This window comes from Dromiciops gliroides, chromosome 4, assembly GCF_019393635.1.
Source record: "Dromiciops gliroides isolate mDroGli1 chromosome 4, mDroGli1.pri, whole genome shotgun sequence".
Classification (NCBI taxonomy): domain Eukaryota; kingdom Metazoa; phylum Chordata; class Mammalia; order Microbiotheria; family Microbiotheriidae; genus Dromiciops; species Dromiciops gliroides.
The window spans coordinates 440,935,691-441,007,779 of record NC_057864.1 but is presented as its reverse complement, the minus strand read 5'-3'; the positions used below and the strand labels follow the sequence as shown (position 1 = coordinate 441,007,779).

Sequence of the window (72,089 nt, the reverse complement as noted above, 5' to 3'; positions counted from 1 at the left end):
TAAAGAGGGCAGTTTGGAGTGGATAGAGCATCAGCCCTGGAGTCAGGAGGACCTGAGTTCAATCCGGCCTCAGATACTTGACACTTACTAGCTGGGTAACCCTGGGCAAGTCACTTAATCCCAATTGCCTCACAAAAAAAAAAAAAGAAAGAAAGAGGGCAGTTTGGGTTGAATGATGAGATCAGAAGCCAGACTGCAGAGAATTCAGAAGAGAATGAGAGGAAACACAATGGAAGGCCTTCTCAAGGGGTTTAGTCACAAAAGAGAGGAAGTGATATGAGGTGATAGCTAGTGGTGACAGATGGATCAAGTGAGAGGTTTTGAGGATGGGGAGACATGGGCATATCTGTAGGCATCAAGGAAGCAGCCTGAATAGACAAGGAGAGATTGAAGACAAGTGAATGAGTAGGGATGAGAGCAGGGACAGTCTGCTGGAGAAGCCAGGAATGAACTGAATCACTTATCCATGTAGAGGGGTTTACCTTGGCAAGAAGTGTCATTTCATTATGTAGGACAGTGGTAACAGTGGAAATAATGGCAGAGGGCATTTGGGAAATGTGAGTTTAGGAGGAGGGGAGAAGAGAAAGCTCTTGCTAAATGACCTTAGTTTTTTCAGTGAAGTATGAAATAAGGCTCTTGATGGAGAGGTGGAAAAGGGGGTGCCAGGATAGGTTTGAGGAAAGATGAAAAGATTTGGAAGAGTCACTGCAGTGAGTAGGATAGTGAGTCAATTAGGGAGGTATTAAAAGATTGCCTTGCTTCAGTGAGGGCCCAGTTGAGATTGCAGAACATAAATTGTAGTGAATCTATTAAGCAAGGTCTCATGATTTTTTCCAGCCTTGGCAGCATAGGAGTAGGAGAGAAGGCATTGAGCAGATGGTACTTGGCACATAGTAAGTGTTTAATACATGCCAGTTGACTGACAGTTGTGCGGTGGATTGAGTGGAGAGGTTTCAATAATTTCAATAATTTAAGAGAAAGGTGTTGAAGTCTTAACTAGAGTTAGTGTTTATATGGGTGGAAAAGGGAACAGATTGATAGACGTTGTGGAGATAGAATAATAAGACAAGAATTATTTGACATGGTGGTGGAATGAGAGGATGGGAAGAATCAAGGATGACTGAGTTAGTGAAGCTGAGAATCTGGAGGGATGGAGGTGAGCTCAACAGAAATAGGGAATTTTAGAGGAGGTGGGAGTGGGATATGGTTGGTCATAAAAGAAGCTGATGGGGGCAGCTAGGTGGCACAGTAAATAAAGCACTGGCTCTAGATTTAGGAGTACCTGAGTTCAAATCTGACCTCAGACACTTAACACTTACTAGTTGTGTGTCCCTGGGCAAGTCACTTAACCCCAATTGCCTCACCAAAAAAGAAGAAGAAGAAGAAGCAGCTGATGAATTCTGCCTGTAACATGTTGTATTTGAAATGTCAACGTGGCATACAGGTGGAGACTAAGAGGGAGTTGGCAACATGGGGCTGAAGTAAAAAGGAGAAATTAGAACTGGAAGCCAGATTTGGGAATCATCTAACAGGGAGCCTTGAAAACAGTCAGCATTTAATAAATATTAATTTCAAATAATAAAAATCCATTGAATTTCATCAAATTAATTTTTTTTTAGTGAAGCAATTAGGGTTAAGTGACTTGCCCAGGGTCACATAGCTAGTAAGTATTAAGTGTCTGAGGCCGGATTTGAACTCAAGTACTCCTGAATCCAGGGCCAGTGCTCTATCCACTGCACCACCTAGCTGCCCCCATCAAATTCATTTTTAAGGCTATCAAAACTACACATTCGATTCCAGTCATGTCAAGACAATTACTGAGAGCCCACTAGTCATTAAATTGCCTATTCCATTGTTTAAACATAAAGTAAAGAACTTTCTTCTGGACAACAGAGATGATTGAGCCAATTAGCTGCTCCTGCAATTTAGATGCTTTTTCTGAGTCCTATTTTCTGGTGTTAAAAAGAATAACTGGTTAATACCCCCTCATTATAACTCTTCAGAAATCCAAAGACCATTCAGAGCCGGCTCTTAGCCCCTCTGCTCTAGACCCTCTCTGGTTTCTCCACATCCTTTTTACAACCCAGGGGCCAAAGTGGCACCCAATGAAGTTGCCAATTAATTGGCCATTTGTTCTAGTCCGGTTCTTGATGTGCCATTCAAAACAATTCAATATGAGCTCATCACTTTCTGTTTTTAATCATTTAGCCTTAATTCTTATGAATTAGCCTAAGCAGAAATTCAGTTCAATTCAACTCATTTAAGCATTTGTTATTCAGTTACAGGGATTATACTTGATACTGGTGATACAAAGACAAAAATGAAATGGTTCCTGCCCACAAGGACTTTATATTTTCCTGGAGAACACAGATAAAGATCTGAAAAGGTCCTTAGAGCCCAGCTAGTCAAAACCTCGTTTTATAGGTGAGGAAACTGAGATTTAGATAAGTTAAGTGATTCATGTGTATGTATCTAGTGGTTCATATAGATAGATACATATAGATATGTATATATAAAGTGATAAGTATAGTTAGATAATATATAAGTTTTAAATGACAGACAGGATTTGAACCCAAGTCTTCTGGTTCTAAATTCAGGGCTCTTTCCATTGTACTCACCATATAAGGTTATACCCTCAAAACTAAAACTGGGATCTCAGAGTATGCATCACTCATCTCTGTCCTAGCAGTAAATAGCCTTCTTCACCTGAACAGCAATGGAAACAAAAATGTTAGCCTAGTTGAATCATAGGATCATAATAATAACTCATGTGTATTATTATAGTGATTAAAAGCTTTCAAAGCACTTTTTCCAGAGAAATTTGGCAAGGCAAATAGTACAAGGAGTTTTACTTCTAGTTTACAAAGAGGAAACTGAGGCTCAGAGAACCAACTGGTTAGTAATTGTCAGAACCCTTTAAATGATCCTTTCCAGTCCTTTAATGAGGCAGAGGATGAGAGGGTAATGGGGCTGTCATTAAATATGTTCTGAGGTAAGTCACAATCTCTCTGGGCTTCAGATTTCCTCATCTGTAAAATGAAGGCATCAGAATAAATAGTCTCTACAATCCCTTGTTATCCCTGCCTGAGAAGAGTGTGGAAGTATTGTTAGGAGGCAACATCACATAGTAAATAGGGACTAGATCTGGGATCAGGAAAATAAGTTCAAAGCATGCCTCAGACACTTACTAGCTATGTGACCCTGAGCAAGTCACTTAACCTCTCTTTGCCTAGGTTTTTTCATCTGTAAAATGAGGGGGTTGGATTTGCTGGCTTCTAGGGGGTCCTCTCAGCTAAAAAAAAAAATCTATAATCCATCTGACACTCATCCTGCCATGATTTAATACAAATCCAATTCTTGACAAAAACTAAACGGAGATGCCTTGGAAGCAACTTAGTCTTGAGTGATGTAGAAGGGGAAAGGGTCAATGAGGTGGGGGAGGGGCTCCAAACCATCGTAATCGCTTTAGCTTGGTATCCAAGAGCTCCAGTTTCTTCATTCTCCCCATGCTCCTCCGGGCGGATCAGATTTCCATGGTGATTTTCCTACTTAGTCAGAAGATCACTAGGGAAGAGTTTCTACTCTGCAGGGACCATGTCTGTGTAGTTTAGCGTATGCTATTGTCCTTCATACAGAAAGAGGCAGCCCCCAAGCCTCACAAGTCATCATAAGTCCAACTTACATTTATGTAGTGTGTTAATATTTGGGAAGGAATTTTCTCATGATGACCCCTATGGTGTGGTCTGAGTATCTGCCATTTTTACATGTGAGGACCCCCGAGTCTCAGAGAAGTAAAGAGATTTGCCTAAAGTCACAGAATTAGCAAGTGGTAAAGCTAGAATTCAAACCCAGCTCTCCAGAGGGCCAAGCCAGCAGTCTTTCCACTGTAGTACGTTGCTCCCCAGTAGGGGATGGATGAATTTTTAGCTCTTTTGCTCTGTATTCACAGGTCTAGTCTCCATACCACCAGACAGATAAGATAGCCAATCAACATGGTCAAGAGTTCCTTTATAAAAACAGACATGACATTCAAGAGCTTACACATGCATGCACACACCCATGCATGCATACACACATGCACACACATACACACACCAACTTGTCTAGAAAGACAGAGGGGAAAATAATCAATATAGAAAAACATAAAGAATATAGAGAACATGATGATATTCTTGAATACTCAATTTCACATAGAGTGGTGGAAATAGAAGGCATCTTTCTATGTAAACATGAGGTTCTACCCCTCCACCCTAATCAATCTCAAAAGGTCCAGTTTGAATCAATCGATCAAAAGCAAATAAGTGGGGGGCAGCTAGGTGGCACAGTGGACAAAGCCTGGATTCAGGAGGACCTAAGTTCAAATCCAGCCTCAGACACTTGACACTTACTAGCTGTGTGACCCTGGGCAAGTCACTTAACCCTCATTGCCCCACCAAAAAAACAAAAAAGCCACCTATAGCCATATGAAAAAAATTGTTCTAACTCACTATTGATTGAAGAGATTCAGGTCAGAACAATTCTGGGTACCACCTCACACCTATTGGATTGGATAATAGGACAGCAGAGGAAAATGACAAATGTTGTGGGGGATATGGGAAAATGAGACATTAATACACTCTTGGTAAAGTTGTAAACTGATTCAAACATTCTGTAGAGCAATTTGGAACTAGGGCCAAAGGACTATAAAACCATTCATACTCTTCGACCTAGAAATACTACTACTAGGTTGGTACCCTAAAAGAGATTTTTTTTTAAAAGTTTAATTCAAAATTGGTGTGATGCCCATCAATTGGTGACTGGATGAACAGAAGCAAATAGGCATGAATACGTGTCCTTAATTGATTTGAAAGGATTATAAGAGGTTTTGAGTCGCAAGGGAAATGTTGAAGATGATCAGTTTTGCCCTATGGGGCTATGCATAAGAACAGTAAGCAAGCCAGATGTAGTCAGTGAAATAGTGCTTGACTCCAATGACAAAAGATGCCTAAGAGGGAATTGACCTTGAGGCATGGTGAATTTCTCTCTTCTGCCCCCATTAACCAGGATGATCTTGTGAACTTCAAAAGAAAAGCTTGGAAGATTTGATGCTACCACCAGTGTCAATAGCCAATGTCCACTGGAACTAGTAACAATATCCCCAGAGTAGCAGCAGCTGATGGGAAAATCTACATCAGGAGCTAAAAGATACATCAAGAACAAACTAGATGCACTGAGGAAAGATAATTCCAGGACTCTACAAGGACACTGACCCTTGGAGTCCAGTTTCATAAAGAACTTCATGAGGACCCCACAAAGGGAGAAAAGGACTTTATCTTTTTTTTTTTTTTTGCTACATGGATTTCTACCCAAGTGCCTCACTACCATTTTTACTATAAATTTGAGTCCACTCTCCCATAGGGACCTTATGTATATTTGCTGTGAGGGAATTGTTTCTGTAACAACTATCTTTGCTATATCTGCTTAGTAAATATTCTTCCCAAGAGTTAATTATGTCTGGCTGATAATGAATGGGAAGCACACCAGTGGGGGCTTGTAAACAACAGTATTAGAAGCCCCATGCCCCTAGGCTTACCCCAAGAACCCTAGGGGAAGAAATAGTCAGCCACCCTTTGGAGACCCAGTAGTCAATACCAAGTGAGAGTTGTGGAATTAGCCCTGGAAACTGTACTGCATTAACAACCCTCAGACAAAGAATCAAAAGATTTAGAATTGGAAGGAATTTCATCTTATATATGATGAAACTAAGACTCAGAGAGAGAAAAGTAAGAGTACCTCTTGAACCCTGAAAAGGATAAATTTAAGACAAGAAAAAGGAAGTACTGTTTTTAACAGTGGGTAACAAACTTGGAGCTTGTCATCAATTATTTGATCTGAAAGTATTTATTAAGCATGTATTATATACCAAACACTGTGTGGGAGGCACTGGGGATATACAAAGACAAAAATGAAATAGAAAGTTTACATTATATTAAGTGAAACAACATGATCATAAGTAAGTATATACAAAATATTTTCAAATTACTCAAATGCATCATGATCTCATTGATCTAAGAGTCCCCTTCAAGGAGGCAGATTGCAGCTCATCTATACCTGCCCATCTTAGGAAATTCTTATCCATGTTCTCCCAAAAGTTCTCCACATGAAGTGTACCCATTGAAGAGGGATATAAGATATATACTAAGTTATATTGAAGGTAGGAGTAAGGAGAAGAACTAGGTGTTATAGGAATGTGCTTGAACTGAACTTTGAGGGAAAGTAGGATTTTAAGAGGCAGCAATAAAGAGAGAATGTATTCCAGGCATGGGGGACAACTGGTATAAAGAATGTTTATCCTAAGAGGCAGTGGAGACTGAAATAGAAATATGTTCAAGAAAACTTTTATTACTGAAGAGGGGATAGAACCAGAAGGGAAACTATGGCAAACTAGCAAGGATGTTAACAGCCATTTGTAAAAAATGTATTCACTGGGGCAGCTAGGTGGCACAGTGGATAAAGCACCGGCCCTGGAATCAGGAGGACCTGAGTTCAAATTTGGCCTCAGACACTTGACACTTACTAGCTGAGTGACCCTGGGCAACCCTCATTGCCCCAACAAAAACAAAACAAAAAAATGTATCCACCATACACTTTTGGGTTTGTTTTTGTTTTTGTTTTTTGCAGGGCAATGGAGGTTAAGTGACTTGCCCAGGGTCACACAGCTAGTAAGTGTCAAATGTCTAAGGCCACATTTGAACTCAGGTCCTCCTGAATCCAGGGCTGATGCTTTATCCACTGCGCCACCTAGCCGCCCCCCCCCCACCATACACTTTTATGCTTAATTTGTATTATTAATATTTTCTCCAGCATTTTCTTAAATCTAGCCAATCAACAAAACAACTAACCAAGTCCTGATCTGTAGAATTTGCTGATTTCCACAGTGTAAATACTCACAGTAGAAACTTAACATCAGCTCTGGCAAGGACGCTTGGGAGGGTGTATCCTAATGGTTGGAGCATGACAGGTCAAGTCTTTCTTGGCAACCACAGCTGATGGAATACTGGACCAGACAGAGCCGTGGGTCTGGAAATGCATGACAGTCATGAGATTTCGGTGCTCCTGTAGAAGGGATAGATTTACTATCTTGCCTAAAACACATCTGCCCAGCAAGCGGCCAGGTAGGGATGCAGCCTTTGATATTGTGACTGCGAAATGCCGACTGACTCATGTGGTGATAAAGTACCAAATGCTGGTCTCAACAAGTGTGAGCTTCTAACTGACCAAGCTATACCTGTTTTCTCATCTTCTTGGCTTTGCTAACACTTCCTTATATATATATATATATATCTGGAATGCCCTTGGCCTCTCCCTGTTCATCCTCTCTACTCCACCCTAGCCTTTTGACACACTCTAAGAAGGAAGGAAGGAAAGATGGAAGGAAGGAAGGAAGGAAGGAAGGAAGGAAGGAAGGAAGGAAGGAAGGAAGGAAGGAAGGAAGGAAGGAAGGAAGGAAGGAAGGAAGGAGGGAGGGAGGGAGGATGGAAAGGAAGAAGGAAGGAAAGATCGAAGGAAGGAAGGAAGGAAGGAAGGAAGGAAGGAAGGAAGGAAGGAAGGAAGGAAGGAAGGAAGGAAGGAAGGAAGGAAGGAAGGAAGGAAGGAAGGAAGTGTAGGAGGGAGGAAGGAGATCTTTCAGTGACCCCTTTCATTGATGCTTTTTTTCATGGGGTTCCCCTTTAAGCACCTTGGGGAGGGGCTGCTCCCCTTTTGCAGAGCTCCGTTTGTGGTCAGGAGGGACAGTGAAGCTGGGGCTTAAAAGGGCTCTACCTTCAGTTTTTTGGTGGCAGAAGCTTACGCTCCCCAGCCCTTGGCTTCATCCAGCTCTGGGCTCCGGTAATCAAATAAGCAAGCCGTTTCTCCCTAGCCCCTGGTGTAGACCCGGGGACCAGCATTGCCTCCTTCTGGAGACCTGGAGAGAGGCGTCTCTGCGGAAGCAAAGGCCTCCAGGTCCCCAGGCGGGCAGGGCTGAGGCTGCATCCTCAGTGCTAAGCCGCCACCTAGAGGCATTAGTTTCCAAAAGGATAGGACATTTCTTAACATGACGGGCAAAAGGGGGTTGACGGGAAGCGGAGGTGGACGGAAGGATTAAAGGACCCCAGGGGTTGGGGAGGCTTCTTAGACCAGGCAACTCAGCAGCCCCCCCAGATAAGCTGATGAGAGACCTTTCCCTGCTCAGTGCACACTCGTGCTGGCTCAGGACAGAGACGCATTTGTAAAAATCCGCTTCAAGGATCCCATTCTTTGTGGTGCAGCCAGGCAATTTGCTCCACTTGTCCGCCGGAAAAGGGATCACTCTCCAAAGACCCGAGGTTCCACTGCACCCAGATCTTGATACACTCTCCACTTACACAGATCGCAGCCCCTTTGTGCTGAGGCTAAAACCATCCCCAAGCTGGCCGCAAGCTGGTCTGCTTCTTAGTTGACAAATAAGATATGCAAAGCCTATCAAGATTGGTTGGACCTGCTTGAGTCCAATCTCATGAGTAAGGTGTTATTATTATCCTCATTTTACACACGAGGAAACTAAGGCACAGAGAGGTTAAAAATGAACTTGCTTAGAGTCAAATAGCTCACAAATGTTTGAGGCAGAATTTCAACTCACATCTTCCTCACTCGAAGTCCGATTTTCTGCATCTACTAAGCCACCCGGCTACCTTAAAACTCTTCCATTCATTCAACTCAATTAAACAAACACTTATTAAATGCCTACTATGTACCAGGCACTAGAGATATGAAGACAAAAACAAAATAGTCCTTGCCCTCAAAGAGTTTATATTCTAAAGGGAAAAGAGCATATCACACACACAAATCAACAAATAGAAAATACACACAAAGTGAATTCAAAGTTCTAGAGAATGAGAGTAATGGTACTAACAACTTCATCATTCATCAAGGGATGAATGAATGGTTCATTAAAAAGTCTACTATGGGAGCAGCTAGGTGGCGCAGTGCATAGAGCACTGCCCCTGGATTCAGGAGGACCTGAGTTCAAATCCAGCCTCAGACACTTGACACTTATTAGCTATGTGACCCTGGGCAAGTCACTTAACCCTCATTGTCCTACAAAGAAAACAAAAAACAAAAACAAAACAAATGAAAAGTCTACTATGTGCAAAGCACCAACTGTGCTATGTGAAATAGCCCTCATCCCCAAGGAGATCACATTCTAATGTGGGAGACAACACATATTGGAGATTTTAGCGACAAGTTAGATTGGAAAGTCCCCTGAACCTTTCCTGAGCTGTCTCAAGGGATAGTGATAGTACCTGCAAAAAAAAGAGGGGGGGATAGTGGTAGTTTCCTTTCTTTGGAGGTCTTCAGATAAAGGCTGTATAAACGTTTATTTGTCAGGGATGTTTATAGAAGTGATTCATAGCGGGCAGCCAGGTGGTGAAGGGGATAAAGCACTGTCCCTGGATGCGGGAAGACCTGAGTTCAAATCCAGCCTCAGACATGACACTTAGTAGCTGTGTGACCCTGGGCAAGTCATTGCACCACCAAAAAAAATGTAAGCTCCCTGAGGGCAAGGACTGTCTTTCTTCCTTTCTGCTTACATTTGTATCCCCAGTGCCTGACATATAGTAAACACTTAATAAATGCTTGTTGATTTCACTCCAAAGTTTTGGGGGGGGGGGGAATGACCACCTGTTCAAAATTTTTTGTTCTTAGGGTTTTTTTTTTTTTTGCTGGTCTAGCTATTCTCCTTGTTAGATCTAGATTTATTTAATTTTTAAGTAAAGTTGGAAAACAAGATGAATTAACTATGCATGATTATCTCTTTCACTGCAGTTACCTCTGCTGTCCCTGCTGGAATGCAGGTCTGCCGAGTAGCATCCAGTTGTGTACAAGAGTCCCCCTTGGAGTCGGATTTCTGATGTCTGACATTTAAGATCAGAGGGTTTAGAACTAGAAGCAATCTGTGATGTCATCTAGGTCAGATCCCCATCCCCCTTTTTTCCCTGAGAAACTGAGGCCCCCAAGAGGGGAAGCGACTTTCCCAAAGACATCAACCAGGGAGGAGGTGGAATTCCAACCCAGGTTCTATGCCCCTCCCTCCTTTGGTGGGGTCTCTGATACACTGGTCTTACCAAGAAGGTAAAGTTGAAGGAAGTGTGACCTTGTATAGTCCTCAGAAAAGCTCTAATGCTTTTGATTGTTTGTTTTATTTGCTTACTTATTTGTTTGTTTTTTATTCATTAGCCTTTATTAGAGGTATTAAAATAGGAGACAAACCCAAGTCCACTGGTAGGATGAAGGTGTATGAAAAATATAAACTGCCTTTCCTTTTGCCCCATATCCAATCAGTTGCCAAGTTTTGCCAGTTCTACCTCCAGATCTCACCTTTGTCCCCATCTCTCCACTCACAGCCACCGCCCTAGTTCAGGCACTGATCACTTCTCAGATTGTTACAACAGCCTATTGTCCTCCCTGCCTAAAGTTTCTCCCCTTTCCAATACATGCTTCAAACAGCTGCCGAAGTGATATTCCTAAGGAATATTTGATCATGTCACTGCCCTACTTATTCAACTCCAGTAACTCCCTATTATCTCCAGGATCAAATACCAACTGGCATTTAAAACCCTTCACTACCTGGCTCTAACCTACCTTTCCAGGTTTGTTACATGTTACTTTCCCCAACCTTCTACCAACTTAGGGACTCTGGATTCCTTCTCACAGGGAAAGGGGTAGGGAAAGGAGGGGGTTATCCTCCAGACAGAAGAACAAAAAGCCCTTACCATGGGTCCCACCACTATGCCCTCCAGCCTCCAGATTGTCAGCTGACTTGCCAATGGACCCAAAGAACTCCTGCACCTTGCTATCTCTCCTAAAGCCACACCCTTAGATCACGGGGCCCTTTTGTCTTGCTTTGCAGCCGAACCCATCTCAATGCATTGTCACCCCCACTTGGAATGTGAGAGAGTACATACTATATTGCTTTTTCTTTTGTTACACCAGGACTTAGCACAAAAGTGCTTAAGAAATGTTCTTTACGGGGGCAGCTAGGTGGCACAGTGGATAAGGCACTGGCCTTGGATTCAGGAGGACCTGAGTTCAAATCTGACCTCAGACACTTGACACTTACTAGCTGTGTGACCCTGGGCAAGTCACTTAACCTTCATTGACCTGCAAAAAGAAAAAAAAAAGAAATGTTCTTTTCAAAACACACATGGGGGAGGGGAGGGGACAGCTAGGTGGTACAGCCACCAGCCCTGGATTCAGGAGGACCTGAGTTCAAATCCAACCTCAGACACTTGACACTTACTAGCTGTGTGACCCTGGGCAACTCTCTTAACCCTCATTGCCCCACAAAAACAAAACAAAACAAACAACACACACATACACACACACACAGGAACTCAAAACTTTCAGTAAAAATGTTTATTAAAATAAAAACACACATGAAGTTAAAATAAGGGGCTGGAGTGGAATTTATTATGCTTCAGCTGAAGTAAAGAGGGCAGGAGTAGCAAGCATGATCTCAGATCAAGCAAAAGCAAAAACAGACCTAATTAAAAAGAGAAAATCATAGAAACTACATTTTGTTAAAGGTACCATAGACAATAGAATCATATCCAAAGTTTTTACAGTAAGTTTTCTCTGATAAAGGCTTTATTTCTCAGATAAGGAATCGAGTCAAACTTATAAAAATTAGAGCCATACTCCAATAAATGATCAAAGCCTATGAAGTTTTAAGAAAAAGAAATCAAAGATACCTATAGTCTTTGAAAAAATGCTCTAAATCATTATTGATTAGAGAAAGGCAACTCTGAGGTAGCAACTCACACCTATCAGAAATAACAAATGCTGAAGGAGAATGAGGGAAAATAGGTATACTAATAAACTGTTGGTGGAATAGTGAATTGGTTCAACCATTCTGGAGAGCAGTTTGGAAGTATGCCCAAAGAACCACAAAACTGTGCGTACTCTTTGATCTGTACCTCGAATAGATCAAAGAAAAATGAAAAAGACCCATATGTACAAAAATCTTTATAGCAGCTTTTTTGGTCATGGCAAAGAATTGCAAATTGAGGGGATGCTCATCAATTGGGGAATGATTGAACAAGTGGCATATGATTGTGATGCAGTACTAATGTGCTATAAGCAATGACTTGGGCAGTGGTTTCAGAAAAACATGGCAAGACCTATATGAACTGATGCAAAGTGAAATGAGGAGAAGTAGGAGAGCATCCTGCAGACTAACAACAATGTTGCTGTGATAATTAATTGTGAAAGACATGGCTACTCTAATCAATACAATAATCCAAGACAATTTCAAAGAATTCATGATGACAAAATGCTATCCATCTCCAGAGAGAGAACCAATGAACTCTGAGTACAGATTGAAGTATAATTTTGGGTTTTTTTTATTTTTTATAATATGGACATATGTTTTGCATAATTTTACATGTGTAATTGATATCTTTTTGCTTGCCTTTTCAGTAGGAAGGGGAGGGAGAGAATTTGAAACTAAAAATTTAAAAAGAAAAGAATGCTCAAAACAAATAGGTAGGTAGATGAGTAAACAAGTAAATAGTAAATAATTGAGAGGGTGAGCACATAAATAAATAAGTGGATGAATGAATAAATGAGAGAATGTTTAAAAAAGGAAAAGGAAATACTTTTTGATTCATTACTGGAGTCAGGAAGACAAATTCAAATCAGTCCTCACTAGCTATGTGACTTAAATGCTATCTGCCTCAGTTTCTCCAAATGGGGGTAATAATAATAGCACTTGCCTCCCAGAGTTGTGAGAATCAAATGAGATATTTGTAAGGCACTTGGCTCAGTGCATGCTTAGTAAATGCTTCTTTTCTTCTTTCCTTCCTACATATATTCAATTGTCCAGTCAACTTGACTTTCTTCCTTTCACATGGTATTCCATCTTCTGTCTGCTCCTTGGTATAAGAGATTGAACCTCATGCCTGAAATGCACTCTTTCACCTCTGTCTCTTAGATTCCCTCTTGGAACAAGGCTCAGTTCAAACACCACATGTTCTTTTTGCTGATCCTCCCAGCTGCCAAGGCCTTCCCCTCTGTTAAATTGCCTTGTATTTATTGTATGTATGTATGAATGTATGTGTGTGTGTGTGTATAAACATATATATACACACATATCTACATGTTTCCTCTCCAATAGCACGTCAGCTCTTTGAGGGTTGAAATTTGCTCTTTTGTTTTTGTGATCGGAGTGCCTAGCACATAGTAGGCACTCAATAAATGCTTAGTGATTAAAGTACAGAATAAAAATAACAACATGAATAAGTCACATTCTCATAGCCCTTTAAGCTTTACAAAGAATTTTCTTCATGAGGTGCCTGTGAGATAGTCATTGGGACCCCCATTTTATGGATGAGGCAGCCATGTGTATTAGAACAAATGGTTTACTTGACATCAGAAAACCTAGGATTGGGGGCAGCTAGGTGGCTCAGTGGATAAAGTACTGGCCTTGGATTCAGGAGTACCTGAGTTCAAATCCAGCCTCAGACACTTGACACTAGCTGTGTGACCCTGGGCAAGTCACTTAACCCTCATTGCCCTGTAAAAAAAAAATTTAAAAATCCCTAGGATTGAATCCCACTTCCTCTACTTAGTGACTGTGTGCCCTTGAATAATTTACTGGAATTCAGTTTTCTCCTCTGGAAAAATGAGGGTTTGGGACTAGGTTACTTTCCAAGACGGGATCCTATGAGAAACAAAATGTCAAATTTCCTGAGAGGTGATAGGTTCATTCATTCATCTTCTGTCAGATTAGATCCAAAAAGGTACCATGCAAAAGGTAAAACCTACATAAAGACATCCTCTTTATCAGATATTTTCACCTCAGGGCACCAGAATGTTGCAGGTGTCTGTGAAAGTGGGTTTCAATTGTTGAATAGAATTAAAGACTGGGAAAGACAGTAGGAGGGAGAGAAAGGAGGGGAAACATATGGGAAGGAGGGGAAAAGTGTAGGATGGAGGAAAGAATTAAGGTGAGCATCATGGGGAGAGAATAAGGAGGAAGACTTTCTAGGTGACCTGAAGCAAATTATTTCACGTCTCTGAGCCCTTTTTTTCAGTCTTGTCTATACGATGTATTGTTGCAAGGGCAGTTGTAGGGGACAAGGGGCTCATAAGGAGGTAACTTCCCCTCCACTATGTGTGTCAGAGCCCCCAAGACACTTATCCTGCTCCCTGGGCAGTCCTGCCCATCCCTCATGCCACGGCCCAAGCGGCAAACCCTGATCTGCCCCCACACACACCTCATTCCATAAAAACTGACAACTATAGATAGAGTTAGTGCAGCCGAGCGGCGGCGGCTCCAACTCCCTCTCTACTCCTGTTCCCGGCTCCAGCCTACACGTTCACTCACACTCACCATCTCCTATGTCTATTTCTTCTCTATCCTCTGGACATCTCCATTACAATCATAGGGCCTTCGCTGACCCTGTATACCCAATGAGCGTCCTAAACATTCATACTGTCACTCACGCAGCCTCCCCCATTAGGGGGGTAAGGAATAATCAGAATCAGCATTAGCAACTCCATCCCCAGCAGGTTCCTAAGATGCCCTTTTTACAGTGCATCCTGGGATAGGAAAAAAAAAATCTGAGCTGGGATGCAGCAACCTCTCTTCCTTCATCTGAAGGTTCCCGGATCAAGGAATAGCACTTTCCCTCCAAGCCTTCCTCCAAAATGAGAAAAACCAGAAATGAAAAGTCACAGGTCTGGGTCCCTAAGAGACATTAGGATCTCTCTCGTGGGGTCGGGTGTGTGGGGTGTCACAAGTTAGAGGTCAAGGTTAGGGTAGAAATCCAAAAGTCAAAGTCATCTCCCTGCAGAATCAATCTGTCTCTGTCTCTCTCTGTCTCTTTCCCCACGCCCCTCTCTCTCACCCCAGCCTATCATCCCCCTGGCTTAGAGCTGAGGATCTGGGGGCTGGTGAGGTCCAGGTCCTTTGAAAGGGAAAGGAGGGATGCTCAATAAGAGCCCTCCTTGGTATGTCCTGGAGACCCTGAAGGAACAGTCCCAGACTCGCTGCTCTGAGAGATGGTTGGAGAATAGCTGCTATCAGTGGAAGCTCTACTTGTCAGGGAGGCAGCTCAGGATTGGGTCATACAGGAAGATGCCACGTACCCCATGCCTTGAATGAAATACTTGAAGGCTTCAGTTGGCTTGCCTGGCTGGGTCAGCCGGGGCTGACCTTCAGAATCTGCCATCTTGAGAAAAGAATTGGATCCAGCTTCAAGTTACGTTCCACCAGAGCATCATCATAGGGTGCCAGGTCTCCCACCATGAGCATCACAGGGCACTTGAGGGTTGTTCTCCTTTTTTTACTTGAATACAGTGGTAGTTTTTAAAATGCCCTCCTCCCTCAATCAAATGAAATCACCTTAAAATGCCATCCTCTCATACAGCAGGCAAAATGACAAGGGCATCACAACAGTACTTTTGTTTTATTGAAGACATATTACAGTAGACAAATGTTACACATGCTATACAAAATATACATTCTTATAGGTGAGAAAATATAAATAGTGGGAAAGGGCAACATCAAACCAGGACGCGACTCACGCCTCTCTTTGGATACAACTAGTTCCATAGCTGCTATTATTATTACTTTGGCATCCTCTGATAGGGGCTGGGGGGAGCAGGGACTAAGAGGGTCTTGGGGGAAGGGAGGTCAGTGATGGTTAGAAATGTATCCATTATAAATGAAGAAGCCACTTGATCATCAGTTGAAGTACCCTTGAGCTATGCCTTGGATAGATACCCATTTTCTTGAAGATACAGTTAATGAAACAGAGTTCACTTTGCCTATTGTATCTTTAAAGCATACATCTACATGGAGGTTCCCAGTAGCCCTCTCCCCATATCGTCTTGAGTGATCAGGACTTTTCCAGGAGTTCACCACCTATTCCATCCTAGAGGAAGCCTGGGTTTTCAAGCTCTGATTGGGGCTATCAACTTCCAGAATACTTGTTAACTTGAAACTTTTCATTTTTTTAAGTCAAGAAGGTTGTTTAACAACAAAAAAAGACAAATGAGCCTCAATGTTGGCTGTGATTTCAAGAAGTCAAAAAAAGAGGATGGAGTCAGGGGATGTGGATGGACAAAATTCATTTGCCAAGTAAAACGGGGAACAGAGAGGAAAACAAAATATTTCCACATGAAAAGATATCAGATATCGGCTCAACCTTACAAGGGCCAACTATGTCATTGCGACCTTTAAGTAACGTAAAGCAAAAAAAGCAAAATAAAGAAGGCATGTGAAATGAGAGTAAATTAATTTTTAGCATTCATTGAGTTTACATTCTGGTATTTTTAGACTTTAGCATGTAAACAGAAAAGGGTTAGAGACAATTATCAGAATATCTGGGTACAACATTGAAGAATACAACACCCTTGGGGGCGGCTAGGTGGTGCAGTGGATTAAGCACCGGCCCTGGATTCAGGAGTACCTGAGTTCAAATCCAGCCTCAGACACTTGACACCTACTAGCTGTGTGACCCTGGGCAAGTCACTTAACCCCCACTGTCCCACCAAAAAAACAAACAAAAAAACAAAAATAGAAATGTCATTGGGGCGGCTAGGTGGCGCAGTGGATTAAGCACCGGCCCTGGATTCAGGAGTACCTGAGTTCAAATCCGGCCTCAGACACTTGACACTAGCTGTGTGACCCTGGGCAAGTCACTTAACCCCCATTGCCCCGCCAAAAACGAAACAAAACAAAAGAATACAACGCCCTCTCGACTAATGAGGAAAGAGAATGGAAGTGATCCCCCATTACCATAAAAGCTACGCCAAACTGGAAAAGCTTTAGCAGACATTGAGTATTACCATTTACTGGGGATATTGTAGAGGGTTTTCATTTCCCCAGCAGGTGGTTGGATTAGGTGACCTCTAAGGTTCCTTTTAGCTCAAGGAGCAGCATGGGACCCATATAACACATGATCCGTATGTGCTTTAAAGTTGTGCTAGGCTCTTAATTCTACTTTCCCCACCAATGTCACATTTTCTGGAGACTCATAGGATTTAGACCTTAGAGCTTACCTAGTCAGGCTTGCTATTCTATAGATGAAAAAACAAGAGAAATTAAATGACTCGTCCTAGGTTACAACGACAGGAAACAGCAGGGCTCAAAATCTGAACCTTGTGCCCTTAATGCCAAATCTTTCCGCTTACTCACATTTTGTGGATAAAGACTAAGATACTTAACAGGAAAAAAATAAAGGATCCAAGCCATGGTTTTATATCGGGCAAAATCCATGTGGGAAAACAAGAAAATGGTGGGATTTTCAAAATCCCCTGGAAATGTGGGAATTTCACAGAAATCATAACTGGAAAGGACCTCGAAGGTCACCTATGTCAAAGCTCCTTCCTAATGTAGGAATGTCTTCTATAATTTCACTAATAGCGTGTCACTGAGCCTTTACTTGAACAATTTCTCACTACTTTGTGAGGAAGGCCACTCCATCTTTAAAACAAATGACAAAAAAAACCCTTTTTCCTTACAGTGAATTGGTTTCTGCTGAATTTGCATCCATAGGATCTGGGTTCAAATTTCTGCTTAGTTACCTATGTGACCTTGGGCAATTCACAATCTCTTTGGGACTCATTTTCTTCATCTGTAAGTGGGTAGACTGACATGAAGTCTCTTCCTGCACTAAACCTGTCACTTACTGCTTCTGATACTGTAACTAATTCCCCTCCCCCAACACTTTTTGGTAGATTGGAATAGAGTCTGAACTGCCAACATCCTGAGGTTCCTTTTCATCTTCCAAGTGACATATGGAAGTAATTGATCTTGTACAGGTTAATTACCTATTCTGAAATGATATAAATGAAATAAATACACTGAGGATAGCACTCCAGAAAGGTGATTTGTAACAGGAAGGTAAAAAAGCTCAGCTCGGCCTAAAAGTCTATGGTACAGTAAGCCTTGGGTAACTAAGAAAAATAATGCTTATTTTTTCAGGTGAAATTAGGTAATCAATCGGTCAAGAGACACAAATGGATGAATTAGGAATACTTGCCTATCCCTGCTGAAATGCAGAGATCAGAAAAATACAACCCTGAGCATTTCAGTTTGCCTGGGAGCTAAGCAAGGATGTCTGTTATATTAGCATTAGGTAGACATTACACTATTTAGAACAAACACTGTAGGGCCACTAAATTTGTTTGAACTGTGTGGTTAAATTGCTACCGGAACATTAGTACTGTCGCTGGGTCAAAAATGTATGTACAAAGAAGCCTCAGTAATGCCCGTTCCTGGGGCAAGCATTGAGTCATTCGGTTGTTCAAATTCACTTCTTTTTAGAATTTAGCTAGCTTTGCCCCTTCTCCAGATCCACCAAAAGGTACTGAAGAAGAAAAACCTGGGAAGACTTACACGAACTGATGCAAAGTGAAAAGAGCAGAACCAGAAAAGCACTGTACATAGCAACAGCAATGCTGTACCATGATCAACTGTGAATGACTTGGCTATTCTCAGCGTTACAGTACTCCAAGAGAATGAGAAATGCTATCCACTTCCGGAGAAAGAACTGACGAAGTCTGAACACAGACCTAAGTGTATTTTTTTTTAAACTCTCTTTTTCTCTTTCTTGTGTTTTCTTTCCCAACGCGGCTAATCTGGAAATAGGCTTTGGATGATTCTGTATCAAACTGCTTGCCTTTTCAAGGAGAGGAGAGAGAATGTTGAGCTCAAATTTTAAAAAACTAATGTTAAAAATGGTTTTTACATGTAATTGGAAAAAATAAAAAAATAATCTTCGCTTTAAAAAAAGTTGCTGAAGAGATCTAAGGATCCCAGAAACAGAGTGCAAACGTTTTAGGCTGACCAGTTAGGAGGTGCTAAGGATAGCAACGAATCACTGAATGGGGAAATATAGGTAAGGAATGGATAAGCCGTGTGCCATCACTTTGGCTAACAAGGGACAGAGTTCTTTCCCCACTCTTTCTGGCTCGTTACCATGCCATCATTCCTGCCACGGAGGAAGGGAGTCAGATATGTTGGTCTAAGGAGCGCCATAAAGCAAGCCTCTTCCTTCATTCTAACCTAAGGTGTTCTATGAAAGAAGCTTTCTTTCATGAAGAGTTGGTCTTTCTTGGACCAGGAAGGGAGCCTTTCGAAGTGGCTCATATTGTAACGAGAGGGGCAAGAAAGGGAGGGATAAAGAGTAGGTCTGTCTTTCAAAATTTTTTTAAATGAAGAGATGTTTTTGAAAGGTGATCCTAAGTAAAAGGGTCCACTTGTTGGTCTGTGTTAGCGAAGAAAGGAAGTAACAAGGGAAAGGCAGTGTTATCTCATCAAGAAAGTGCTGGTGGGATAAGGGAAACAGGAATTAAAAATGAATCAATGAAACTTAACTGAAATCACTGGTGGACAGCTTGGAAGTCTCTGGGGCAATCTAGATCTTCTTGAGAAGTACATTAAATAAGAAAGTTTTAGTAAGATAATTAGTGACTGACCTCCTTTTAAATGGCTCAAATCATAATTGGGTTTGGGTACTGAATTTGACCATAAGAATAGACTTAGAAGCTGTAAGGAAAACTTTAAGAGAAAAAAGAAATATGTAACATTATTTTTCTTTGTCCACTTAAAGTCACTACCTTACAAACAAAATGTTTAGTAACCAGAATCATCATTTGGTGGGGAAAGTTCATCTGCCTTAAATATCATTTACACAAACAATGAGCCAAAGACCTCACAGAGCAATAGTTTCTCCATTGACAGCTTCCTTGGACTTATCACTCTACACATAAGATAAAGCTTTATCTACATGTAGCACATTTTTGTTTTTTTAAAAAATCATTCTCTATTTTGAAAGGAATGTCTTTGGTGAAATAGGTTGTTCCCTCAGCTCCACATGTAAATATGGCTAGTAGAACAAAACAAGTCCCTTTGGATCAAAAGCACAGTACCACCTGAGGTTTACAAAATAAAGGGAATAAGAGGACAAGTAATCAGTTCACAGAAGAAAACAAAAAAGTGTGAATCTCTGCCAATGAAAAGAATACAGAAAGTGTTGGTCACACCAGGATGGCAATCTATGTGTGAAGTATCACAAGGTACCCTATTTACACACACAGACTTCTCAATCAGTAAGAAGTTTTCAATGCAAATTCTTTAAACTTTCCAAGTTTTACAAAAGCCATTTCTGGTCTACTAAGCAGCTGTCAAAATAACACAGAATATTACATAATTTTGGCATATTAAAAAAATATTTACATTAAGCTGACATTTTACATGTAGTGAATACAAAAAATATTTATAAGTGAAAATGTATTTACAACTGCTGTCCCAGTCCGACAGGGACAAAAAACTTAAAATGCAAAGCCCTAAACTTGGTACCAATATGGCAAAACAAGGATGTGATTTGTTTGTCGCCAGGAAAAAGAAAGCACCAACTCAAAGGGAGGCTTATGGTTACAGAAAAACTTAGTGTACACTTTTAGAAGGGCTTCTCAGAAGACCAAGTAAATTAGCCAAGCTCTCTCCAGAGAGTAAGCAGCAATCACATTCTTCCGACCTCTTCCAACTGCAAACCTGGACAGGTCCAGCTGGGCCCAGGAGAAATGGTTGTTGTATCAGTCATGTACTTAGGCCCTCTCCTGATCAGCTGTGACCTCAGAGAGGAGCAAGTTGGACTCTTCCTCCCTCCTCTGCAGTGACCAGCTCACACGGCCCACTCAGTTGTCCTTGTAAACATGACAGGAAAGCAAAGGTGAACCTCGGGGTTTCCTCTGAGCTCTGAGGTAGTACATACACAGTTGGGGACTGGAGTGTGTGCCCACATGCCAGTCTGCGTGGAGCATGTTTCATGTAGTTTCACTGCCATCTTGTATGTTCTGAGTCCTGCTGAAGTCAAAGGTGTGGTCTTGTAGCCTGTGACAGGGTCTGGGAGAAGCAGAATGGTCCTCATCACTTTCTGTCAGGCTCTCATTTTGGAGAAGTCCTGGTGACTCAAGGACTGGCTGCTGGGAAAAGTGAGATTGTGGGAGTCCTAGTTCTTTGTTTATGCCCCATAATGGTCGCTGTGATGTTTCTGAGAATAAAATACCAAACAAGACAAGATCAAAATTCATTTTTAATGACTTTTTTCTTTCCTTTCTTAAACCAATGTCTAAAAAAATAAGGCTTTTCAGTATTCCTCAATAAAGACATTCCTAGGGAAATAAATGCACAGCAAGTATATTACCGACCATAATACATTTAAGAAACATGATTTATGGGGCTAACTTTAGTGCCCCATTCCACCCCCCCTTCTCCACCTAAACCAGGACTGAAAGATCTTTCACTTTGACACTCCTCTCATAAAAATAAAACACGTAGAAGCATTCAACTCCAGGTGACATTGACTATAACTCCCAAGCACTTGTAGAACTCATAGTGTTGATTTATTAATTTAAAAAGTCATGGGGCAGCTAGGTGGTGCAGTGGATAGAGCACTGGCCCTGGATTCAGGAGTACCTGAGTTCAAATCCGGCCTCAGACACTTAACACTTACTAGCTGTGTGACCCTGGGCAAGTCACTTAACCCCAACTGCCTTACTAAAAAAAAAAAAGTCATGCCACAGATTATATGTTTGGGACCAGAAAGCCAAATACTTTTGAAAAAACTACTCACAAACAAAAACGGAGTAAGTTAAGAATGAGAAGGCCTTTAGAACAATAATGAATGGACAAATAAAGTCAAAGGCCTCTCACTTGCTCCTTTCCTTACTTGGAAAGATAAAAGAACAGAGACCACTAAAGGAAAGAAGACTCGGATATTGTGGTATCCCTTTGTAGTATTCATATCCACTACCTAGCTTCCCGGGGAGAAATGCAATAGATAGGGCCCTGTTTAATGTCTTTTTCTGAGCAGTGGCAGTAATGACAATGATGGGTGTAACTTCAATAAAGACACTTTTCTGACTTAGGTAGCCCATTTATACTCCCCACAAACCTTTACTCTCTTGCTCACAAAAGCCTGGGGAAATGCTTCTTGTCTGATAACAGAACACAGTTTGAGTTATAGTTTAGGTTACTTTCTCAAGAGATATATCCTCAGGGCAGCCCCGAAAACTTTGCAAATATTCAATGTGTATATTCCTTCTATCTTCTCCTCTTCCACAGCTGCTCCTAACCCTGAGTCATCCTGCCCTTCACCAGAGGATCCAGGGTGGCAAAAGAAGCCAATGTGCTGACCAGCTGAAGAAGCATCCTTTAAAGGTGCTTTTCAGCAGCTAAGTACAGAGCTCGGTTTCATTCACTCAGTCATCCAACAAAGATTTCCCGGGGCAGCTAGGTGGTGCAGTGGATAGAGCACCGGCCCTGGAGTCAGGAGGACCTGAGTTCAAATCCAGTCTCAGACACTTAACACTTACTAGCTGTGTGACCCTGGGCAAGTCACTTAACCCCAATTGCCACACTTAAAAAACAAAAAAAACAAACAAAACAAAGATTTACCAAGAGCCCAAGTACAAGGCATTAGGTGTTCCTCTTTGGCTGTGTTTGGGGAAATTACTGCCTTACTTTCTCCCTCCCCCAAACTGCTACTCTGTGGTGTACCCCTAAATAAGAGCAGCCTTGAGCATATCCCACAAAAGAAATCAGGAAATTGGCAAGTGATAAAAATATTTCATATTTATCTCATAGTATCTAGTAGCTGCTATGGCCAACTGAGTGGAAATTTTTTACTCTTCTTAATAAGACTACCAAAAAAGGAAGGATTTTTCAGTCTTCCTACTACTATTTTTACACTTTATTCACTGTTATTCCACTAAAAATAAAAGATGAGAGAGGGGAAGACACACATTTTTCTAACTAAGCCCAAATTCCTATATGCCCTGTGAATTTTAAATAGTGTCACCTTGTTAGCACCCAAAAGTTTCATTCTCACAAAAACAGAATTCTTAGATATTTCAATACTTTGAAATCCTTGGTTCCAGTTTATAGTACAAAATTCATCATTATGAAACTAGCCAAATACTCTATCAGAGCAATTAATTTTGCACAATGCCAACTACCAAGGTTATACAAGGTTCAAAGTTAAAACTCAAGGAAAATAAAGTCACTCTTGAGAGAAGAAAACAAAACATCACATGACCCTTACCACTGCTCATCTGTGTGGATGCAAGTGCCTTCTCATTTATCCTGTCGTGGTTGGTGAGGAAGATGGACACATCTCTGTCTCCTGAGGCTTCTGGGGAAGGATGTGCCAAACAAGCCTCTTGGGGCATCTGAACAATGAGGCTGGACAGCGCTTGGTCCAGACCATCCTCTTCAGTGATATAGGTATATGGACAATATTCTCTAGTCCTGGAGTAGATGTTGGCATTGTCATAACAATCCGAGCAGATCACCCGGCTGCCACCGCCACCTAAAGATGACATGGGAAAACCCAAAGCATTCCTCACTGAAGAAGGGAGGGGACCAAGCCCTCGTCTCCCTGCTCAATCACGAATTTGTGAAATTCTAATGAAATCAATGGAGCTGAGAAAAAGTTGGCATCACAGCCCAAGACATACCTCTGAGTTGTTCAAAACAAAGCAAGTAATGAGAAGTTGTGAGCTCCTTTCACAAAACCCTTACGTGAAACCCTCACATCAAACTGGGCAACACGAGCTTCTGGATGCAAACTTGCAAGGATTTGGGATGGGGACGCGATCTTTGTGTTGTTACCAGCATATTTTAACACAGTTTTCCTTTCCCTGGGACAATACTTTGGTTCAGTAAACCTAGCCAATGCTTCATTCTGACCCTTGCAAGAAGATATTTTGCATATTTCTGGCAATTAAAGTTTTTCTTTACTGGAGTCAGCATGGTACAATAGAAAGAACACTGGCTCTGCAGTCAAGAAAGACCTGGGTTCAAAGGCTGCTTCCCACAATTAATCTTGGGTAAGTCAGGTAACCTCCTGGGGGCCCAGGGGCTGTACTAGATGTTCTTTGAGATCCTTAACAGCTCTAAATCTATGACCCTGTGATTTCTGCCTGTCCAGGGTTTTTGTCTGAAAGCAATCCTATGGACAGAAAGGTTGGAGGATCTGGGTTCCAATCTCAGCTCTGCTGCTCACTCCCTGTGAAACCTTGGCCAAGCCTTGTGCTCTCTCAGTCTGCACAATGAGGAGGCTGAACTGGTGACCTCAACAGTCCCTTTGAGCTCAAAATCTGTACTTCTTATTTTCTTTATAATTATAATTATTATTTTTTTTTAAGTGAGGCAATTGGGGTTAAGTGACTTGCCCAGGGTCACACAGCTAGTACGTGTTAAGTGTCTGAGGCCGAATTTGAACTCAGGTCCTCCTGAATCCAGGACTGGTGCTTTATCCACTGCGCCACCTAGCTGTCCCTATTTTCTTTATAAGCAAGATGTTTGCCCCAGGACTCTACCTTTGAAATAATGCAGGAAAATCTGATGCACTTCACAAAAATGTTCTAAAACCAACTCTGTCCCAACACGTCTCTGTGTAGGAAGAAAATCTGTAGCCGTTAGGTTTGAGCCAGGCTGGAAAGATAACCAAGCAGGTGCAGTTACCTTCCGGGCCTTTGTGCATGTATCCACTCGCAGGCGGCATGAGCTGCTGGTGACTGCCGGCCTCAGAGTTGCTATATCCTTCTTGGGGTTCAGACAGCGTCCCCTGAGAAGACAGGTAGCTGGGGATGTCAGCAGGCAGATTCAGTTCTTCTATGGAAACAGACACACAAGCAACTTTAAGTTAACACTCCGGAGAACATTAAGCATGCACAGTCCAAGCAAAAACATACCAGCCGAGTGAACTGGCAGGGAGGGGTACCAACAATCCTATCGCATCTCTTGGCTCCCAGGCACTCTCTCTGGCTCTCCCTCATCTGCTCTGATTACTGACCTCCCTGGAGTCCTTTTATGTCCCAACCAAAAATCTCCCCTATTACAGGAAGCCTTCCCCGACCCCTCTTAATTCCAGTGCCTTCCTTCTTTTATTTATTTCCCATGGATTCATGTTTGGTATGTGTCTGTTTGTACATTGTCTCCCCCATTTGATTGTGAGCTCCTGGAGGGCAGTGACTGTCTTTTGCTTCTTTTTGTATCTCCAACCCTTAGCACACTGCCTGGGATTGAGTAAGCACTTAAAAACCATAACTGCCATGGCCAGGTACCTATTCTACTTCTCTCTTTTACAAGTCCCACCTCCCCCACCCCAATTATGTCAACCTATGATTCTTCTCACTTGTTTGCCAGACAGACTCCTCTCTCCTGGACTTTCAGTATGGCTGGTACATAAAATCAGAAGAGTCACACCTCTATTTCTTCCCTCTGATCATCTCTCCAATGGGATGCAACAGATCAAGACAAAGGGGCCCCTGCAACTCCCCACAAAGAGTATCAGGAACACACTCTTTGCACAAGGTCGGGCTTTGGAGGGTTAGTATTCATTCGGGTGCGCTCCTTTGACACAAACTTCCTAATACTGCAAAGAAATCCAGAAAGCTCTAACAGGAACCCCCGCCGCCCCTCCACCCCACCCAATCACAAACCAGGGATACAGGATCAAAGCCCCTTAGTTCTCTCAGATTTCCTAATATTCCCCTGCACAGCAATGACTAAAACCAAATCCTTCCTCTGCGGACACTTCTCACCTGTATTGGTGATGCTGTAGTCTTCATTTTTCCTTCTCATATGATAGATAACAATGACCCAAATCAGAGAGGTACCTACAACGCAGCACACCACCACAATGATAACAATGCCAACTGTAGTCCAGCCGTCATCCTCATGCCCAATGCTACTCTGGGAGGAGTCACAATTGGAGGAAGAGATTACATTTAAGTAAATGTGGCCCCGTTCTGTCCCCAAGGTGTTGGACATGATACAGGTATATTTTCCGGCATCTTCTAGTCCAGCATCTACAATGATGAGAAGCTGATTGGCTGCTGCAAAGAAGTGTCTCTCGGTCACCATCAGAGGACCATCATCTTTTGTCCAGTTGAGGCGAGGGGCTGGACTTCCTCCAGCGATGCACTGCAAGACAGCTGTCTCACCTCGAGTGACAGTTCTGTCCTCCAGAGGTCTAATAAAAGAAGGTGTTTCTAGAAGGGAAAAAATAACATTTTATTTATTTAAATCAGGCAACCTGATTACACCTATCTTTAAAACAACAAATTAGGAAAAGGAATATTTTTCTAATACTATTTTAAGCTCTTTGGTGCAATACTGCCTCAAATCCCAATATAACCAGCGAAAACCATCAGAAAGTCAATGAGTTCACCTAAAGCTGGACAAAGCCACAAATAATACATCTGTTCCTTTTGCCAAGAGCAAAAGGATTAGTTATATCTTTTTTTTTTTGCAGGGCAATGGGGGTTAAGTGACTTGCCCAGGGTCACACAGCTAGTAAGTGTCAAGTGTCTGAGGCCGGATTTGAACTCAGGTACTCCTGACTCCAGGGCCGGTGCTCTATCCACAGCGCCACCCAGCTGCCCCCAGATTAGTTATATCTTGAGAGGACAGGACCTCCACATATTAATTTCTCTACCAGACTCATGACCCACCCAATTTTATTCCTCCACTTAAGGGAGAAGAACATAGGACCAGGAGACCCAGGCTCCCAGGCCTGTTTGGAATGAAAATGAGGAACTTAAGATGAAGGGCAGCTCCCGAGTCAAGCAGCTTCAGTACAATACTGTGAGCCATGGGAAAAGCAGCTCACCTAACACAGTTAACGTGGCATTCGCTGAGAGACCACCTGCAACATTTTGTGCCATGCAGCTATATATTCCCATGTCTTCTATCTTCACATTGGCAATGAAGAAGACATCATCCTCAGGCATGACGTGCATGCGCCTTTCTCGTGCTGCAGGGAAGTCTGTGCCACCATCTTTCTGCCAGGAAATCTGAGGTGCAGGGTGGCCTTCCGCAGCACACTCCAGCCTGGCCATGGCTCCAGTACGGATCGTGAGGTCCATTGGGGTCTTCAGAAATGATGGAAGCTCTGCATCAAAAAAGGTCATAGCAAGAAGGAGATGAAGACTATGAATGCATGAGAAAAACTGGCATCCTTGCTACAAACACTAACTCCTCACAAAGGCTTGTGGGCCCTGAAGGAGAAATGGGAGGCAGCATGAACGAGATCACTGAGATCATGCCCCTCATGCTCTGGGGGAGGCAACCCCTCCATTGCCCTGAACCCAATAGGTAGCAGCAGCCTGCCCAACCCTGGCCTCTGGCCCCCAAGACAACCCAATTTTACCACAACCTTCTAGGAAGTTACCCAGCAGAGATGTGGCTCCAGCAGCTGCCTCCCTGCCAGTCATCCAGTCTCAGCAGCCACAGCCACTAAAAACCCAGAGTTCTTGCTACCAAAACCCCTGGCATGGTTCAATTGTTCGAATTCCGAAACGAGCATGGATGGTTCTACGGATCAGAACACGGTAGAGATGTCCTCTCCCTGTCAAACTCTAGCTACCCTGGCTTACCTGTCACCTAGACTGGCTGGGCCTTCCCCTGAGCTCTGTCACCACCCCCTCCATGTCACTACCCGCTGCCTTTCCACTCCTTCTCTGGCTGCAGCCTTCCTGCATGTGCTGTTTCCCATCAGAATGTGAGCTCCTTGGGAACAGACACTGCCACAATTCCCCGTGTGTATTTCCAGCACCTTATCCCCCTCCGACTAACCTGATGTGTTGCTTGCACATAGCTCACTATCTCCCACACCTCTTGGTCCCTCAGCTTCCTTCCGGACTCATTTCAAATCTCTCCTTCTCTAGGGGTCCTTTCCCAGCTCCCACACCCACCCCAGCTAAAGTTACCTTTCACCTCCTCTGTCTTTCCCAGTAGATGGTAAGCAAGATGCCTAACAGCAGGAACTGGTCTTGCCTTTCTTTGTTTCTCTAGGCCTTAGGTCAGTGCCTGGCCCACAGGCTGACTAATGAGTAAGTTCATAATAAAGTCCTGTTCATTCTTCTATTTAAGGAAGAGGGAAGTGAAGGGAATAAGCAATTATATGGTGCCTACTATGAACCAGAATCTGTGCCAAGTGCATTACAAATATTATTCGATTTGATCCTCCCTGCTGTTATTATTCCCATTTTACAAGTGAGGAAACTGAGGCTGACAGAAGTTAAGTGACTTGCCCGGGGTCACAGAACTAGTCAGTGTCGGAGGGCTGAATTTGAACTCAAGTCTTCCTGACTCCAGGCCCAAGCTCCTATCACCTGCACCACCAGGACTTGAGTTTTTGCAATGCAGTGGTACAATAACTTCTTGAGAGAGCTGCCTATCCTCCCTAAGAGAAGGGAGAGCAGAATGTCCAAAACTGTGTGTATGCGCACACGCACTCATGTATGTAGGTCTCCATGTGTTTATATGTGTGTAACAAGCACTGCCCATGAGTGTACACATCCATGTGTGCTTAAGTATTTGTACGTGTACACACAACCATTTAAAGTCATTTGAAATAAGTTATTTTCACCTACAAAATAAGTGTTTTCCTCACTAACACTCATAAGGCTGCAAAACAGATTGGAGGTGAAAGTTACTATCCACTTTCTAGTGTTCTGGGACACAAAGGAAGAGACTCAGCAAGTGCTGCTCTTGCTACCCCCCCCCCCCCCCCCGAGCCTCCACAGCACAGAAATCCTATCATAAGGTGATGCGGGAAGGCCCTCAGGGGTGGTGGGAGCTATCCATATGACTCATATACAGCAAAAGGCAAATACGTTTCCTTGACTATCCTGTGACCACCTCGATAATCACAAGCGATCTTATCAGATGAGTACTAACGCCCCCCAGTACAAGAAGGCCCCAGGAGCAGGGCTGGAAATAAATGTGGCGGTGTTCAGAACTGTTCCTGTATCCAGAAATATTTCTCAGGGTGTATAGGCATGGAGGCAGGTAGGCTCCTAAAGGAGGCAACAGGGCCTAAAGGAAAGATCACCATTCTTGGATTTAAAAGATCTGAGGGTTCAGGCCCAGCTCTGCCATTTACTAGCCAGAAAATCACTTCCCTGGAGAGCCTCCATTTCTTCATCTGTGAACTAAGGATAATAATCCGTGCCCTACCTACATGCCTCATGGCACTGTGAGGAAAGTACTTGGTAAATCCTAAGGTGCTGCAGAAATGTAAATTGTTACAACTGTCCTTTTTAAAAACTCCTTCCAAGTCACAGAGCCCTGAGGGCCAGTAAATGGGCAAGCTAGCTCAATCATGGAACCTGCCTGCTCACAGAGCTCTACCATTGTCATAATACCCTCCTACAGTTCAGCCAGAGTCTAATTTTCTTGGTCACATGAATAGTCAAAAGAATAAAGTGATTAACCTTTCTCAGATTTAAGAGCTACCAAGGGAAATGGTTTCTTACCATTCACAGTTAATCGGGCTTTATGAGAATAATTAGAACCAAAGTGATTTGTAACAATGCACTGATATTTTCCTTCATCTGTGAAATTCACATTGAAAAGATGTAGCACAGTTGTGTACTCCAAAGCTTCTGCACCTTGCTGCCGATAGCGAGCAAAATTCTCAATGTCTGCATCATACAGGATTTCACTGTCCTTTCTCCAGGCAGTTGACATTGGAGAGTCACTGCTGCTCACTGCAGTGCATGTAAGGGTCACATTGACTCCTTTTAAAGCAATCGTGGTCTCTGGGTGTGTCCTTATCTGGGGCTTAGGAAAATCATCTGTGGAAAAGAACAATAGGAGCTAAATTCATCGATTTGTTTTTTGGAACAATCCATAAATTCAACTAGAAACTAAATGGGCAAAGTACAAACAGATAAAAGGTCCACTCCAACTGTTGTCATTTGTTTGGAGCATTCAAACCTTGATCCTGCTTTCTAGATGGCATTTCCATTACCCTCCTAATTACCACCAGTTAGTGGCCAGTGAAGTAAACAATTCTGGCCCATCACAAACTCGTCTCACCATTTGCTTTACAAATCTAAGCACTCTTTAACCACTCTGTGCTAATTTCCTCATGTAAAATGGGGGTTAAACTCTTATCCTATTCTATAAAGAATAACTATCACTGACAAAGTTATTTGAAAATGTTACATGGGGCAGAGCTGTCATACAAAGAACACAGATACCTTTAAGTTAACAGTGGCTACAGATAGCCCTTAACTCTCCCCCACCCAGTTGCCCCCAGCAGTCTTGGGGATAAGATGGAAAGGAAAAGGAACTAAAAATTATCAGAGGAACTAGTCATTTGCAAAATAGGTCAATCTGTCTGGAAATTTCAGTTGGGATCACCTGAGTATAAAGCAAAGTTATTCCACTTCTAAAACCATTTCACTTTAAAGGAAAATTCTCTAAATATGAAAATAAACATAGAAGTTTAGTCAAAGCCCCAAGTAAGTGGCAGATCCCAGACCACACACACGTCAGAGGGGTAAGAACACATTGCTAGAGAATCACTGCTACTGCCTCTTTGGACTGTAGACATTGCATGAAATATACAAACCGCAGACAAAGTCTTTGGGATCCACATTGAGGATGCTCTGCCCAGCTAGCCATTCAGGATGAGCACAACTCACATTCACAGCCTGTTCTAAGTGACTGTCCACTAGCCACTGAAGCAGCCACTTCAGCTGGCAATCACAGAGCAAACTGCTGGTGTTCAACATCCTACACACAAGAGGAGACAAACAGAGAATGAAACTCCAATCCTTACACTCTTCACACTCCGAGTTTTTGCAGTGCCAGATGCCTGCCTCACACATTCCTGATCAACATCTCCTTAAGCAGGAGTATGCTGTCATCCTAATGAGGGGAGATTACTTTCAAATTCCTTCCACAGGACCAAAGTGCCGGGGGTCTTATTTCCAACAAGAACAAAGAGAATGCCACTGGAGGTGTGCTTCTAGCCTCCAAGAAACCTGTTAAGCATGTCTGAAAAATAAGGGTTTGCTTACACAACTGTTAGTGATCATGTTCTTTTCTATGCCTTCACCCTTTTCAGAAGACCATGGTGAATATTTATTTGGGTGTAATTTTACCTAAACAAGACACTAACTATATTACTATGTTTTCTTGTCCACATGGTTTTTCCAACTAGATAAGCTCAAGGAAAACGAGTTTCTCCTATTATTTTTACTATCTCACTCTAAGGGCTGGACCATGGTACTCTCCATTTACTCAACAAATAAACATTTATAAGCACCTACCAAGTCTGAGGCAGAATTAGGCACCTGGGGAGATATATTTAGGTGGCCCTTTTTTATAACTGTCCATTGAAAAAAATCCATGATAGGGTTCGAATGCCTGTTCTGACCAGTCCTAGCTGTGTAACCCTATCTAGTAACTTCATACTACGCCCCTCTTCCTGCAGTATGACTTTGTAAGACTCCACTGACAGAGTTTGTCCCCCAAAGAGTGCCCTGTACCAATGAAGTTATAGCTCCAATGCCCATCCCCCATTAGTGTGAGCACCTTGAGAATAGAATTGTCCCGTTTTTTCATCTGTATCCCCAACACTCAGCAAAGTGCCTAGCACACAGGAAGCACTTAATTAATATTTTTTCCCATTCATTAATTCATACCAAGAGTATGGAGTCAAAAGGCATTAATATACCTTTAGAGGAGTTTCTTCTTTTTTGTCTAAGGAACTCAAACATAATTTGGGGGATCAAGTTAAACTACTGACTTTCTCCTTGTTTTCAAGCAATGCTTTGAGCTAGGTTCATGCAAGCAATCAAATCAAATCTCTTTTCTCTAGTGACCCACCTTTTTTCTCTGGCTGCTGTTGAATGACCATAGAAAGCCTAGAAGAAATATCAATCTGGACTTCCCAATGTACAGAAGGAAAACCACTTTTAAAACATGGACAAAGGGAGCAGCTAGGTGGCACAGTGGATAAAGCACTGGCCCTGGATTCTGGAGGACCTGAGTTCATATCCGACCTCAAACACTTGACACTTAACTAGCTATGTGACCCTGGGCGAGTCATTTAACCCTCACTGCCCTGCAAACAAAGAAACCAACCAACCAAAAAAAAAAAAAAAAACCAAAGCCAAAACAACTAGTTAATGATGGCTTTGGTGGCATCATTAAGTGAAAAGCACGATTACCATAAAACCCTTCAACTTATTTTCACAAGATCATGAAGACTGAGTAGAGAAATCCCCCGTTTTTAAATAATATACCAACCTGAACTCCCTAGAACCACTACTAGAAGCAGCCATTATCAAGGGAAAGCTCTACATCATCAAATTCGATCAAATCTGCAAAGCGCTTAGCACTCTGCCAGGCACACCACCAACGTCTAATAGATGTGTGTTCCCTTCCCCTTCCCTTCACACCCAAACCACAGGCTACATAGCACCTGGCAAAGCCAAAGGCCAGGGAGGGGATTAGTGGTGGGATGAAAGAGGATGGAGGAGGACAAAGACTAAGGAAAAAGATCAGTTAAGAGGCAGCAGCACTGGCAAAGCCCATGCCTGGAGAGTTTCATTGATGGACAGAGTAAAAAAAATTAACTCAATGTGATATTTGGTTTTTACTCCAATTCCTAAACATGTTTTGGGTTAGGCTTATAGTCAAGACAATAAACATCAGACCGATGACAGGACAGAAAGAAGGTACTTACAGTTCTTTTAGATGTGTCTGAGCAAAAGCATTTTCTTGGATAGACATTATAGCATTATTGTTTAAGTCTCTGCAAACAAAAGAAACAAAACACTTTTTACTACCTCTCACCATTTGTACAAACTTCGATCAAAATACTAAGTAGTCACAAAAACCTCTGCTAACAGCAAAGGTTATTTATTCAGTGGATCCTAATGTATGCAAACTACTTACAGATGCTCAAGGGCTTCAAGACCGATGAATGCCTTCTTTGTAACCGACTTAATATGGTTTCCTTGTAAGATTCTGAAATACAAACAAATCTTCCTAATAAAATTCTCCATTCAAAAAAAAATCCACTAAATTAACCTATAAACAAGGCCAAAATGAACTTAAAAAAACACCTCTCAATTTTCCAGAGTTAGAAGTCTTAAATACAAAACCAAAAATAACATGAAGGCTCTAAACATCACTGAACACGGTCACGAAGAATGGAGCTATCCGCCTTGTTCCCTGTGTTTCCACCTTCAGCATCAGATCCGAGTCTCTGAGGGGATCCTAGATTCAGAGCTGGAGGGATCTTAGGGGTTGTCTAGTCCAGCTCCTTCACCATGAAGGTGAAGAAATTGAAGCCTAGTAAATTGAGTGAGTTTCTAAAGCCACACGGGAAGGAGTGAGGGGCAAAGCTGAGATGGGGACTTGGGGGCCCTGGCTTCTGTGTACTTCCCACCCTGGCAGGCAGCCTCCTCAGGGACAAGCTGCACGAAGGCCCAGCCAGGTTCAGTCATGTTCGTCTTACCTATGGGATTTGCTTAACATAGGCTCGTTGAATCAAATTCACATGCATTCTCTCACAGAACCTTACATTCAACAGCCCCAATTATTACTAGAAAGAACTGATGGAAACTCCATAGTGTTAAATGGTTTTGTTCTATTGCTACAACCCCTGTTACTCGGCACCTTTTTTAACCTGAGCACAAACAGCTTCTCTATACAGGTGCCACAGCTTTAGAAGATAATGGTTTTTCCAGAGTAGGGACCCAAAAAAAGAAAGCAAATTTACAAGTAGGTTAACTTCCTATGCGATGTATAAGGGAAAAAGGCATCAGCTTCAAGTCTTAGCTGGATACACAGTTGTACCCCGAATACATACAATTTAGTGAGTTTGCTGAGTCCTACAAATGCTTCACTTGAGTCTTCTATGGCCCAGGAGATCTCATTGTTCCGTAAATCTCTGCAAGAATGAAACCACCTTTTTCATTTGGGGAAAGGCCAAAGACCACTAAAGTTAGTCAACATGGCAGCTCTTGACATGGCCATGCCTAAGAGCCACTCTAGTTTGATCCTTTAGCTAAAAACCATAGAGCATTTCTAATGAAGACTACACTTTGAATTAGTTACTTAGGAAGGAAGTGCTGTGATCATCTGAAAGATGGACATGTGAGAGAGATTGCTATTTGTCACAAGCTAAGAGTCCAGCAGCAAGCCTGGATAAGTCAATTAAGCAACATGCTAAGAATGTTAATCTTCATGGCTAACAATTCCTAATTGTGTTAGCATATTAAAAGATTATAGGAAGGGGACTGTAGAGGGCTGCCAGGCAGGCAGCAGTAGCTTTTTCCAAGTGCAGGGAATATAGCTCACAAATCTGGTTACTGGCTAATGGGATTTCTTTGTGACCTATGTCTATCCCCACGGTCTTCAGCTTAGAAAGGCTGACTAAGAGTAATACCAATACAGCATTTCACAGCTCCAGAGCAATTAGACTCTTCCCCTGGGAAGCAAGGACGATATACTCATGTGAATAACCATGCCTACAGTGTTTTCTTTAAAATGAAAATTATGGGTCTTTTAGAATCCACTAGTCCATCCTCAAAGGAAATGTAGTTACATGAGTGTTCTAGAAGAAAAATGCCTACAAGAGCATTTGGAACCTCTTAAATCTACTTCTGCCAAAACACCAAAAGTTTTAAAAACTTAAGCATTAGGTTATTAAAACCATCAAAGACCCGCCTACCTCGAAATCTTGCAGTTAAACAGGAAAGGCTTTTTCCTCCCACTTTCTATGACTCAGTTTATTTAAAACTGTTCATCTCCTGCCCTTTTTCCCAAAGAAAAAGAAACGCCACAAGAGAAATCCAATCTCAGAGCTCAGGATCTCCAAACTCTGTTTCTAATTCTATCTTCAGGTTCTCTAATAGCCTTGAACAGCTTTTTTAGCTATGCTGCCCCCTCTGAAAATATAATACTAGAAGCAGCTGATAATGGTGTGCATGAGGTATCTATCACCCCAGATTCCACAGTGCCTTCCGGGTAGTTTCACCCTTGTCCCTTGGTCAAGTAAGGCATTCTGGGAGTCAAGATTAGCTGGGGATTCCCTTTGTCTTATCAGCTTTCCCAAAATGGTTGTATTAGGAAAGTCCAATATACACTAGTCTATTGACTCTGACAAAAAGCTAGAGAGCTCTTAAAAAATCAGCCAAATCCATATTTGGAGAAAAAGTGCCTTATCTATTTTAAAATTCAGTCAAAAGCCTCTGTATAAGAAGATCTAAATTGCCAATCTCACACATGGTTAAACACCAGTGTTTGCAACCTGGTCAATAAGCATGCCCCTTGTCTTAAAGCATTTGCTGATTCAGAATTTGATGACCAGACAATCCCCTATTTAGGGCCCTTTTAAGACCATACAAATTCTGCTAATTAATCACTTTGTTCACTCTCATTTTGCCATACATTTTTGAAATTACTTTTATTTCATTAAAATGCATTACGGTTAAAAGAACACGACAATTTACAAAAATCTACTATAATTTTGCTAGTTAAGGCACCTTCTTGACAAACCAACAATCAGAATGATTTATTTCAAATGACTTTCTAAACAACAGATAAAAGCTCAGATGTATTCCTATCATTAAAAAATGTAAATTCCTTTTCGATAAGAATGGTACACTTTACTATACCACCCTAATAGTGCTTAGTATAATGGTAAGAACACAGTGGATAGTCAGCAAATACTTGCTGATTGATTTAGCCTAGGGCAAAGGAGCAACAAAGCTATAAAATTATTCATTATAGTGTGAACACGTTAGTTACTTTTATTTTCTCTTCCTTTTTTAATTGAAGCAAACGCCAATTTTGTTGAACCAGTATACTTACAGTGTCTGAAGATTTGAAAGGTCTTTAAAAACCCCATCAGCAAGGTGAGTGACCCTGTTGTCCCCTAAATTCAACTTCTCCAGTAAGCTGAGACCCACAAAAGCAGATTCATCCAGGCGAGTTAATTGATTATAGGACAAGTCACTGTAAATAAGATTTTGGCAACAGTAAGGAATTCATTATACCTGAGTTCAACTTGACAATTCACATTCTTCTAACAAGATACAAGTATTCTAGAATTCTGAGCTCCTAGCACGTAGGTTAGGAACTCCTGGCCTTCATTATGGACTATGGCAATAATTCATTTCAGCCTGACCTAAACAGCAAAGTCATCACTGAAAAGGAGTTTAACACTTACAGTTCAGACAGCTGCTGGCAGAACTCCCAGGCATCAGGGCTGATTCTGTCAATAGCATTCTGGCTGACATAGAGCTGTTGTAATGTCCTCAAGCCATAGAGCCAGCCCTTGTTCACTTCTATTAGGTTATTGTGCTCCAGTTCTCTGCAGAATTAGAGAAACAGAGCAGAAAATGGGTTATAAAACAAGATATTCAATGAGAATATTCTTAAATCTTCATGAAGTCTTAGTCCTTCCAGGACTCAAGATCTCTTTTTCACTCAATCCTACAATACCTGAATTTAGGAGGACCTGTCAATAAATTCAACAGTCTATTTAAGGCTGAATAATGTTGCAAGACTGCTCAGGAACACCAGATCCTCAAAACTTAAGAGCCTGAATAAATGTGACCAAACTGTGTCAAATATGTCTCATCTTGATGAGTTCTGATAGTCTCCCTCACCTAATAGAATAAAGTAATTCAGTTAGCTTTAGATATGATACTCATGGGTAGAGCCGCCAAATTCACTGACTTAATATTTTACAAAGCATGCCAACTTCGTGCATCAATTGCCTTAGGGATTAAAGCAGAGAAATCCTTAGTGGAAACTTTGTGTAATTAAAGACCCTACTCCAGCTTTCTGAGCCTTAGAAGTCCTAATCAGAAACCCTAGTGAACATTCCCCTGCTGTGGTTCCTAATACTTACAATTCTTCCATGTTAACCAAGCCAAAGAAAGCTCCATCCATAAGTCTGCTAATTCCATTCCGTTGCATTTTCAAAGATTTTAAGGAATCAAGTCCTTGGAATGTAAGACTTTCCACAGTTTTAATCCTGTTTCTTTTAAGTTCTCTTTAAAAGAAATATGAACAAAAGTTAACACACAGTTGAGAAAAAAAGATAGGTGCATAACAGAAAAAGACCTCTCCAATTAGTCACTTACAAAAACTGAAGATGAGGCAGCTTAAAGATCTTAGGTGGGATCATGCTAATTCTGTTTCTATTTAACTTGACCACTACTAAAGAACTGGACAAATTATCAAAGCAGCCAGCTTCCAAGGTGGCTATCCTGTTATTACTCAGATTCCTGAAATAAACCAGACAAAAATATACAGTGAACAAGAATTCTACCATAAGAAACTCTCTACAGACAATACAGTTATTTCAGTTCTTAAGAGATTTATGCTGAAAAGCCAGCAATTTGGCAAGTTTCACTTGCTTGTTTTCTATACAATGACATTAGTAAAATAAACCAAAGTTAAGCCTTAGAAATTGCCTTATTTCTCTCTCTTTTTCTTTCTGATCAGGGAATACTATAACCTTATATCTTAGCAAAAATGAACACCATGTGTCAGGTTATCATGTAAACACACTTTAAAAAGCATCTAAATGGAACTTTTATTTTTACTTACAGATATTTCAGTTGCATTCTAGGAAATGAGGATGCCTTGATTTCTGAGATAATGTTTGAGCTGAGATCCAGCGTCTCCAGGGAAAGGTAAAACTGGAGCTGTTCTGAACTCACTTCTGGAATTACATTGTGTACTCTGAAGACCAAAAAAGAAAACTCTACAAGTTATCTGTGAGCTATCCTTTAAATAGTAGAGGTAAAAGAATTATGAACAATATGGTGTGTCTTTTAAAAGATTTAAGAGGAAAACTGAAATATCTTTAAATGTTTACTTACAATGAAAGGAGAGTGATGTTAGAAGTTGGTTCTCCAAAATATGGAATTTCTGTTAACTCATTATAATTCATTTTCCTGGGGAGAACAAAAGGAAAGATTTGATTCTTTGCAATATGCTTTTACACTTTTTTTAGTCCATTTATTCTTATTTTATTTAAAATTCAAATAAAGTTTGGTTATGGGGATAGATGCAGAAAATAAGATCGAGAAGCTGAGAGAAGTAGTTAACTGAGAATATAAAAAAGTGTTAAGTGACAATATAATAATAGTGAGAAAAGACAGAGAACCCAAATATCAATTATATACAAGATTCCCCAAAGCACAGAAGTTTGGGGCTATTTTGGACAAACAGGTCCCAACCAAAAGTACATGCACAAAAACACCTGAGGAATCACAGTCAAAACAAGATTATTTTCAGTATAAGGAAGAATAAAACTTATAAAAAGTTATCTAAGTATATTGTGAGCTCCTTGAAGATAGACATGATGTCCCCTGCACATAGTAGGGAACAAAGAAATGCTTTTTGAAATGAATTAAGCTTAAAGCTGGTGGAGGGAGGGGAGGATTTCAACTTATCTTGAAAATACCAAAACAGGAAGGCCTCATTCCCCAACACCCCCAGATAAATAAACCTATTTTTTATATTATTATTTTCTCAGATGCCAAATATTTGGCAGAATATACAAAATGTTTACATAATATGGGGGAGTCTTCTATTTCTCTGGCAAGTCTGGATAAAGAAAACATTGTATATAACTCTACAAAGCAGAACTTTGCACTTGTGACGCTAAGAAAGTACAGTGTAAACTGCAACTTTAAAGCAACAATATAATGGCATGATGCCCAGAGATTTTATGATATAACAAATCCAAACAAACTGTTCCAATGTTTAATCACAGCTTTAAAATTTTAATTCCTTTCTACCCTCATCCCCTTTCCCCTACCATGTCCTGATTGGCAATTCCCAAACTGACAATGTTTATTAGGTCACAAAAATACAATTAAGAATAACTTACACTTCCTGTAACACCTTTGAGTCCAAGCTGATGTTCCAGTTAGATAGCCGATTATGACTCAAATCCCTATAAAACAAAAAGTTATTCAGTTTTCATCTGAGTCCTTGAAGAAGAATAGGAGCAAATGGCAGCTGAATATACAACAAAAACTAAAGGGAAAACTCGATATTCATATTATATCAGGTGTTTATAAGAGAGAAAAAAATACTCATATGAAAAGCCCTCTCCTCTAGAGTGCCACATTGAAGATGGCAGTCCATATAAAAAAGCTACTGGGGGCAGCTAGGTGGTGCAGTGGATAAAGAACCGGCTTTGGATTCAGGAGGTCCTGAGTTCAAATCCGGCCTCAGAAACTTAACACTTACTTGCTGTGTGACCCTGGGCAGGTCACTTTGCCCCACACACAAAAAAAAAAAAAGCGACCAAAGTTCAACCTAAATCCATCTTCCATAGGGATGGCTTTTCTAAATAACACTCTAGCTCTAGGAATGGGAAGTCCATTTCAGAAGATCATAGAGTTTAGAGCTGGCAAAAGACTTTTGAAATGGAGTCTAATCTTCTCATTTTACAAAGGTAGTGACAGAACCTAGACTGAAAATCAAGTCTTTTGCCTCTAAGTCCAATGCTTGCCTTTTTCCACTATTATAGCACACCATCTTCTCAGCCTAGATTACATTAGCAGTGGAAAACAAATGGATGAAATAAAAAGTAAATTCCATGGTTCACTTTTAGCTTAAGTACAATCTAGTTTGGATTGAATTTGAAATGAGAGCTAAACATTTATATAAGCTTTAAGGAACTCCCCTCTTGGCTTGCTATTTTCTGGCACCATTATAAGGCTGAGGTGGAATCCAGCCCACACAAGCCGTCTGCACAAGTGCTTTACTATATGCCACAATATGGTTGGCAACAGCAACATGCTGGTGAAGCATTACAGATCACTGCAAGAGAAGAAGGAAGAGCTTATCTCACTGTGCTACCAAACAGTGTTGACAGATACATACAGGTTTGAACAATGTCTTTATTACAGCCAAATGATCAATTTCAGCCAAAGTCCTGTCTGTCAGTGAAACCAAGCACTTTCCCTCACAAACTGTGAATTACAGCATAATATCACAAAGGACATGCCAAAGATCCTCACCCTTTTTAAAAAAAAATAAATGTTCTAACACCTTTGCTCTAAGCTGAAATCTGGCAACAGTTACCAACTCAGGGGCATTAATGGGTGGAGAAGAGGGTGGGGAAGATAGAGGTGTGCCCAACAAAAAAATCTCACTCAGATACTTTTGCCCCTAAGCTGAGAGAATAACAAGAAATGTCACACAATTGTGAAAAGACTTTCATTTTTCCTTTAATTTTATTAGGAGGTTTCAACAAGGAGAAAAATTGAAAACCACTGCTCTACTTCAGGTTAGTTCTTTCATGCTCTGCTCCTGGTGGAGAAGACACACAAGCAGATAGCTCATATGGGCAGTGTTCCAGCTCTCGAGGTCCTTGATTACTAAGACCTCTTATGCTTCCCCCACTAAAGCTAAGAGACTAGAGGATTTTCTTTTTTATTGAATTATATTCATGTGATCCTCCTTCCTAGTTTTAAGTCTCTGTTTCTCTACACATCTTTGCATTTTCTGCATAAGATGACAGTAAGTCTGGCTCTGTGCTTCTTTCATGGATCTCAGAGGATCAGGTTTAGAGCCAAATAGACCTTTCAGGTCATCTCCACCAGCCCCATCATTCTGAAGAGGTAGGCCAGCTAGGTGAAATTATCTGCACAAAGTCACATGACTGAGAAATGGTAGCGTCAAGATTTAAGCTCAAGTCCCCTGACTCCCAATCCAGTACTCTGCCATGTTACCAGTGATTGTCCTTTATTTATCTCACTCCATTCAAAAGGGTTTCTTAAAATTCTTGTCAATTACTCATTCGGTTTTATCAAGTACAAGAAATATCAACACCTTCCATCCTAACCAAAGCAATACACAAGCAAATTTTTTTAAAAATAGAAACCTAGTGTTTAAACTTAGTCCAGTGAAAAGTGGTGTGTGTCACTGCTGGGGAGGGGAGGAGAAGGCAGGAAGGGCATAACCACTTTTCTATACCTTTCTACATCTAAAAAGCTGGGGTTCTTAACCTTTTTGGGTGTCATGAACCCCTTAGGTAAGTCTGCTGAAGACTATGGATCTCTTCCCAGAACATTTTTAAATGCACAAAATACAAAGGAAACCAAATATAGCAAAATACAATTATGAAAACATACATGTATCTATTTTAAAGTTAAACAACACCAACTTAAGAACCCCTCATATAAAGGAGAAGAGGGTTGGGGAGGAATAGAGGTGAAAGCTTACACTCTGAACATAAAATGAAGTTTCATCAATCTTGAAGGCAAGATGACTGCCTTATAATGAAGGTTTCAGGTCATCTTCCCATACCACCTTACACTAAAATCAATTCCATAGTTAACACTGAAGCTAGGTAACAGGAAACTTAGGGCCCGTTTCTTTCTTTCTTTTTTTTTTTGTGAGACAATTGGGGTTAAATGACTTGCCCAGGGTCACACAACTAGTAACTGTTAAGTGTCTGAGGCTGGACCTGAACTCAGGACCTCCTGAATCCACGGCCAGAGCTCTATCCACTTCGCCACCTAGCTACCCCCCCCACCCCATTTCTTTATAAAACAACACATGCCACAAAGCAGGGAACATAATGTGTCTGTAATTAACATGCTCTGGAACAACCATCCTTCTTGTAGCAGGATACAGGCAATCAGTAATCTGTTAACATCTAAATCCTTCTAGCTAAACTAGCATTATGTGGATTACTATACACTAACTAGTAAAATTTATCATATATGTAGCTATAGACATAAAGAAAACTATAGATTAGTTCCAGTGATACTTTGAAAACTTAAAAGCTTCAGATTTTTTTACCTTGTCTATACCTTTTGATTGAAAATTTTAAAATCCAAAGAATTTGTTCACTGTTCTTGGGATTTCTCTTTTCCATAACAATTATACACACTGGCACAAGTGATGCTAAAGTTAAAAAAACAAAACAAAAACAAAAAAGGAAAAACAAAAAAATCCCCAACAAAACACACATTTTTAAAAGATGCTTTTAAAGCCTGAATAGGCTTAAATTTATATGTTGGAAGAAAATTTTCTGGAAAAACAACTCAGGGTAGTTTGCTGTGGTTTAGCACTCAAAAGTAGATACAGTCTTCACTGATATTTCAACCCATGTTTACCACTCTTTAAAAAATTGAAATTCTAAATTCACCTGAAAACAGAATTCTTTTGTTTACAGGGTTCTTTCTCTTAATAGGATGCTATAATACATTCAAATACATAATGAAATGACCTAGTGTTGTTGAACTAAATCTAAAAAAGCTCAATGTTGCAAGAGTCACTATTATAACTTAATATCTCATCTTTTCAGCTTCTAACACAACTGGTATCTGAATATTTATGGGTAAGATAATTGAAAAGTAGAGGTCTTAAGAGCCTGCCTTATCAATGTTGTGAACAAAGCTTCCCCTCATGCTAATCTACAGGGATAGAGCTGTAATAAATGATAAATTATTAAAGTTCTTGATATCCTGTGGAGCCAGAGGTGCCATTAATGTAGTCATTTAGTGCCATCAGAGTGTAAATAATTTATAGGATCTGCAGAGCAATCACAACAGGTTAGAAAAGGAGGGCTCTGTTCCACAAGGTAATTACAAAGTCTGTGGGTAGGAGAGGAGCAGGGGGGTTTCTTCCATGTGGTCACAGAGAAGTACATTTCTAAGTCATCTTAGGCATTTTCTGCTTCTAGTACTACGCAGCATTAGTGGGCTGACCTATAAACTTTAGGGATGATAATCTTTAAGAAAAGAGGTAACCCCCTTTGTAAAAAAAATAACAGGGCTAATAGTACTCAGAAAGAAATCTTATCACAACTCCTCCTTTTATCAAAGATTTGTGTACATTCACTAATGCTTAATTTATCCAGCATCATCAGAGATTGAGGTTTTCTGCCTAAATGAGCTGAAAAAATAACTGTTATCTACTTGACACAAGACAAGGACTCACTTTTCACAGTAAAGCCTCAATTAACTGGAACAGATCTCTCCCCCAAACCATCCAATCCACTTCTAAGAATCAAAGCTTTAAAAAAAGGTTTTAACCTTACTAGGCCTCATGTTTAAATGATTTAAGGTCTTTGTCAGGTCCAAATCATAAGATCACAGGATCATGAAAAAATGATCATCTTAAATGTACTCAGAATTTCCCTGATTTCTTAGAGTAAACTGGCCATAATTCAACTTTTTCTTGACCCTGAGGTATTCATTATGCAAATCATCAAACTGTACTATATTATAATAATGTTGGCAGGGAACATTAGGGTATGTGTAGCCCCAGACTGCTGTAACTTTTAAAATTTCATCCATTTGGGTTTTTTGTTTTTCAGTCGGCTCTCAATGTCAGACTATCAAAGCTGTTTGTTTCCTGCTACTCTCTGTGTGACTAACTCTAGCAACCCTACAATTTGTTAATTCAAATCCACAGCTTGGGAAACTAAATAATTAAGATGTTACCGTTGTGTGCAGGATATGCTTAAATAAGAGAGTGGGGAAAATATTTGCATCAAATATTACCAATAAAAGTCTGACAACGAAGATACATAGGGAACTGACACAACTACATAACAGATTTATTTAGATGAGTGGTCAAAGGATATGACACTTTCAAAAGAACTGTAATCTATACATGATCATATTTTTAAAATGACACAAATCACCATCACAAAGAGACATGCAAATTAAAATAAGTCTTTGAGGTTTCACCATACACCATGATAATTGATGGAGATGACAAAAAAAGGGGAAAAATCAATGGAAACACTATGGGAATTTAGGGATATCATTGCTGGTGGAGCTGTGAAATGATCCAACCACTCTGGATGTCAATTTGAAATTATGCAAAAACTAAAGGAACTAAATTCTCCATATCCTCTGACCTAGCAAACCCATTATTGTGCTAAAGAAGAAATAAGGACCCAATATTTACCAAAATATCCACAGCAATAAGTATTCTTTATGGTTGAAAAAAAAATAGAACTAAAGTGACTGTCTAATGACTGAGGAAGAGGTAAAAGAAAACCGTGGCATATGAACTTAATGGAATTTCTGTGCACTGAGAAATGGCAAATATGAAGAATTCAGGGAAACAAAAATTAACTTATTTGAACTGATGCAGAGCAAAATAAGAAGAACCAAAAGAACAAGATTCACAATGATTATGAGAAATGAAAAGATCACTACAAGTAGGGAAGCTGAAAGTTGAGTAATGGGAAAACAAATGAAGGTCGTTCCAAGAAAGAATATGAAATATGCCCTCTCCTTTTCATAGCAAGAAAAGCTATGTGACTACAAGGAGAGCACAGCATACAGTGATAACTATGGCCACTGCATGGATATTTTTGCTTAGTTTGGGAGGGTTCAATCTGGGAGTGGAGGGAAGGTTTTTCCCCCTTTCCAGGAATGACCAGGATGTAATAAGATAAAAGGCATCAATAAAGCATGTTTATGTTTTATTTCTTTTTAGTATTTCCATTATTACCTTTTGTTTTATCTTAATTTCTGCACAAATTCTTCCTCCACTTCCCTAAACAGCAAGCCACCCTTCGCAAATAATTAAGATAGAAAGCAGTTCAGCAAACCAACCAAAACATCAATAGAGTCTAACAGGAAATGCAATATTCCACACCCTTAGCCACTCTCTCGGCAATGGAGGAAGGTGCATTTCCTCATCTCCACTCCAATACAATGTGCATTCAAGATGATAACAAAGTACTGGGTTTCCTTTCAGTAGTGGCTGCTCTTCTATTCACTGTTGTCATCACTGTCTATCTTGTTGGTTTGGGTCTGCTGATGGTCACAAGCCTTTCCTGCTTCTCCAAATTCTTTGTATTCATTATTTCTTACAGTGCAGTAATGTTCCCTTATAGTCACATACCTACAATCAAACAACATCTATTCTGTTTTAAGTTGTTTGCTATCCAGAAAAAAAGTGCTGCTATGTAGATGGAACCAAAATAGGTGTGTTCCTATCTTTGACTTCCTCAGTGCATGCGCTACCTAGCTAGCAATGGGATCTCTGGATCAAAAAGTATGTGCACACAGTTCCCTCTTCCTGGACATAATTCCACATTGCCTCTCAGGCTGACTGAATGAACTTACAGCTCCAGCAAGAGTGGATATTGGTGCACTCATTTTATCACAACCTTTACAACACTGATCCTTCTCATCTTGTCACCTTTGCTGGGTAAGGAGTAAAATATAGGAATTGTTTTGATTTGCATTTCTTCTCTTATTAGCGATTTTAAGCGATCCTTATAGTAGCAATCCTAAAATAGTTTTATTTTGTTGGTTGGATTTTTTTGCTTGTTACCATGTTACAGGTAGTTTACGCTGCAAGCTAAATGATGCTACTGTAAGAAGGGATTATTCTCTTCTAAACATTTATTACCTATTTCTACGATTTTCCGCAATACATTCTGTGACAATGTGGCCAATCTACCACTAAAAAAACGTGTTTTCATTTGATGGAAAGAACTGAGGAGTCGATGACATCTTTTAGTGTTTCATTTTTAAATCTTTATTAGTTAAGAGTAAAATTATTTAAAGAAATAAGGTGAGCAAATATTCACTGATTTGCTAGTGATTTAATTGAACTTCTACAACTCTCTCAAACAGACTCTTTTAGGGAAAATATGTTCATTAAAAACCAAAACAACCTCAACTACCAAAGCCCCCTCTATCGGCCACCCAACTCTCAGCAGTCACACTTTTCTTTACTCGGAAAACAGCCTTTCCAGTTGCTGCACTGGCCCCTCTCTCTTTTGCTTCTCTTACCCGTCTGTTCCTTCTCAAATAACCTTTACTAAACCATCATCTTTGTCTCTTCCATTACCAAATAGTGGGTGTTTCTCTGAGGCATGGTCCTGGGCCCTGTCTTTTTCTCTTTCTACACACACCCACTATCAAAAATGTCATCAGTTGGGGCAGCTAGGTGGCACAGTGGATAGAGCACTGGCCCTGGATTCAGAAAGACCTGAGTTCAAATCCGACCACAGACACTTAATAATTACTAGCTGTGTGACCCTGGGTAAGTCACTTAACCCCAATTGCCTCACCAAAAAGAAAAAAAGTCATCAGCTTCCATGGGACATATATCACTCCCAAACATATATTCAGTCCAACTATATCTCCTGAACTCCAGCTCTTTGCTGCCAAGTGAAAAATGTATTTTCCACAAAATTCTACGAAGTCTGAAGTAGAAGAATGAAAATAACTATCTTATTTAGCAACGACATGGAGAAAGTATGCTTTGTCTTTCTTCTTAGGAGTTAGGTCTCTGTGCCTGCAAAAATTTCTTTTTGAATCATTATGCTGCAAATAACACTACTACAAACTAAGAGCAAGTGTGACACTGGATGAAGAAAGAAATAACTTAGAGAGTTCAGAAGTGAGTGGCTCTAATAAAAGGGCAGATGCCTCAATTTCATCAATCTTGCTATTCCTTAAACTAAGTTAGATACTACTTCAATTTCAGGATATTTTATCTGTCCTTCAGCAGCATGATATAGAAAAAAACACCATCTTGGATATCATAAGATCTGGGTTTGAAACCTGGGCCTCTCACTCACCAACTCTGTAACCTGAACTAAGTTATTCAACACCTCTGGGGCTCAGTTTCCTCAACCATAGAATAAGAGAACTGTACAAGATGACTTCTAAGGTCTCTTCCAGTTTGAAATCTATTATCCTTTTCATGCTGTCACCTTTACAATACCAATTTGCTCCTAAGTGATCAACATTCCTCTTCATCTTTCAAATAAAAATGAAGTGATAGTTTTGCAACTGTGGAACAAATGGTTGATACTCATAAATCTAAAAGAGAAGGTCTTTAATATTTTTAAATTATCATTGCAAAATATTTATTAGGCACCTAGCTTTGTACCTGGTGATAATTACTTAGGTACTTACCATAAAGGTCTTTGGAAGTGGCTAAGTTTTAAAACTAGACATCTTGCTATTCCCATTATGACTGGGAGAGATTTAAGCATAGACAAGCATCCGATAAATCTATTATTAGTATAATCTGTCATTCCTTATGACTACATAGTATTACCTGGCAAAATCTAATATCATATTCCTCCAACAAGAACAATTATGCTCGGAATTGACTACTTTTCTCCAAGAAACTCAGCAACATTTTAATTTAACCAGAGAAGCAAGTTATCTTACCAAATGTAAAATGGGCATATTAAAAGGAGGTTCCTTATAGAATCCCTGCTTCAAAATAATCTGACAAAGACAAGGAAAAGGGCTCATACATTAGCTCACTTCAGCTTTCTGTTATCTTCTCTGAGAGGAGGACCACTGAGCAAAAACAACAAAGTAAAGAGGTTAGAGGCAGCTAGGTGGCGCAGTGGATAGAGCACCAGCCCTGGAGTCAGGAGTACCTGAGTTCAAATCTGACCTCAGACACTTAACACTTACTAGCTGTGTGGCCCTGGGCAAGTCACTTAACTCCAATTGCCTCACTTAAAAAAAAAAAAAAGTAAAGAGGTTAAAGAACTGGAGTGGGGGTGAGGAGCCAAGAGAACAGGGTGCACAATCACACAATAGTGCCAATAAGCTCATTATGGACTAAGTATTCATTAGAATGCCAACAGTGCTTTAACTGGTATGGCCAAAGGGTGGGACTAAAGCTGTATAATAATAGTTTATACTTCTAGAGTTTACAAAGAAGTTTTCTCACATCCCTGTTGAGATGGGGGGCAGGGTTCCACATATTTTCCCGGTTGAAAAGATGAGGAAACTGAGGCTCTGAGCTAATGTGCCAACAATTCCAAATTGCAAGTATGCCTTTCCCAGGCAAAAGTCCACAAAGGCTTCTTCATTGTGAGGGGACCTATTCTAACTTCAGAGGGCATGGAAATTCTTAGTCTGAAGGCAGTAAACTTCTTAGGTTGGTATTCAAGGCCCATCTTCTGGAAGGTAAGACTTGATCTACTTCTCCACATAGTCTATATATACCCCTTCCCATCAGAAAAATTTGTCCTTCAAACTTTCCTTTTCCTCTCATATGCCTGGGACACTATCTACTGCTTGCCTTTTAGGAAGCCTTTACCCATCCATCCCCATAGTTATTAATGATCTTTTTTATGCCAGTGACCTCGAATAATACTCAGCATGCCCTTCTCGATGCACTATGGAATTACTGCTGAGTAGCACAGTGAATAGAGTGCTGGACTTGGAGTTAAGGTCTGAGTTCAAATCCTGCCTCAGATAGTTACTGGCTGTGACACTCTGCCTTTCACCACTTCAGTTCCTCATCTATAAAATGGAGATAATTAACAGCACCTAGCTCCTAGAGTTGTTGTGAGGATCAAATGAGATACTAATTGTAAAGTGTTTGGCAAATTTTAAAGCACTCTACAAATGTTCCTGAGAAAGACAAAGAGAGAAAAGGAGAGGGACACAGAGAAAGACAGAGACACAGAAGGCAGCAGAGACAAAGAGAGAGCAAGAAGAGTGACAGAGAGGAGAGAGACAGAGATAGAAATAGAGACAGAGAAGACAGACAAATAGAAAGGAAGAAAACGAGAGAAACCGAAGAGACAGAGAAGGGAGACAGAGAGAGGCAGAGACAGAAAGAGAGGGAGGGAAGTAGGGGAGGGAAGGGAGAAAGGGGGGAGAGAGGGAGGAAGAGAAGAAGGAATTCCTTTACAAGTCTGTCAGAGCCTTGAGTGCAGATACTTCATCTTATCTAGACTTTTTATTTCCTGGAGCAACTAGACCAAAGTAGGAGCTTAATAAATGTAGTAAAGTTCAAACTGGTAGGAAAAGATTCTTGGGTATGTCTAGGGCACGTCAGAATTCAGGATTAGTGCTACAAGGCATTAGTGGATAATGGATAGCAAGGTGACAGTTGCATTCCCTGGGTTTCTCTTGTTTCTTTATTAGCTTTATTTTTCCTTCCTGATTCCTCACCTCATTCCTACATGCAGCCAAGTTCAGCTCACAAAGAACAAGGGCTAAGGGTCAATATCCTCATTAGTAGCATACCAAACACAATGATATTTCAGATTAGCTAGCATATTAGGCTGGGGTAAGAGGAGGGAGTTTCCTTTATTTAAGCATTTATTAAGTGACTACTATGTGTCTCACACTGTGCTAAGTGCTTCACAAATAATTTTTCAGTTGATCCTCAAAACAACCCTGGGAAACAGGTGCTATTATTATACCCATTTCACAGTTAAGAAAATGGAGACAAATAAGAGTGTCCAGGGTCACAAAGCTAAGAAGTAGTGTCTGAAGTTAGATTTGATCTCACATCTTCCAAACTCCAAGCCCCGTGTTCAATTTACTGTGCTATCACCTAAGCTGCCTTATTTAAAAAAGCACCAAAGCTAATCTCTGGGGATTTGAGTGGCCACCCACAAGATTTTGGCCCAGTTCATTTGTTTCCTCTGTTTAAAATAAGCCAGTAGTAAGGAGTATAGCATAAAGTCAAGAATCAACTGGGAAAGCATACAAAAAAACACCAAATGTAAACAATCTCTACAACCTAACCAAGGGATTTGTAGCACTACTTCTGTTGCCTGTTGGAGGTGGGATCCCTAATAGATTTTAAGGAATAAGCTTTAATCAATTTGGTACATTTTACCATTCAGAATGTCAATTTCATCACAAGGGCATTGTGATCTATAAATAGATCAAAAGGAATGAGGCCTTGTGCCATATGGAAGACACAAGGTCTCTGGGGTCTGAGGTAGAAGAAAAATTAATAAAGTCATCATATGATGTTTGTAATTTGGGATTTGTCATTTTAGCATTTTAAAGACATACTGTACATCTTTTTAAAAATGTTTGCTCTAGTGCCAAAGGCAATGGGGGCCCTGGTCACTTGGGCAAACACTAGCGGCTTTAAATTTTATTAAGCATAGGTAGCTAAAATGGAGATTAGTACTTGTTTTCTATCTAAATTCTTAAAAGCATAACTATTTATTAAAACAATTAAGCAGGGGCAGCTAGGTGGTGCAGTGGATAGAGCACTGGCCCTGGATTCAGGATGACCTGAGTTCAAATCCAGCCTCAGACACTTAACACTAGCTGTGTGACCCTGAGCAAGTCACTTAACCCCAATTGCCCCGGAAAAAAAACAACCCAACAACAGCAACAACAAAAAAACAATTAAGCATAAATTTACTATGAGACCTTGGGCATGTCACTCATTCTCCCTAGTACTGAAATTTCCTCATCTGTAACATAAAGGAATGGGGGGGGGGGGCATCTAGGTGGTGCAGTGGATAGAGCACCAGCCCTGGAGTCAGAAGGACCTGAGTTCAAATCCAGCCTCAGATACTTGACAATTACTAGCTATGTGACCCTGGGCAAGTTACTTAACCCTCACTGCTCCCCCTCCCAAAAATAGAAAAAGAATAAAGGAATTGGGATGGGATGGGATGGGGTTGGGGTGAGGGCTAGGGAGTCAATGAAATGATCTCTAAGATTCTGTCCCAATTTGACACAATACATGCCCATCCCTTTCCTTCCTGGTTCAAATCTTCATTACCTCACCTGTACTATTCTAATTGTTCTCTTTGCTCCTAGTCTCTCTCTTCTTCAATCCAGCCAGCCGGCTACCAAAATAATTTTCCTAAGGCACAATCTTACTATGTTACTTCCCTGGCTCAAAGGTCTTCAATGGCTCCCAACTACCTGTAAGACATAATGAGGGCAGCTAGGTGGTGCAGTGGATAGAGCACTGGCCCTGGAGTCAAGAGTACCTGAGTTCAAATCCAGCCTCAGACACTTAACACTTACTAGCTGTATGACCCTGGGCAAGTCACTTAACCCCAATTGCCTCACCAAAAAAAAAAAAAAAAAAAAAAGACATAATGAGATCTTCTCACCTGGGCATCTCATCCTAGACTCCAAAATTCTGGCTTCCCTAGCTTTATTTCATACTACTACCTTTCACAAACTGCACATTCTAGCCAATCTAGATTACCATCCCTTGAAAGTGACACTCCATCTTCCCCATCTTGGCATTCACACGTCACGCACAGTCTTCCCCAAGCCTGTACACCACTCCCTTATCTCTGCCTCTCAGACTCCTGGTCTTCTTTCAAGGCTCAGTTCAGATACTGTTTCCCCTGGGAAACTTTCCCTGATCATCTCCAGTGCCTAGCAGAATGTCTTTCCCATTCTGGAAGAAGGGACGGGAACCTGATCAACAGGAAGAGAACTGGGCTGAGTCAGAGGACCTGAGATTGAATACAGATTCTGTTACTACCTGGTCTGACCTTAGTTAGGGAGGTCACTATCTCTGGGCCTTAGTTTTCCCATCTCTAGATGAATGAGATAATGTTTAAGGTCCCTTCTGGTTCTAATTCTATCATCTTATTATGTGCTGGTGTGAAAACTCCCTAGACCAAGATGTTCTTAACTTCGGACCATAGACTACCTACCCATCACACACAAGCCCACAGATCCCTGAGACAGATTTCAGAGTCTATGTACTTAAATGGAGGGGAAAAGCTTTCTTTTCACTAACTTGAGGTTTATTTTGCAGTCCTATTTTATTTTACTTATTTTAAAATGTTATTTGGAAAGGGGTCCATAGGCTTCACCAGACTGCCAAAAAGGCCCATGACCAAAAAGATTAAGAACCCTTGCTCTAGACAGACCTTTCCTCATATATTTCTGCTTACTAAGTAATCCCCTTATTCTGTCCTAATCCCCCCCACACCTCCTCAGGAAGATAGAGCAGAAAGTAAGGAATGGGGAGAAGAATTGGGTTGTGGTACACAGAGTAGGGAATGAGAGATGGACTCTTAAGTTTAACATATACCTCCTAAAACTAAAGGACACTGGAACTTACCAACCCTCAGAATCTGTCCCCAGGGAGGAAAATACCTCCCCCCCCCCCCCAAGCTGAAACAGAAGACATGGAAGGGGTAAGGAAGCTGTGAATAATTAGATGTATTTGAAAAGGGAGCAATCTGGTTTGGAGGCCCTGGCCAATCAGAACCCATGAAAGACCAGAGGCAACGTACCACCAGGAAGCAACCAAGACCCGGGGCTTTAAATCTCCACTCTGCCCCTATGACTCAAGGCAAGTTCTCCTACCTCCCAGTGCTTCACTTTCATCATCTGGAAAATGAAGGTGTTAAACTAGATGCCTTCTGAGGTTTTGCCCCTTCCAACTCTAGCTCTATGATGCTATGAAAGACACATGCCACAGGGACAATTAATGGGCCAGACTTGAGGAAGCCTGGGCTGGAGGGGGAGAGGATTGAAGAATTACTATGACTTAATCATGCAGCCAGCTTTCCTTATATCATGGACCACTTCTTTCAAATGACCTGTGGACAGTAATTAAAAATTAATTAAAAGTCCTCTCACAGATTCCCCAGTCAATAGATTTACTTCACTGACTTCTTACATTTTTTGTAACATTTTGCTTGAACCCCTCCCTCCTTCACACTGTTTTATTTTTCTTTTTATCAATTATCTGTGTATTTCTGTCTTTATATTCCTGGTGCCTAGTAGGAAGGCTAATCAATATGTTAAATTTGAAGTAATTTTTTTCCAAGTGGAACTTCAGGTCAACTGAATTTTTGTACTATAGAAGACTGAATATGTCCAATGTTACAGCAAGTTACATTCTTAAGAAACGTTATTCTTCATTAATTTTGCTTCCTATAGCTCTGCACCAGAGGAGTGAAATTCATTTTCGGAAAAAATAAAGAATATAGTTAACCTGAGGAGGGCAGGTAGCTCATTCCCCTTTGTTATTAGCCTTTTAAAACTCCAGAACACTTTGCAAATAAGAATACCGCTATCCTCACAGTATCCTCGCAAAAGGTAGAATAGAATGAATTGCTGAATTATCTGCCTTTTAAAGATGGGAATCTGAGGCACATATGACAGAAGTTAGTGGAAGATGGCTCAGGGTTCTTGGAGAGCTCAAGATTAAATCATACATATTAACAGTGATTTGAATTCAGATCTGCACCTCTAGCAACAAACCCCAGAATCAAGAAAATATTATCAATGACTGAGATGAAGATATAGCCGCCACAGAGGACGGTGATAAGGACTGGCCCTATGATTTAAATGATATAGACAATTTCCCAGTGAGGAAACACCCTCTGCCCATGGCAACTTTTCTACAAATTACTTTTAGAGAGCTGCCCAGGGTCATAACTAGTGTGTGACAGGTTGTACTTGAACCCAAATCTTCCAGGCTATGGGGCAGGCTCTCTTGTCTACTACACCAAACTACTTCATAGATGTCATACTTATCAGGTAAGCAGATTGCATTATAACAGAATCAGAACCCCCAAAGACTTCAACAATCTAGAATGATGAACAGCATAATTTAATAAAGTAATGTATAGAGAGCCAGATTTGGAGCCTGGAAGACCTAGGTTCAAATCCCACCTTTGCTGGTACTGCCTATGTGCTCCCTAAGGAGGTACCTTAACCTCTAGGTGCACTGAAATAACACTAAGACAAATTTGCAAAGGTAGAGATCAACAGTGATGAGATCTCAAGTCTACTGTGTAAAAACAAAGCAGCAGGCAAATTCAAATCACTGTTACTGTGCTTAATACATCATACACAGAATGCCTGAGTTCAACTACACATCTATTAGCTGTGTGATCATGGGCAAGTCACAATCTTTCCTAGCCATAGTCACCTATAAAATGAGAACAGTGCTACCTATCTACCACACAAGAGATGGGGTGAGTAAAGTGCTTCACCAATCCTCAGCTACTACATAAATAGGAAGAGTGTGTGCATACTATATGCAAAGCATTTAACCCCTCAGTAAGCAGGCACCTCTCTAAGAAGACAAGATAGAGGAGCTGCCAATCTGTATCAATGGAGTTTTTACAATGAGTGAACCAACCTACTGTAGGAGAAAACTCACAGGATTAGTGTTGGAAAGGACCTCAGGAGCTATCTAGTTGAACCCTTTCATTTTATAGATGAAGAAATTGAGGTCCCGGGAGATTACACAGGTGATTTTAAAGATCAAGGTCACACAGGGAATATGCATCAAAAGTGGAATTTGAACACAGGACCTTTGACTCCAAAACCGGTGCTCTTTCCACTGTATTATCCTTTAAGCCTATTATTATTATTATTATTATGTCAACAGAAATGCAAACAACTTCCAGTTATCCTAACAGGGATGTGGGGAAACAAAAAACAACTAAAATTTATATAATTTAAAAAAAATTCTACAAATAGTATTCAGTCACAAAGCAAAACGAAACCTTCCATTCTAGGCCAAAAAAATTTTAAACAAGAGCATTATCCAAATACTATGCTTTAAAAAGAGTGACTATTCTTTTCTTAGGGATTTTGATCAAGATCACAGAATTTAGATCTGTAAGACCCTCTCATTGGCTAGAGGAACGACTATTGGAATTCTAATTATTGCTGTAATTCACATATGGCACATCTAACATACAAATTCTAATTTTTAAAACATCAATTTGCATCTGGTAATAGTTATATATCTGACAAGTATTAAAAAGCTTGTTAAAAGTCTCAGTTAAGGCCAATACCAATCTACCCTTTTATATCCTAAGACTGTGATTCTACAATTAGACTTTATTCCAATCACCTTTTTAAAGGCAAGGTTACTTCCAAAGAGGCTTGCATAACTAAAATATCAATTTCATTACATTTTTAAAAGGCTAAGTCACCTGACAGGCCAATAAGTAAACAAAAACCAAACAGCTCAAATGAAAAAGAATTTTAATAACTTCTTTCCCAACACTTTTTTTTTTTTGCAGGGCAATGAGGGTTAAGTGACCTGCCCTGGGTCACAAAGCTAGTAAGTGTCAAGTGTCAGAGGCTATATTTGAACTCAGGTCCTCTTGAATTCAGGGCCGGTGCTTTATCCTCTGCGCCACCTAGCTGCCCATTTCCAAGCACTTTTTAAAGGGAAATGCAATTACTGCAATTAGGGATAGATGCAACCTTGTTGCTTCGGAAGCTGGACCACAGATCACCATCAAAATCAGAGAGCAGTCAGAAATCCTTAGAAAGCTCTAGTCAGTGCATAAAAATACATGCTGTTTGCATTTTGCTGCATGCTAATAGCAATTTTCCTTAAACTACATATGCATAAGACTATAGAAACTAAAATCCACCGTGTCACTACCATTCCCAAAGAACACAAAATATCCTAATATTCTGCACTACTAGAAATGCTTTATTTGGTTATTTAAAAATTTTCCTTCATTTGCAGGAGGAAAGAGAAAGGGAGACACTAACCATAAGCACTCATCATTTAGCAGCACAGAGCCAGGCACATATTAAGCATTTAATAAGTGCATGTTTCCTTCTTTCTATTAGCAAGGAACACCTGAACTATGTGAAGCCCTTTATCTAGATATTTTAGAAGAGATGTTCCTCATTTTTTATTTCTTAGAACCCCAGAATTTAAACTTTTATCACTGCTTATCCTTCCACTTTGACTAAGAGTGAACTATTAGAATTCAATCAATCAAAACTAGTGGCAAAGAAATAACTGAATACTACTAGTCACTTTAAGTGGCCCATAATTGCAGCACTTAATATCTAATTGCTGTTCCTAACATCACCTCTCTGACTCAGGTTAATGAGCTCTCCAGATGCCACTATTACATATAAGAACTATGTGCATAAGAACAGCCAAAAGTCAAGAGTAGTCTCATCTAAGTTATTTCTTTCTTTTATACAATATATTTTAAAAGGAGAGGGGTAGAGAGGAGGGAAATGTATTGAAAATAATAACATACCACAACACTCATAGGAATAACTAATACAACAAACACTTCTCCCTATATTTGTTCTGTGTGATGCTAGGAAATCCAAAAAGAACAAGGAACCAGTTGTTTCACCCCCACTCCTTACTCCTAGGTCACACCCTAACCCCCAATTCTGTGTATGCTTTTGGGGGGAGGGTTGAAGCATGTTTTCTGGGCTACTTTAACCGCAAATTTACCTCCACTCCTCCTTTCTCTTGGACTTTCAGATCGGAAGAAGTGGACTGCACAGAGAAAGACCCAAGTGACCCCAAGCCTGCCAGGAGCCTGCCTCCAACAGAAATTGTGCAAAATCAGCCTCTTCCAAATGTTTTTGTTCAACCATGTGTTCGTTTCCTCCCGACCCCTAGGCCTCCCACCACAACCCCTCTCTGTTCCCCAGGTGTGTCCTTTCCCTCCAGTCCACTGGGGGGGGGGGTCTCCTCCCCCTTCCCTACCTCTCTAGGGGGATGCTTCTCTCTCTCCCTCCTCTCTAGGTGGGGTGCCCTCGCTCTCCCCTCCTCTCCATAGGAGTACCCCTTCCCTTTCCTTTCCCTGAGAATGCTCCCCTCCCCCTCCTCTTCGTGGGGTGCCCCCTCCATGCAGGAGGTCCCCTCTTCCTTGGTCCTTGTCCCCCTCGCCCCGGGCCCGCACACTTACAGGCTGGTGGTGCCGGGGGGCAGTGGGCCCAAGAGCGCCCTCCAGCCCGGCGCGGGCAGCAGCTTCCTCCAGCTGCAGTCGAGCAACGGGAGAGGACAGGAGCAGGGCGCGGGGCAGAGGCCCGGCCGGGCCACGGCGGTGGCGGCGGGCAGCAGGAGCAGGGCGGTCTGGGAGAGGAGGAGGAGCCGGAGCAGCGGCCCCAGCACTAGCACGGCCACGAGCGGCTCCCACGGGCTGGGCTGGGGCGAAGCCGCCATCTTCCCCCCGACGTGGGCAGGGCCTCTGGCTAACACGGCTCCCGGGGGACCTAGAACGGCCGCGCGATTCACTAGAGGCCCCGGCTGCGGCCTGCACGGGGCGAGGGGGAGGGGCGCTGCGTGCGGCGGCGACGGCGACGGCGGCGGCGGCGGCGACTCGGCTGAGAGGCCCGGGGAGGGGGGCGGGGGCGACGCAGCTCTCCGGAACCACCCCGCGGCGCAACGTCCGTACGCAAATATGCCAGCCAATCCACTCCTCGAGCAGGGGGAAAAGTCGATTTCGGGGGCGGAGCTTCATGAGGGCGGGGCCCGCGGCGGGGGCGGGGCCATCAGGGCGTCCCACTCTAGAGGCGGAGCCAAGTTCTCCCCGCCTTCTCTCCCTTCTCCGTGCCTGCCCCTTTCACGCCTCACCCTCTTCTCCCTCTCCCAAACTCCTGGTACATCCCTTACTCTCCAGTCTCTCCCCGAAAGTCTGTACCTACCGGGAAACGGGTGCTCAGCAGACCGAGAGGACCCGAAAGCTCGGAGCCTCATGTGCTGTGTCACCTCGGGGAAATCGATTACCCTCTCTGCGCATCTGGGGAAGAAGAGCTCACTATTCTGGGTGTGTGTCTCTGCGGCCCCAAGTAGGAATCCAAGAAAAGCAGACGTCCTCCCCCGATTTAGGGGCTTCTGGCTCCGATACATACCCACCGCATGCAAGGGCATGTGGCTTAGTGGGTGGGAGGAGAAATTCGTATTTCTCCTGGACTAGAAGTTTGGCACAGATCCGTGAGCATCCTGAAGTTTGCCACCCTGACACCTCCCCCCATCCCCCTCCCAAATCCGGTGTCATTTTAAAGTTATGAAACGGGACTTTGGGGACAATATATGTCAATGGCCTTCTAACAGATGTCTCCCATCCATTATCTCACGAGCTGGCAGAGCAAAAGTGATTACTCTCTTTCCCGACTTGGGGGAAAAAAATGAACCTTGGTGACGTTGTGACTCGTCCAAGGTCAAGGACAATAGCAAAGGACTGGGCTGGCAGAGGAGCCCAGATAGGCTTCTCCTTTTTCATCTGCTCTGTTATGATTTTTTCAAAAAACTCCTTTACACTTCTTGGAATAAAAGCCATCCCCAGGACTCCCCAAGAGCTTGGCTAGGAACCTGTAGGGGCAGAAATGAGCCCAAGCCACACTTTGTGGTCCAAGAGCAGCAGAAGGGAACTGACCCTCCCACTTCGGGCTTACTGAACAAAGGAATCCAGAAAGAAACTGGGTATGTGAAGGAGCCCCAAGAAAAAATGCCCCTCCACACACATTTTAAACCCGGCATCAAATCCCCAGCATCTGATTAGCATGATTTCCTGGCTGGTTAGCCTCAACTGTGCACTTACAGCTATGTTGCAAACTCTTTAGGGACTCTTTATCCAATTCCTCAGAGAATCTGTTTCGAATCTTTCCCACTGTCCTTGGGACCCCAGTTCAATGTGTGCTGCCCTTTACACGGTAGACAACTTCACCTCTTTTAAAGGATTATAAGATTTTAGAGGTAAAAGAGATTTCAGAGATCATTTAATACAATGGCTCTGAACATCTTCAGGTCAGTAATTACCAGAGCAGTAATTACCACAGGGTGAATAGAGTTTTGCCCCCAGTGTAGTACGTGGGATTTGGGGGAAGCACCTACTATGTGCAAGGCATCATACTAAGCACTTTACAAATATTATCTCATTTGGTCCTTGAACAGCCTTGGGAGGTGAAGAAACAGAGGCAGATGGATGTTAAGTGACTTGCCTAGGATCAAAGAGCTAGTAAGTGTTTGAGGCCAGATTTGATCTCCAAGTCTAGCAGGACTCTCTTCATCACCCCACCTAGCTTTGTGGGGCTACTTCCTCTCCAGGACACCTCACCTCTTAGTCCTTCCTTGAATCACTGTCACTTTGCACAAATAACTCTCCCTTCTCCTCTATCACTTCATTGGTCTCCTTCCAGCTTCCTTTTCTCCCTCCTCCCCCCCACGAGAAGAAAGTGGAAGGTCCATAACCATTTCTTTTCTTTTCTTTTCTTTTCTTTCTTTCTTTCTCTCTTTCTTTCTTTCTTTCTTTCTTTCTTTCTTTCTTTCTTTCTTTCTTTCTTTCTTTCTTTCTTTCTTTCTTTCTTTCTTTCTTTCTTTTTTTTGCAGGGCAGTGAGGGTTAAGTGACTTGCCCAAAGTCACACAGCTAGTGTGTGAGGCCAGATTTGAACTCAGGTACTCCTGAATCCAGGCCTGGTGCTCTATCCACTACACCACCTAGCTGCCCCCGTCAATAAACATTTATTAAGGGCCTGCTATATGCCAGGCACTGTGCTAAGCGCCAAAGACAGTCCCTCCCCTCAAGTAGCTTAAAATCTAATTGGAGAGACAACAAACATACATACATAGAAACTATATACAGGATAAATAGGAAATTAAAAAGGGAAGGCATGAGAATTAAGAGGAGATGGAAAGGGGCAGCTAGGTGGCGCAGTGGATAGAGCACCGGCCTTGGATTCAGGAGTACCTGAGTTCAAATCTGGCCTCAGACACTTAACACTTACTAGCTGTGTGACCCTGGGCAAGTCACTTAACCCCAATTGCCTCACTAAAAAAAAAAAAAAAAAGAGGAGATGGAAAAGGCTTCCGATGGAAGATGGAATTTAATTGAATTAAAGGAATTAGTACCTGGCACATATTAGGTGCTTAATAAATGTTGATTGATTGATTGATTGATTGGTGGAAAGGAAGGCATGGAAATCAGAGAGAGGAGGAGAAAGAGCATTCCTGGCATGGGGGGATAGCCAGAGAAAATGCCTGGAGCCCAGAGATGGGAGTGAGAGCCTTGCTCCTGGAACTGGACTGAGGAGCACATTGGGGAGGTATGAGATAGGTCTGAATGCCCGCTTTCCTGGCATAACTGCACCTGCACTGTGTCCTCTTTGCCACAACTACTCCATGTGGTCTCTCCAGATCCCTTTAGGCAGATGTTTTGCTGCACCCCTCCATCATCCCATAAAAAATATTTTTAGTTATGGCTCTGAGGGCATTTTTAATGTGAAATTTCACAGATGCCCCCCTAATAATAATAATAGTTGTTTAGTATTCATTAATTGAAAAAATACACAAGGATAAAAAACCTATTTAAATGAATTTATATGTTATTACAACAGTACATATATGCATTTAATTTTTTAAATGTATTTACATACATACAGATGAATTTACATATGATTTAAAATGTATTTATTTACATTCCTCCTCCTCCTCCTCCTCCTCCTTCTCCTTTTCCTCCTTCTTCTTTTTTGGTGAGGCAAAATGACTTGCCCAGGGTCAAAGCTAGTAAGTGTCAAGTGTCTGAAGTGGAATTTGAATTCAGGTCCTCCTGACTCCTGGCCCAGTGCTCTATCCACTGCGCCACCTGCATACATTTTTAAAACTACTAAAATGGCAAGGTATAGTCAGTCTACAGAAAGTATGTTTGCTTATTTGTAGATTCATAAAAACAATGGAAAGAACACTAACTTTGAAGTCCGAGCATAAGGGTTCAATTTTGTTTCTGAAGCTTACTGCCTTTGTGACCCTGGGTGAGTCACAGCCTCTTTGGGCCTCGGTTTTTTTCATCTGTAAATAAGAGGATTGAACTAAATTGCCTCTGAATTCCCTTCCTACTCTAGAACTATGATCCTATCACCCCTTGTAAAGTGTCTTCAGCCCTCCAGAGTTTCCTAGCCCCTAGGTTGGAAGACAATCAATCAACAAGTACTTAGGGACAGCTAGGCTGTGCCACCGACAAAGTGTTGGACATGGGGTCAGGAAGACCTGAGTTCAAATCCAGCCTCAGGCACTAGCTGTGTGACCTTGGGCAAGTCACTTAATCCCCAATTGCCTCCCCCCCCCCTCAAAAAAAAAGAGGAGTTGTAAAAGACAAAAAGAGGCATTGTGGAGATGGAAAGGACAAGATTAGGCAACCAACTGACTACATGGAGTGTAGCCTACTGAAACCAGCTCTGACAGGCTCTACAGAGCCAGTGTTCAATTTTCAGTGGGGGCATTTATACCTTGGCAATTGGCAAACACTAAAATCAGGACTTGATTTACTGTTTTATAGATTGTCCAGATTTAAGAAAGTGATGGAGAAAAGGTCACACTTTGTGTTGTGGGTATATTTTTTGTTTGGGGTTTCTTTGAAAGCTGGCTGTTAAACATTTACCAGCACACCCCTGGTGAGATCAAAGAAGAAAGATGACAAAAAGGTCTCAGAGCCTGGGTGATCAGGAGGACTGCTCTGTCCTCAACAGTGACAGTGGAGAAGAAGGAGGGGGGATTATAAATGAGCTCTATTTTACACAAGTTATATTTGAGACGCCTATGGAACATCCCCTCTGATATGTGGACCTGTGGATTAGGAGAGAGACTAGGGCTAGTCATATAGTTTGGGGAGTTCTCTGCATAGAGATAATAATCGAATCCGTATTCCCTCGTGAATTGCTCATTATTTCAAGCGCCAGGGTGATGCCTATTTGGGTAACAAGAAAAGGAAGCACAACGGGTGCTTCCAGAGAGGGCTGTGCTTCTCTCCGCTTAAGAGAGTAATGACAGGACCACACACAGCAGGATAAAGGGATGTGTGAGGACAGATGCAGGTATTTCTCTGCCCCCTTTTGCCTTTTACTTTTGTGCTTGAAACTGAAGACTTCCTGCTGTTGTTGTTGTTTGTCCTTTGTTCTCTAAGAGGACCCTGACATTGGGGTGATGTCATGACTTGCAGTGAATTGGATTTAAGTGAGGGAGGGCTGTGTTCAGAAGCAGGTAGCCCCCAGCACCCCCTGTGCTTGCTCTTGTGACCCTTCACAATATTCCTGAGCAATAGCTCACCCTCCCTCCCTAGCATAAATTCAGAATTCAACTAGTTTTGGGGGTTTTGTTTTGTGAGGCATTTGGGGTTGTGACTTGCCCAGGGTCACACAGCTAGTAAGTGTTAAGTGTCTGAGGCCGGATTTGAACTCAGGTCCTCCTGAATCCAGGGCCGGTGCTCTATCCACTGCGCCACTTAGCTGCCCCATAGTTTTTGTTATTTTAACTACTCTCCACTTAGATGCTGGGGACTTGGGTGGAATGGGCAGAAGTCACTCCTTGTGCATTTGACGAGAGTAGACCAAGACTTCTAGGCTGGTGACTGGAGTAGATCTCCATCTGGTGGACAAATTATGTATTACATCCCTTTGTCGGTTTAATAAGGCAATATCCCGCTTTCATGTAGGTTTAAGGAAAGCAACCCGTGACAGATTTGGGCTATTACCGCTAATGAAGCACCCCAAGGGTTATATGGGTGACCCACCAATCACATATCCAGCCTGAATTTGTGTCACATACAGTCAGGTGGACTTGGAATTGGTTGTTTGACTGATGCCAAAGAGTGTTAATTAATGGATTGATGTCAACTTGAATCAATCTCAACAGGTCCCAGAGCTCTGTTCTTGACCCTATTCTATTCAATATTTATAGCAGTGACTTAGACGGAGATAAATTCAACACACTTGTCAAATATGTGAATTACAGGGGACATATTAGATGACAGAAACTGAATTAAAAAAAAAAAAAACCTTGACAATCTGGAAGGGTGGGCTGAATCTCACCAATTAGAATTTAATAACATACCAGGTTTTTAGACCACATTACATTTCATAAGGGTGGCAGCATAGCACAGTGGATAGAAATCGAGCTTTGGAGTCAGGATCTTTTGGGTTCAAGTAATCTCTTTGCAGTGTACCCTGTAGGACCTCTGGGTAGCCCTGAGCAAGACACTTAAATTCTCAGTGCCTAAGACAACTCCCTAAGACCAGAAATTGCAGAATAGTTGCTGAATTGCACTGATAAATGGAATTTCCTTACTGAGAGTTCCAAATACCAAGGAAATCACAAAACTAAACCAAAAACGTGTTTTACGAAAATCATTCCTGTGAGGTACATAGTATTACTTTTTCTTATTTTCATTTGTGGAGGGAGAGGGCTTCCTCATTGGTGGCAGGAAGTTAGGAGTAGAGGTATTCCCAGAGTCATAACTAATATGGGTCAACTGGGCCACCCTGCCCCAAGGAACTCAAATGGAGGTCACCTTCTATGACCTCTCCTGGTTGTCTTCCTCCATCCCAAACAGCTATGCACCAAACTTCAGCCACGATCTTTTTTCTGGGGCACCCCTTTTCCAGCCTCACCACTCCTGGTTTCTAGTCTGTAACCCACAAACTGAAATGTATCCAACACGGGCACACACACCCAAGCTGGGATATCTTATGCCACTCATCAATAACAGGTCTTTTCCTCTGCCTCAGCTGGTAAGGAACTGATTCATAGGCAAATTGAGAAGCTTATGATCTTGTTAAAAACCATGGCCATTTGCAAGACTCTTCTTGAAAAAGTTCCTGAAATGAGTGTTGGGAACCTCCAAGCTGGGTTTTTCTCAGTAATCAGCCTGTGCGGTCGTGCGTCTCTGAGGCTTTATTCTCCCCTCCCCCCGCCCCAATCCTCTAAGGCTGCTGCCCTGGAATGAACCCACCAGCTTCTTAACTGCCTGAACACCCAGAGAGGCTGTGTGCGTGCCTGCCTGCATGTGCATGCTTGAATGGGAACTGGAAGAATGGAAGGAGAGGGGCCTGCGGGGACAGATGCCTCAATCCTGGGTGTTCTTTCCCAGGGCCTCTTTGTCCATGAACAGAGCCAAGGTACTCTGCCAAAAAGCCATCCTCTTGTTCATGGTGATGAAGTTCTGACTGAGCAATCTAACAAGTTGTCCCTCAGGAGAAGTGGGCCCAAGAGATCAGTATGCAACTGTCTCCAGTTCCCTGATCTATTCAGTGATTAGAGATAAGGGTCCAACAGCCTCCAGTCCTTATCCACTTCCCTGGTAGCACCTTATATCCTTGCAGAAATCCAGAGAGTATGATGGAATGATTGGTGTCATCTTACTAATTGGCCTAAATGAGGGACTAGATACCAAGAGAGGCTTGGGGGAAATAAGAAGGAAGAAAAAGATAATGGGAAAGCCCCAGAACATTCAGCACTATGGGGAAGGCAGGATCATATTGCAAGAAGATTACCTGGAATAAACTCTTCAACGTAAAGGAAAAGGAAAATATTTGGAACTTATTCATAATGGGACATGCGCTAGAAATGTGAAATCTTTGAGCAGGGAGGAACTTTAAAGGGGGACAGGTTCAACCCTTGGGTTATTTAAAGGGTGTTCAAAGAAGACTAGCACCTCTGGTATGAGGGCTGTTGAGTCTTTTTCAGGGCTGTTTTTCCACCTTTGGGATCCAACTTTACCCACCTCTTTTTGTTTGTTTGTTTATTGAGGCAATTGGGCTTAAGTGACTTGCCCAGAGTCACACAGCTAGTAAGTGTTAAGTGTCTGAGGCCAGATTTGAACTCAGGTACTCCTGACTCCAGGGCCAGTGCTCTATCCACTGCGCCACCTAGCTGCCCCTTACCCACTTCTCATCTGTGGCTCCAAGAAGCTGTAGTACATGCAGCAGCCACATGCTGGTAAACCATCTTGCCAGATGGGCCAAACCAGGTCAAGGATAACCAATTGGCCTCAAACACATCAGAGAGTTAGGGGGGTGTCTACCCCAAGCATATGAAGACTTCCCGCAGTGGCACGGGCAGATGAGCACAATTTGTTTCAATAGCCATGAAGGCGGTTGAATCAGGTGTTGCGGAATGCTTAGAGCTTGGTCAGACATCAGACACCAAGGTCATCCACTGCATCCCGGCCATCACCAATCATCTTGACTTTGGTCTTGCCATTAGGCTTCGATGACTCTGGAAGAGGGAGTGAGGCTGATGACTTTGTGCAACTCTGCTTCACTTAAATCCAGTTTACCAAGACATCTGTGATGTCATTGGTTCTCTTCAAGTCCAGCCTTTACCCAAATCACACATTCTGTCTGCCATCTCCCCAATAAGTGATTATCCAAAGGTTCTGTGTGAAGACCTCCAAAGTAACAGAGACCTCACTACCTCTCTTCAGGACATCTCTATTACACTTCTGACCACTCTAATCATTTTCCGTGGAGCCAAAAATGACTATTTTGCGATTTACCATCCACTGATCCTAGTTCTGCCCTCGGGGGTCACATAAGACAGATCTAACTTTCTCCCACTTGACAATCAATGGGGAGATAGCATAGTGCAGTGAAATGAACAGTGGATTCAGAGTCAGAGGTCCTAGGTTTAAATCCTGGCTCTGTCATTTAGTACTCTGGGTGAGCCATGGAAATTCTCTGAGTCTGTTTCCTTACTTATAAAAATGAGGCAGAGGAGCTTTGGACTAAATGACCTAGAGGGTCCTTTCTAGCCACAATGCTATTAATATTTCAACTGTTTGAAATCAATGATTATTTCCCCTACTTTTTGTCTCCAAGTTCAACATTCCCAGTTCCTTCAATCCTTCCTCATAAGGTATGATCTGAACCTCCCTCATTTCCCATACTGGAGTTCCTTAATGACCCCCAATTTTGCTTTTCTCGAGGATAAATACCCTCAGTTCCTTTGGACACTTTCCATAGGGCACAGGTTTTAGTTTCTTTTCTCTCCTGGTCCCCCTCCAGTTTGTCAATATCCCCGCCAAGAAGTGAACTGACTAGAATGGAATTCAATACAACACCCTCACACTGGACACCATACTTATTCTTCTTCCTTTTTATTTTTTGGTGGGGCAATGAGGGTTAAGTGACTTGCTCAAGGTCACACAGCTAGTAAGTGTCAAGTGTCTGAGGCCAGATTTGAACTCAGGTCCTCCTGAATCCAGGGCCAGTGCTTTATCCACTGTGCCACCTAGCTGCCCTCTGAACACCATACTTCTATGCAGCCCCAGACTGCATTGGATTTTAGTTTTGTTCTTGCTGCTTCCATGTCATACTGCTGATTCAAATTGAGTTTTCAGTACTAGGTGTTTTTGACACCAACTTCTACCTAATCAGATTTTGTGTCCCTGACCTCTTCTGCTCCCCGCCCCCAAGTTTGTACTCAATTTTTAAACTCAATCACCATTCATCCCTATTCAAATTCATCATTAGCTTCAACCCACCAGTCTAGCTTGTTGAAATCCTCGTGTATATCAATTCTGTTGTCCAGTGAAATTTTGTCAGCAGGAACCCTGACTTTGCCCCAAACTAGCTGTGTGAATTTGGACAATTCATCTAACTTTTCTGAGTTCCAATTCCTTTACTTGTAAAATTAGGGGACTAGACTAGGTAAAATTACATGCTTGATGTTTTTCAACAAAAACTAAGGTATGATCTGGGTCTCTGAGCTCAAAAAGAGACAGGCTATTGCTTCAGAAAGGGTTAGAGTTTTTCCACTTCTTACTAAAAAGCTCCAGATCAACATATGGAATGAGGATTCCCCTGAGGGTTGACCATTGGGATCACAGCTATTGCCAAGTACAGGGGAAAATACCCCAGTTTGGGTTGGCAGTCTTTAAATGCATTCAATGGTTTAGGGGGTTTTGTTTTATTTTTTTTCTGGGCTGTCATAACTCAGCTGAAAGCATTTTTTAAAAGCTCTCCAACTCCAGAGATGATAGGAGGGACAGGGAGAGAGAAAGAGAGGGGGGGGGGGAGAGAGAGAAGGAAGGGGAGAGAAAGGAGAGAGAGAAGAGACAGAGAGAGAGAGAGAAGGGAAGAGAGAGAGAAAGGAGAGAGAAGAGACAGAAACAGAGAGAGAGAGAGAGAGAGAGAGAGAGAGAAGGGAAGAGAGAGAGAAAGGAGAGAGAGAAGAGACAGAAACAGAGAGAGAGAAGGGGAGAGAGAGAGAGAGAAGGGGAGAGAGAAGAGACAGAGACAGAAAGAAGGGAGAGAGAGAGAGAGAGAGAGAGAGAGAGAGAGAGAGAGAGAGAGAGAGAGAGAGAAGGAAGGGGAGAGAGAGAAAGGAGAGAGAAGAGACAGAAACAGAGAGAGAGAAGGGGAGAGAGAGGGAGAAAGAGAGAGAGAGAGAGAAGGAGAGAAAGAGAAGGAAGGGGAGAGAGAGAAGAGACAGAGAGACACAGAGAGAGGGGGGGAAGAGAGAGAGAAAGGAGAGAAGAGACAGAAACAGAGAGAGAGAAGGGGAGAGAGAGAAAGGAGAGAGAAGAGACAGAAACAGAGAGAGAGAAGGAGAGAGAGAGAGAGAGAGAGAGAGAGAGAGAGAGAGAGAGAGAGAGAGAGAAGGAGAGAAAGAGAAGGAAGGGGAGAGAGAGAAAGGAGAGAGAGAAGAGACAGAGAGAGAGAGAGGGGTGGGAAGAGAGAGAGAAAGGAGAGAGAGAAGAGACAGAAACAGAGAGAGAGAAGGAAGGGGAGAGAGAAGAGACAGAGACAGAGAGAGAAGGAGAGAAAGGAGGCAGAGACAGAAAGAAGGGAGAGAGAGAGACAGAGACAGAGACAGAGACAGAGAAGGAGAGAGAGAGAAGGAAGGGGAGAGAGAGAAAGGAGAGAGAGAAGAGACAGAGACAGAGAGAGAGAGAGACAGAGACAGAGAGAGAGAGAGAGAGAGACAGAGAGAGAGAGAGAGAGAGAGAGAATAGCATGGAATAAGCTTTTTTTAAAGTCCCCAAATTGGGGTCAGCTTAGAAGCTGGCCCTACCATACTAGCAGCTGAGTCCTTCCCATCCAACCTTCTACATTTACACTTTCTGTAAGAACTATCTGCTTAATTGACAGCTGGAGGTAATCTCTTCCTACTCAAAGATGCCAAAGCAGGGTAACTCTCCCGCAGCTACTGGGAGTAGCAGTGAGAAGATCAATTTATATCATGAATATGGGTCAAAACCTGAATTTTTTACCCAGAAAAATTCAGGTCACCTTCTATGGAATGACTTTATACAGTAATTACCAGAAATGGTGCCTGGGAAGGTCTCAGTAGAGAGTTTGTTTGAATACTTCCAGTGCTCACATCTTTGACTTACCATTACTTTCCAAGTTGTTTCTTTTTTTTTTTTTCTTCCCTCCTCTCTCTTTTTACAAAATTTTAATTTTTAAAATCTTCACTTAACCAACAACAAAAGGAAAAAATTAGCATTTCCTCATCCACAGTAGAACAACGAGAAAAAGGTCATTTATAAATCTTTATTACACACAACTTGCTTTTTTTTTTTTAAACAGATTCTCCAAGTTACTTTCAAAGTGGTCTGCTTCTCTATGGTTCCTATTGAACTCCCTTCTATTTTTTTCCTATGCATTTTCTTTTCAATGCTTCAATGACCCTCTTTTCTTTCATTTTTGGAGAAGACAAAAACCATCCCCTGGTTTAAAAAAGGAGAAACAAAATCCTTGGTTTGGTAACAAAAATAATATTCATACAAAACCAATTTACACATTGACCAAATTGGAAAATGTGTCTCTTTTAGGAGAGAGGCAAATGTGGGCAGCCAGGTGGTCGAGAGGATAGAATGGCAGGCATGGAGTCAGGAAGACTCATCTTTGTAAGTTCAAATCTGGCTTTAGACACTTACCAGCTGGGTGACCCTGGGCAAGTCACTTAGCCTTGTTTGCCTCAGTTCTTCATCTGGAAAAAGAAATAGCAAACCATTCCAGTATCTCTGCCAAAAACAACAACAACAACAACAAAAACAAAGTGGGTCACAAAGAGTCAAATACAACTGAAATGACTGAACAACCAACTTGCTTCATCATTGGTACTGTTGCATAGAAATTGGTCATTACATTGATCAGTGTTCTTAAGCATTTCGGAATAGTTTTTCTTTACATTGCTCTTATTTGGTAAATTGTTCTCCTGGTTCAGCTCCCTTCATTCCTATCAGTTTGTATAATTCTTCCCAAATTTCTCTGAAATGGCCCCTCTATTCATTTCTTACTGTATAATTATATTCTATTACATTCATATATTTTACTGAACAATTTTTGAGCCAGTTCCCCAATTGATGGACATTCCCCTTAGTTTACAGTTCTTTGCTACTACAGAGAGCTGCTATAAACATTTGTGTATATTTGACTCCTTTTCCACTTTCTCTGATTTCTCTTGGCTATAGGTCTACAGTAATGGCATCATTAGGTCAGAGGATATAGATAGATAGATAGAGAGAGAGAGAGAGAGAGAGAGAGAGAGAGAGAGAGAGAGAGAGAGAGAGTTTAGTGACTTTTTCCATCAAATTGTTTTCCAGAATAGTGAGACCAATTCATAGTTCTACTAACAGTGAGTTACTAATGCCTGTCTTCCCACAGCTCCTCCAGCATCTGCCACCTTCCTTTTTTGTCATTTTTGTCAATCTAATGGGTATAAGATGGAGCCTCAAATTTGAGGGATTTTGAGGAGTGGATTTTGATACCCTAGACATTTTATTTAACTTATTTATCTTAATTTGAGATTTGTGCACACCATAACAATGCTTTCCTCAGCAAAGTAGTATATATGCTTTTGTTTACCCCCCCCCATAATGTTTTCATTACATTTTTGGCTATACTAACAACAGATATAATGTGATATAATGTATAATACTATATTATTACTATTTAATTACTATAAAATACTATGCAATTAACACTATTCTACTATTCATTTATAATAATACTCATTAGTGAGATAAAAATTCACAGGACAAGAAGCCAGAACCAAAGATCAAATAAGCCAAAAATAAATTCAAAGTTTAAGTTCTTTTAGCAATAGTACTTCAGATCACCATTCCCCTACCCACCCTCCAACTTCCACTTGCTTGGAATTGATTTAGAAATTCAATTCAAGTCATCAAATATTTATTGGACATCTATCATGTATCTAAGACAGATTTTGTATGGGGCATTAAAAACAGGAACATCGTATAATCCCTGCCCTTAAGGGTGTTGGGTCAAAAAGATTTACACACATAGAACAACTTGAGAACAATATACACTATAGACTGAAACAATATATGGTGAAGTTAGTGCTACAGCTGGTCAGGAAGAAGAAATATCAACACGTGTTGAGTTATCAAAGATGGCCTCATAGAGGAGGTAGGATTTGAGCTGAACTTTGAAGGATGATTGGATAATGGCGGGGGGAGGGGGGGGTATTCCAGGCCAGTAGAAACAAAGCCATGATGGGGGCTGGATAAATGTGGCATGTTTAGGTAGGAGGACTATGAGAACTTGGGACTAGATGGAGTGAAAGATTCGTGTAGGGGAGTAGTAGGAGATAAGGAACAGGATTCTAACCTTAGAACCCCCAGGAAGAGATGTAGCCAACCTTGCTTGGGAACTCAGCTAGTCTGTTAGAGTGGAATTGGGCTAAGAATGCCCTCAAGTTTACATTGTTGTAATATCCTTTATCACTTATCTGTTGGGGATGGCTCTTGTTCTTATATATTTAAATAAGTTGCTTATATATTTTGGATATCAAACCTTTATCAAAGAAATTTGTTGCAAAAAATTATTTCCTAGTTAACTGCTTCCCTTCTAATTTTAACTGCATTAATTATGATTGTACAAAAACTTTATGTAATCAAGACTGTCCATTTAATCTTCTGTGATCCTTTCTTTCTTTCTTTCTTTCTTTCTTTCTTTCTTTCTTTCTTTCTTCCTTCCTTTCTTTCTTTTTCTTTCTGGCTAGGCAGTCAGGATTAAGTGACTTACCCAGGGTCACACAGCTAGTAAGCATCAGGTGTCTGAAGCAAGAATTGAACTTAGGTCCTCCTGACTCCCAGGCCATTACTTCCATTCACTGCACCACCTAGCTGCCCTTCTATGTTCCTTTCTATCCCTTGTTTGATCATGAACTTTTCCCCCATCTATGATTGCTCATGGTATTTCCTTCATTGATCCTCTAACTTTTTAATAATACTTTAATAATATGACTTTTTATAGAGAGATCATCTATCCATTTAGACCTTATTTGGGAAATTGGTGTGAGTTTTGGTCTAAACCTAATTTCTGCCAGAAATTTCAGTTTTCTCAGCAGTCTTTGTCTAATAGTGAGTCTTTACCCCAGTCATTGGAGTAGTTAACAAACAATGTACTACTATATTCATTTGTTCCTCTATGTTACATACTCAGTCTGTTTCACTGATTAATTCTTCAATATTTTAACCAGTATGAAATGAAATCATTCTGATGATTACTACTTTGGAGTGTGCTTTGAGATCTGGAACTGGTAAGCTCTTTTTCCTTCTCACCGTTTTTAAAAAATTTTCTTTCAGATTCTTGGCTTATTATTCCTCCAAATGATTTTTTTTAATTTTCTAGCTCTAAAAATAATCCTTTGGCAGTTTGATTGGCATGGAACTGAATATGCATATTAATTTCATGTAACAGAGGATCCGGTCAATGAGGGCTCAGCTCTCAGAGCACTCTCAGGGACTCCACCTAAAACCAATCCAAATGGAACCTTAAGGATCCTGCTTCCAGAAATCCTGGATGACATGTTAGAGAAGGATCTAGCTCTGTATTCCAAAGTATGTGCAGGTATTCTGTTACTCTTTTCTGTCCACTTACTGAATTGTGAAAAAAAAAAGGCTTTTGAATAGCAACTTAGTGTGCGTACAAAAGACACTAAATTAATTTAAGCTCTCTTTTCTGGTGGTGATCCATTAATGCACAACATAAATCTGAGTATGAGAGGCCTCTCTCCCTACCCAAGTACCATGTGGCCTGGAATATATGGTACCTATGTTGCTTCTGTCCATGTTGTTGTATCTGTTCTTTCTATTCTTAGGTGAAGAAGAATTAAAGAGCTTCTAAAAGTCAGAAGAACCATCAGAGTTGTGGGCAGTCATGATCACTGCAACATAGAGGAGAAACCTGCTTGACCTAGTCAAGTGGTAAATCAGCCCTGCAGCTGAGACTCCATGGCCTACAAGTAAGTGTGTGACTTTGTGGTCTCTACTGCATTCAGAAATGAACCTGGTGGGTTAGTGTTCTGTGGTGGGAAGCTGGATCCTCGTTGTTTAAACCTCCTCCCATTATATTAAGTAGTGTTATCATTTTAATTATATTAGCTCGGTCCAACCATAAGCAATTAATATCTCTATATTTAGGCCTGTCTCAATTGTTGTAAAGTATAATTTGATTGGTTGGTTCCAAAGGTTTGTCATGCCAGGGTGGGAGTGGGGATAAGCTCCCGCTCTCTATAAAATGCTCCAATAGCATGCGACTCAAATAGCCTCTGACAACCAAAGCCCAACTCCTGGCCTTCTTGTGGCAAAACTGTTTCCACTAACAGGAGAAGGGGTGAAGGCAAGTCACTGGCGCCTTAAAGCCAGTTGCTTCGGGCAGGTAGGGCTTGTTAGCCTTGGCAGGCAACCCGCCTAGGGGAAGGAAACCCTGATTTTAAACCTCCGCTGCCTTGTGGCTATACCCATATATGGGAAAGGCTTCGGGAGTTAACCCCGAGGAAAAATCAGGAGTCGAAGTCCCTTAGGCAGTTGGATGTTGGACATCACATCCCTCTGGCAACTCCTGCAGCGGCACTGGTGCCAAACTGTATTGGCTCTGTCTCTCCTTTGTATCCACCAATGTCGCAGAGAGGGAAAACCTGCTGCATGGGCAACAGCTTGTTTTCCATATTGATCTGCCCAGGCCAGCGCCCTGGAGA

The 72,089-nt window shown here is 41.6% G+C and overlaps 1 protein-coding gene across 2 annotated transcripts; it reads right to left on the bottom strand.

The window, feature by feature from the left end:
* Positions 1 to 16,871: 16,871 nt before the first annotated feature.
* Positions 16,872 to 56,663, bottom strand: LRIG2 (leucine rich repeats and immunoglobulin like domains 2). Of its 2 annotated transcripts, none has more exons than XM_043962452.1 (18): positions 56,274 to 56,663; positions 38,745 to 38,810; positions 37,729 to 37,803; positions 37,454 to 37,588; positions 36,985 to 37,128; positions 36,750 to 36,893; positions 36,063 to 36,206; positions 35,705 to 35,848; positions 33,699 to 33,779; positions 32,780 to 32,851; positions 32,568 to 32,636; positions 30,444 to 30,607; positions 29,341 to 29,661; positions 26,691 to 26,972; positions 25,621 to 26,070; positions 24,539 to 24,688; positions 23,115 to 23,381; positions 16,872 to 21,062 (listed from the first exon to the last, which is right to left on the bottom strand). In XM_043962452.1, the coding sequence occupies exons 1-18, from the start codon at positions 56,528 to 56,530 to the stop codon at positions 20,836 to 20,838; spliced, it is 3,192 nt and encodes a 1,063-aa protein (XP_043818387.1). In that variant the 5' UTR covers positions 56,531 to 56,663; the 3' UTR covers positions 16,872 to 20,835. The 2 variants fall into 2 exon arrangements, with proteins under 2 accessions (XP_043818387.1, XP_043818388.1); XM_043962453.1 differs by having other exon boundaries at positions 24,539 to 24,685.
* Between the last annotated feature and the right edge of the window lie 15,426 nt (positions 56,664 to 72,089).

Bases quoted from the DNA above. Each gene is read 5' to 3' on its own strand.
- LRIG2 (XM_043962452.1), bottom strand. From the start codon at position 56,530: ATGGCGGCTTCGCCCCAGCCCAGCCCGTGGGAGCCGCTCGTGGCCGTG. The intron at 38,811-56,273 runs GTAAGTGTGCGG...TTTGTTTTATAG, and splicing joins CCCCCCGGCACCACCAGCCT to GGATTTGAGTCATAATCGGC. The intron at 36,207-36,749 runs GTAAGTATTAGG...CTAATTCTGCAG, and splicing joins TTGGTTAACATGGAAGAATT to AGAACTGGAGCACAATAACC.